Source organism: Pecten maximus, chromosome 7 (genome assembly GCF_902652985.1).
Source record: "Pecten maximus chromosome 7, xPecMax1.1, whole genome shotgun sequence".
In the NCBI taxonomy this organism is placed as follows: domain Eukaryota; kingdom Metazoa; phylum Mollusca; class Bivalvia; order Pectinida; family Pectinidae; genus Pecten; species Pecten maximus.
Genome location: NC_047021.1, coordinates 30733039 through 30786627, shown reverse-complemented (window position 1 = coordinate 30786627; position 53589 = coordinate 30733039). Strand labels below are relative to the sequence as shown.

At 34.7% G+C, this 53589-nt stretch overlaps 3 protein-coding genes across 5 annotated transcripts; 1 reads left to right on the top strand and 2 right to left on the bottom strand.

Moving 5' to 3' along the window:
- Positions 1-716: 716 nt before the first annotated feature.
- LOC117330557 (dynamin-1-like protein) lies at positions 717-27980 on the bottom strand. Of its 2 annotated transcripts, XR_004533360.1 has the most exons (17): positions 27818-27980; positions 25580-25727; positions 24759-24880; positions 21195-21444; positions 20107-20255; positions 18208-18312; positions 17654-17767; positions 15575-15666; positions 14910-15030; positions 14197-14343; positions 13241-13333; positions 12762-12941; positions 11390-11545; positions 9453-9513; positions 7899-8110; positions 1185-5698; positions 717-1149 (listed from the first exon to the last, which is right to left on the bottom strand). XR_004533360.1 is itself a non-coding variant. In XM_033888953.1 (16 exons), the coding sequence occupies exons 1-16, from the start codon at positions 27917-27919 to the stop codon at positions 5642-5644; spliced, it is 2109 nt and encodes a 702-aa protein (XP_033744844.1). In that variant the 5' UTR covers positions 27920-27980; the 3' UTR covers positions 1153-5641. The 2 variants fall into 2 exon arrangements, 1 of the variants encoding a protein (XP_033744844.1); XM_033888953.1 differs by lacking the exon at positions 717-1149 and having other exon boundaries at positions 1153-5698.
- Positions 27981-28014: 34 nt separating this feature from the next.
- On the top strand, positions 28015-46812 carry LOC117330556 (CXXC-type zinc finger protein 1-like). Of its 2 annotated transcripts, XM_033888951.1 has the most exons (17): positions 28015-28134; positions 28587-28624; positions 36729-36883; positions 36975-37075; positions 37792-37910; positions 38788-38877; positions 39105-39173; positions 39588-39611; positions 41926-42011; positions 42205-42286; positions 42712-42801; positions 43324-43499; positions 44089-44296; positions 44799-44906; positions 45676-45819; positions 46010-46162; positions 46389-46812. In XM_033888951.1, the coding sequence occupies exons 2-17, from the start codon at positions 28622-28624 to the stop codon at positions 46530-46532; spliced, it is 1752 nt and encodes a 583-aa protein (XP_033744842.1). In that variant the 5' UTR covers positions 28015-28134; positions 28587-28621; the 3' UTR covers positions 46533-46812. The 2 variants fall into 2 exon arrangements, with proteins under 2 accessions (XP_033744842.1, XP_033744843.1); XM_033888952.1 differs by lacking the exons at positions 28015-28134; positions 28587-28624 and adding an exon at positions 35375-35654.
- Positions 46813-47016: 204 nt separating this feature from the next.
- LOC117330555 (39S ribosomal protein L46, mitochondrial-like) lies at positions 47017-53178 on the bottom strand. Its single transcript, XM_033888950.1, has 6 exons — positions 53093-53178; positions 51490-51703; positions 51063-51217; positions 50086-50228; positions 49472-49606; positions 47017-48812 (listed from the first exon to the last, which is right to left on the bottom strand). Exons 1-6 carry the CDS (start codon positions 53160-53162, stop codon positions 48660-48662), a joined length of 870 nt encoding a protein of 289 aa, XP_033744841.1. The 5' UTR covers positions 53163-53178; the 3' UTR covers positions 47017-48659.
- Between the last annotated feature and the right edge of the window lie 411 nt (positions 53179-53589).

Genomic DNA, 53589 nt, shown 5'->3' with positions numbered 1-53589 from the left:
ACTACCGACATTCCGTGCGAGGTAAAAACAACAGTATACATGTGTCAGCTGATTATCCTCCACTACCGACATTCCGTGTGAGGTAAAAACAACAGTATACATGTGTCAGCTGATTATCCTCCACTACCGACATTCCGTGCGAGGTAAAAACAACAGTATTCCTGTGACAGCTGATTATCCTCCACTACCGACATTCCGTGTGAGATAAAAACAACAGTATACATGTGTCGGCTGATTATCCTGCACTACCGACATTCCGTGTGAGGTAAAAACAACAGTATACATGTGTCAGCTGATTATCCTGCACTACCGACATTCCGTGCGAGGTAAAAACAACAGTATACATGTGTCGGCTGATTATCCTCCACCACCGACATTCCGTGCGAGTTAAAAACAACAGTATTCCTGTGTCAGCTGATTATCCTGCACCACCGACATTCCGTGCGAGGTAAAAACAACAGTATTCCTGTGACAGCTGATTATCCTGCACTACCGACATTCTGTGCGAGGTAAAAACAACAGTATACATGTGTCAGCTGATTATCCTGCACTACCGACATTCCGTGTGAGATAAAAACAACAGTATTCCTGTGACAGCTGATTATCCTGCACTACCGACATTCCGTGCGAGGTAAAAACAACAGTATTCCTGTGACAGCTGATTATCCTGCACTACCGACATTCCGTGCGAGGTAAAAACAACAGAAAGGCCTGTGTGTCAGCTGATTCTTTATTTTTTTGTATCAAAATTCTTGAATGACATGACATATACTACATACTTATATTACAGTTGTATCACACTTAGACATGAATAAAGATCATCACATATTTCCAAGTGAATGGACGTTTGATGTTGGTGACAATAACATAATAATAATGCCACTATTAATGACATACAATAATGTATTTAGTAAAGAAGATTAATGTGACTAAAATTTAATAAGATAATATTGACTTGTTTTCTGTTTGATTGTGTTTTATGTTTCTGAACATAATTACCATATTTCTCAGTCAGAACCTTTTGCTTTGAGTTGAGAGTTTTACCTTGCAGTCTTTTGAAAATTACTTCATATCACAACTGGAATGCCAGGTTGAAATTAACAGGGCAAAATGTTTAGAAACTGTCCAAAGATACCAGGAAAAGATTACCTAGAAACTGTCCAAAGATACCAGGAAAAGATTACCTATCACTTAATTTTCCGTAAACACTAGAGAGCAGTTTCTGGGAATGGAATGACATCAGCTATAGAATTGTTCACTGATGAGTACATTGGTATTAAAGAATAGTTTTGAAATGTTCAAATTTGCAACTGACTCTTCTCGTGAAATAAATGAGAAATATTCATTACGGACACTGAATTAAATGTATAATATTTCTTCACTTACAAGTGACAAGTAAAACGTGTCAAAATGTACACAAACACTACTGATAAACAACTTTGTGTACAGAAAACAGTAGGTTACCATGGCAACTACTGCGTTGGATCAGATGTTGACTTCTAAATATATATGTACACATACAGGTACTATTATACTGATGCCATATTGATACATAATTATAACACTTCGAGAGTGAAAATGCCCAGGTTCATGGCTAATATGCATTATAGTTTATCTTATATACCTCAACAACACATAGATAATGCACCAATATGATGGTGTATCAGATTTTCAGTTTGGTTACGACCAAATATACAATCCAGAAAGATTATATGGTAATGTTACTATTCGGGCAAATCAACAAGTGTACATGGATATTTAACGAAACAGTTAAATATGACTAGAAACAATTCTAACTTGACACAAAAACTATGCTGTACATAATGATGTATCAGTGATATTTACAGTACAAATATACTGTGTATCTCTATACTGTACGCTGTTTTCTCCCTACCGACACTCCCCCAGTCTCATTCTCCATCTTCACTCTAACTACATGGGTTCCCTCACCACTATCTACCCACTCCTTACCACTGTCTCAGATAACATCCATCAATGTGCCATGTTTCAGTCACAAACAACATCTTCATACACTTTATATACAAGTGCTGAAACATTTTGCAAGCACTATCAAGCACATCTAATTGTAAAATTAAAGATGTTTCTCCTTTATGACCATTTTGAAATTAACCAATGGTTTTCTTATTTCATTTGAGGAAATTAAATCATAACGTTTTTATTTATATATATTTCAGACTATTTTTCGGTGGGGAGTTTTGTGTTACTATGAATCATTAGACCATTGTTTTTAGTGTTCTTAGTATACCCTGACATTAATGGCACAACAGTATTACAATCGGGATATCAAATTATATCAATATAATTACATTCAAATTAAATTTACTCAAGATTATATATTGAAAGCTAAGCAGGTATATAGTGAACACATGTTTTTGTATTAAAACTGTTGTTTCTATTATGCTATGAACATAATACTAAAATAAGGATTTCTATAAAGAATCTTAACTTGAGCATTTATTATGATAATAAAACAATTAACAGCATATGATTAAAGTATCTTGATTATCTTGGGTTTGTTTATTACAAATATGTCCCATTGTGTCTTCAGCCTATTTTCACCTCCAATGATGATTTACTGACTGAAAAATGGTTATTGTAGTATATGTTTACATAAACAGGAATTGTTTATATGTGTATATCATGTATATATATAATTGTTTTTCTATGTTGACCATACTGTATCATGTCAATTTGATCATCTTTGCAGTAGTATGAGTAACTCTTTGTCTCAGTAACAGAAACATATACATTACCCCGTGATGTTCAGGAAATTATTAATAACAAAATCAATATATTTTACAGTTGATTTTTTTAAAGATTATATTTTTAGTGAAACTTAAAAATATTTTGACAGTTGTACTACAGTTTCAGTTGAATATTTCTCCAGTCACATTCAAACAAAGTTTAAAACAGGTGAACAGAAAAAAAGGAATGTTCATTACCTTACTAGACAATTCACTTGACTTCTCACTGTCTTAATCTTAGTGCATGTGTCAGTAATAGGTCAAGGTCAAAGTAACAAAAAAGGTCAAGGAAACATTCACAAGGTCAAAATAGCATATACAATAATATTAAAATACAATTACATTTGCTAAGGTACACATATGAAGTTAAACTTCTTTTGAAATCTGGAAAATTGTTACACCTATAATTAAAAATATGGTTAAGTAGAGTTGGTTTAAGTGTACAGAAAACATTTCCAGATGACTTGATGTAGTACAACTGTATGTTCATATAGACCAAGGTCATAGTACAAATACAGACTACGTTTTAGGTTCATTTGGTTATTTCTTACCAAAAAAAACATTGACTTATGCTTTGTTCATCAGATATATACCTGTACTTATTTGGTTCCTTCCATTTCATTCATTGGTTTCGCTAAAGGACAGAAATACTACACGAGTACATGTAATAATGATTTATACACTGTTTCACAACTCCAACATGTCTGTACCAGCTACTGTGTTAGAATGTAGATATGACTATTAGTAATAATGATAAATATCAAATGTAAAATAAATGTGTGAAGGATGGAACAAAAAACAAACGCCAAAAATATTCAGCAATAACAATTAGCACTATACGGTTCAAAAAGTGTTATCAATGACTTGATGATAAACCACACCCAGCTACACATTCTAACTACACCCAAGGAATGAGCTTTAATTATGAATAATTTGTAATATATTGGAAGATATATGTGATAACTACAAATATGACAATAGAGATCTCCCCTGATTCCACTCCTAACATGGGAGGCCTCTGGTCGGGCGATTTATTATCGGACATTAATATGTCGACTTAAGGCGTCCGTCAGTAGTATCTCATGTCAAACTCAAGTGTTGTTGGAGTACTGTGATTCTATTACAAGCAGAGTATATATAAAGGGATCTAGTAGCATAATACTCGGTTCGAAATATGATTCACGCATTCAATTTGTTAAAAACAAAATAATACCGGGTTATATTTGAAGATTTTCTGGTACAATATCAGGTATGTTTCAACGTTTGTGAAATAATACAGTCATGACAAAGTCTCATAAAAAAAAACACCGATCACACCTTATTTTTACACTCTAGGTACCTATTTAATTATTCACACTTAATCTTGTATGAAAACCCATTTCTCTCCACATTCATACCAAAGATCCAAATACATACATATCAAGTATACATCAGACAAGAAATACTCAAAGAGAAAATATTCATGATTCCATTCATACAAATCAATAACAGTTCAACTGGAAATTCACCGCAGAGTGAGGTAACAAGGTAGAAACGAGAATAACAGGCCACGTTAATCTTCACTGAAAACAGCAAATCAAAGATCTAGAAACACAAACATCTATGTGTCGCTTGGTACAAATACACCTATACACTGACATCACAGTTTTTATGGTCACAACAAACTTAATACAAATCACAACAATATTCTTGCTCCAAACTGTTCTGGTCCTTTATATAGATGACCAAAGTCACCACACAAAACTGTTTCCCAAATTACAGCAGACTTCAAATTTTACTTAGTAACAAATTATAACCTAAAATACGACCTGAAGCTACCTATTGCGTTTTTTTGATTACTGTGCACTTTAGAAATACTACATAACTTAAAACTAATTACTATGAATTAGAACTAGGCATCTGTGAATTGTATTCCTCACCACCATGAAAAGAATTCTTTTCAGAACAGGCGAGTATTTTTAGAACCTTTGAGTTAGGTTCCTTTCTTAACTATGAACAACATATTTACCTAGCTTTCTAATATTGGCAAGCAATCTTACATACCGGTACTTAAACTGGCCATTATAAAAACTTCAGGTTTGATCTTATAAGTATGGCAGCATAATGTGCAAAGTTACAAATCATCATTGAATGTCATCAAAGTTTGAATCCTCAAATGGTTTTTGTTACTTTCAATCAACATGCAGTTATATACATGTATCTCAAAGTTTATAAAAATGTTCACATTCTCGTCTATCACAAAAATGTACACAGCCTCATCAAGCCGGTCACCACTAATCTGATGACTCTAAATATCGGGTCACCTATTTTGAGATATAAATTAATACAATCTAGCAATTGAGAATGATGGTGACTGGATTATTGAGGCTTCACTCTATCATACAAGTATTTTAGAAAATTTATGACACATCAATTGCACATGGAACAAGAAGTCAGCTATAACTTGATGCATCATGTCTGTGTGACCTTTGCACTTTGACCTTTACCTGATTGTGGTTCTGGTATCACCCCAAGTGACACCTGTGGTTACATTTTTTATCTAGTTACCGTATGACCAGTAATAACACTTAACCTGATAGTATCTTTTTCTGTGACTTCAGTCAACTACACTACATAAATTGTTGATTTAAATATTTAAATTTAGAGATACACAAGTTGGTTAATTTTTTTTTTTTTTAAATATTTAGATTTAGAGATAAAAAGGTCAAATATATAGTCACTAGATAAAAATATGTATACAATGTCTTCAAAGGTACAAAGAGTATTTGAATTTTGTCCAAAATGAGGAGATGACTGGTATCGCTTTGTACTTTGAGACACGACACAACAGGGGTGGTCGACCAGCACTGAGTCTGTTACACTCCAGTAGGCAGCTATCACCAGAGATGGGTTTCACGGATCTCTCCAATAATGTGACTCGCTCTTTGTAAAGCCTGAAAAAAATAACGGATAAGTTTCATTGTACTCATTCATCATTCCTTTTTATGTTACAACCTTTTCTATGCCGTTTTCCTGGTATTTTGAGTCAACTTCTAATGGTTAAAACCATTGAATGTTTACTTCATTAGCAAGTGCCCAACAGTGGATCAAATTATCCGAAACAGATACAAGCAGAATGAGATAAATTTATCCAAACACACACAGTTTCCAGATTCTTTTTCTTGCATATGATTGTGTGCCAAAATTGAATGTAAGCTTTGGAATACTTTATTAATTTGACTGAATTACCTCCCTTGTGGGATATTCCCCAGAAAAAAAACATTTGGATTTGATATCACATTATGCTAAATGTCACATGTAAAGTTGCCAGGCATGGTGGATGAGACAGAAAAATCAAATACTGGGTAGTCTCAAATGTATCTGGAGAAGTTCTGAACATAAATACTGTGATAAAATGGCCTATCTGACACATAACACCAACTTATTTGGAATTATTTTTTTGTTCTAATAAAATACATTTTTTTCTTGAACATCACCAACCCCATTATAATGTCAAATTATTGATATAAAGGAACTCCACAAAGTGATTTTTCAGTATTAACATGGACCTACTGGGGTGAGGTTTCAGTATTAACATGGACCTACTGGGGCGAGTTTTTAGTATTAACCTTGACCTACTGGGGTGAGTTTTCAGTATTAACATGGACCTACTGGGGTGAGTTTTCAGTATAAACATGGACCTACTGGGGTGAGTTTTCAGTATTAACATGGACCTACTGGGGTGAGTTTTCAGTATTAACATGGACCTACTGGGATGATTTTTCAGTATTAACATGGACCTACTGGGATGATTTTTCAGTATTAACATGGACCTACTGGGATGAGTTTTCAGTATTAACATGGACCTAGTGGGGTGAGTTTTCAGTATTAACATGGACCTTCTGGGGCGAGTTTTTAGTATTAACCTTGACCTACTGGGGTGAGTTTTCAGTATTAACATGGACCTAGTGGGGTGAGTTTTCAGTATTAACCTTGACCTACTGGGATGAGTTTTCAGTATTAACATGGACCTACTGGGATGAGTTTTCAGTATTAACATGGACCTACTGGGGCGAGTTTTCAGTATTAACATGGACCTACTGGGATGAATTTTCAGTATTAACCTTGACCTACTGGGGTGAGTTTTCAGTATTAACATGGACCTACTGGGGTGATTTTTCAGTATTAACATGGACCTACTGGGGTGAGTTTTCAGTATTAACATGGACCTACTGGGATGATTTTTCAGTATTAACATGGACCTACTGGGGTGAGTTTTCAGTATTAACATGGACCTACTGGGGTGAGTTTTCAGTATTAACATGGACCTACTGGGGTGAGTTTTCAGTATTAATATGGACCTAATGGGGTGATATTTCAGTATTAACATGGACCTACTGGCATGAGTTTTCAGTATTAACATGGACCTACTGGGATGAATTTTCAGTATTAACCTTGACCTACTGGGATGATTTTTCAGTATTAACATGGACCTACTGGGATGAGTTTTCAGTATTAACATGGACCTACTGGGGTGAGTTTTCAGTATTAACATGGACCCACTGGGATGAGTTTTCAGTATTAACATGGACCTACTGGGATGAGTTTTCAGTATTAACCTTGACCCACTGGGATGATTTTTCAGTATTAACATGGACCCACTGGGATGAGTTTTCAGTATTAACATGGACCTACTGGGGTGAGTTTTCAGTATTAACCTTGACCCACTGGGATGATTTTTCAGTATTAACATGGACCTACTGGGGTGAGTTTTCAGTATTAACATTGACCTACTGGGATGAGTTTTCAGTATTAACATTGACCTACTGGGATGAGTTTTCAGTATTAACATTGACCTACTGGGATGAGTTTTCAGTATTAACATGGAGCTACTGGGATGAGTTTTCAGTATTAACATGGACCTACTGGGGTGAGTTTTCAGTATTAACATGGACCTACTGGGATGAGTTTTCAGTATTAACCTGGACCTACTGGGATGAGTTTTCAGTATTAACATGGACCTACTGGCATGAGTTTTCAGTATTAACCTGGACCTACTGGGATGAGTTTTCAGTATTAACATGGACCTAGTGGGGTGAGTTTTCAGTATTAACATGGACCTACTGGGATGAGAAGGGTATATTGAGGAGGTACCTTGAGCATGTCCTGGGCCTCCTTACGCCGTGCTGCGATATGATCTGACTCCTCGAGTAAGTACTCAAACTCCTCCTTCTTGTACAGCTGGCTGACTAGCTCACTCTGTAAGTTGTCTTTGACATGATTCACCAAAAAGTGCATGATGGCCTTCGGGATGGTGTCCTGGATGTTCTTACGTACGATAAGGAAGTATGACCGGATCAGACACTCTGGAATATCAGTACAATAACAAAACATTAACACCAACAGAGGACGCACCATACACTTCATACAGCTGTACAACTGACAGACACTCTGGAATATCAGTACAATAAAATAACATTAACAACCAACAGAGGACGCACCATACACTTTATACAGCTGTACAACTGACAGACACTCTGGAATATCAGTACAATAAAAACATTAACAACCAACAGAGGACGCACCATACACTTTATACAGCTGTACAACTGACAGACACTGGAATATCAGTACAATAAAAACATTAACAACCAACAGAGGACACACCATACACTTTATACAGCTGTACAACTGACAAACACTCTGGAATATCAGTACAATAAAAACATTAACAACCAACAGAGGACACACCATACACTTTATACAGCTGTACAACTGACAAACACTCTGGAATATCAGTACAATAAAAACATTAACAACCAACAGAGGACGCACCATACACTTTATACAGCTGTACAACTGACAGACACTCTGGAATATCAGTACAATAAAATAACATTAACAACCAACGGAGGACGCACCATACACTTTATACACCTGTACAACTGACAGACACTCTGGAATATCAGTACAATAAAAACATTAACAACCAACGGAGGACGCACCATACACTTTATACAGCTGTACAACTGACAAACACTCTGGAATATCAGTACAATAAAAACATTAACAACCAACAGAGGACGCACCATACACTTTATACAGCTGTACAACTGACAGACACTCTGGAATATCAGAACAATAAAAACATTAACAACCAACGGAGGACGCACCATACACTTTATACACCTGTACAACTGACAGACACTCTGGAATATCAGTACAATAAAAACATTAACAACCAACAGAGGACGCACCATACACTTTATACAGCTGTACAACTGACAGACACTCTGGAATATCAGTACAATAAAAACATTAACAACCAACGGAGGACGCACCATACACTTTATACAGCTGTACAACTGACAGACACTCTGGAATATCAGTACAATAAAAATATTAACAACCAACAGAGGACGCACCATACACTTTATACAGCTGTACAACTGACAGACAATGTTTTGTCTTGTAGCACCAGATATTAAACAACCTAACAATTTGTTAAGAATCAATCTGATTTTTTTTTTAAATCCTACATCTTTTTCTGTGTCAGCAGATCTTTTGTTTTATTTTTATCTGAACCATCTTGAACTCCAGAACATTCATTCTGCTTCTTAAATACATCTTATATACATCAATATTAAAAGTTTGTTAAATGTCTTTATATATTTATTTATATACATCAATATTAAAAGTTTGACATACCGATAACTTCACAGTCCCGTCTCTCTCGTGGTGAAAGTTTTCTTGCTATTTCCGTGGAGGGCTGTGAATAAATGAAAAAATAAATGAAACATTAAGAACTATTCATGGGAACAACATTGATACTGAACTAAAAGCATTGATTATTTACCATAAAATGGAATAAGTATCTTTTGATTTAAACATTTTACGAAAATGTGAAGTGAACACCTTCAACACTAGCCATAGCCTAACACACACTATGATGTCACCTGTACCATTTAAATGGTGGAATATGATTGAAATTTCCACCTGTTTGTTAGACTGAAATGAAGGGCGAATAATTGGTCAGTTCAGGTTTGTGAAGGCTACACGTTATTACATCATATTATGTATATGTATTAGTGAAAAATTTGGCTTAAATCCTCTATCTACTGTTAGATATAAATAGTATCAACATCTCGGGTAGAAGATGAATAAAAAAAATACTAACTAAAGTAAAATCAAGTGCAAAAGGCTCAATAATTAAAGACACACAGGTTATTTTAGAATAGTCATTTCAGAATTTTTCTTTTAAAACATGACGGAATTAAATCTGAAACAAATCAACTTCTAAATTAAATTTGAACAAGAAAACAATAATCTAGTATTAAGAAGAAAAGCGAAAATTTCTAACATTAAACAATACAATAGCAGTATAAAAATATAGATTGCACCAAATTTTTTTACTTCACAGTAAAAACTTCATAAAGGACAACACAAATACAGAAGGATAGGACTTGGATTTAAACTAATACAGTAACAAAATAGAATGTATCTCACAAAATGTTATATTTTTTTTTTGTTTCTTAAAAACTTTTTTTTATACATTTTAAAACCAGGTGTTATCATTTTGTGGACCATTGAGCACTGAATGTGAACTGCTCTCTGAGCAAAAAAAAAAAAAGAAAGAAAGATATATATATATATCAATTTTTGATTATTTGCAAACAAAATATACATGCAATGATTTATATAAGTACAACAAAATCAAAAAGACATAGTATTAATAATTTTTTAAGCAAAAATATATATGCAAGTGCAAGATATGTACAACATACTTTGCAAAATTCCAACTGCAAAAAAAAACAACATTTTTTTTTAGAAATTCAAAGCTGATACATCTTGTGATTTTTCATATAGATAAAAGACTTAATACTTGAATTAAAATTATTCAGACATATTTTGATGTTTAGGAATGTTAACAAAGTACGGAGTACATATTTTGTTTGTTTTTTACTCGTTTAATGCATACAGATTATAAGCACATCTTAAAAACAGAACTACATACTAACTACTATTGAGAAACAGATCTCTAAGATTCTCGCTCTCTGTCACATAACTTTCATTAGTTGCTACGCAGTGTAAGTGGACAATAGTTCTAAACATTTGACTCTTGCATGTGATTTCCACCTAGGACTAGGACTGCTTGACACACCTTCCACTAAATATACATTCAATGATCAAGTTTCAAAATATTCCGTCCTTCAAAATATGTCAAAAATATAATGTCCAGCAATTCAAATTAAAGTGAGTTTAATTTTCAGTTGAAAGAGTGGAGTACAGTATCAGTAAACAAGGGTAATTCCAATAAAATATGACCCAAACAGGAGGACCCCAGGTCAGTCAAACAAGAACCAATAGAAGACGTGACTTAAGTCAATAAGCTACATTATCTCCAAATCCCATCATGCAAACCCTCTTGTAGGTTATGAATTTTACCGAAATACTCCTAAGTTAATTTTGAATTAAAGCCACACAAATTAGCATTATTAGAAGTATCCCGCTCCCACATTATGGATTCTGACTAATCACCTGACTGGTCAGTTAATGTGTACTGGTCAGTCAGTACTGGTCAGTCAGTGTGTACTGGTCAGTCAATGTGTACTGGTCAGTCAGTGTGTACTGGTCAGTGTTCTTACCACATCAGACAGCAGATTGACACCCTTCTTATGAGCTGGTGATCCTGCCACACTACTAGGGGCGCTGGCTGTCCCTAGCTCCAGTTTATCCAGGTTTTTGGTCTTGATTAAATTTGAAAATTTCCAGGCATTATCTGGTGCTGCACTATTGAGTACCTACAAATGTTAATACCAAATTAATAAAATTAATCTTAAAATTTTCTTCTGATCTGCTATCAATCCGGTATCCTTAAACAATACAAGTGATCTTAGTTGTGTCATTGGGTAGACACTTTATTACAATTGCTTTGTATAGCATCTGACTGGCCTCTATGTTATATATATATAAGTGAGGTAGCCACCAGTTACTACTAACAAAACACCACAAAATGATTCCCCTTGTTCATATGGAAATGAACTCAAGAGAACAAAAAAAATCTAAAATGTTTTTGTCTCTGCCACTCTGCCATCATCAATACACTGTTGTAAGTTTTTAAAAATGATAAATGCCTGGTACTACAATTTTTGAAAGTACTATAATCTCTTGAAATATGATATTGTTGTATCATCATTATGGTATGGTCATTACTCTCCTTAATTTGCCTGGCCTCCACCAGTTATTTGAGGTGAACCCTGTTATAATTACCTTTTTCTCCTTACTATGGTCTCTACTCTCCACGTTTTGCCTGGCCTCCACCAGTTATTTGAGGTGAACCCTGTTATAATTACCTTTTTCTCCTTAGTATGGTCTCTACTCTCCACGTTTTGCCTGGCCTCCACCAGTTATTTGAGGTGAACCCTGTTATAATTACCTTTTTCTCCTTAGTATGGTCTCTACTCTCCACGTTTTGCCTGGCCTCCACCAGTTATTTGAGGTGAACACTGTTATAATTACCTTTTTCTCCTTACTATGGTCTCTACTCTCCACGTTTTGCCTGGCCTCCACCAGTTATTTGAGGTGAACACTGTTATAATTACCTTTTTCTCCTTACTATGGTCTCTACTCTCCACGTTTTGCCTGGCCTCCACCAGTTATTTGAGGTGAACACTGTTATAATTACCTTTTTCTCCTTAGTATGGTCTCTACTCTCCACGTTTTGCCTGGCCTCCACCAGTTATTTGAGGTGAACACTGTTATAATTACCTTTTTCTCCTTACTATGGTCTCTACTCTCCACGTTTTGCCTGGCCTCCACCAGTTATTTGAGGTGAACCCTGTTATAATTACCTTTTTCTCCTTAGTATGGTCTCTACTCTCCACGTTTTGCCTGGCCTCCACCAGTTATTTGAGGTGAACACTGTTATAATTACCTTTTTCTCCTTACTATGGTCTCTACTCTCCACGTTTTGCCTGGCCTCAACCAGTTATTTGGGGTGAACCCTGTTATAATTACCTTTTTCTCCTTACTATGGTCTCTACTCTCCTCGTTTTGCCTGGCCTCCACCAGTTCCCTGTGGATGTTCTTTGGAAGCTCTGTGTTTTCTGTCATACTTTTCTGTACAACGTGTACCTCATGGAAGTCCGGGTGTTTAGTGTTGATATAAGCTAGTTCTATTCCTACAATGTTCTCCACCTGTTAAAAAGATACAAACTAAGTATGAAATGATGGAATTCCTCAGAGTAATAGGTCATTGAAGCTGCAGTATTCCATACTTAAAGATCTTGAGTCAAATTACTCTTATTGTTAATCAAGGATTGGCCTTAGATCAGATTACCTGTTTGTGTCTGAAATCACCAACCAATTGTTTATTAAGAATTGCCAAGGCTGGTCTGAAACCAACATCAAATCACTAGGTGCATACAGATTTCATAAACAAACAACTCTGGTCAAACTGTTTGGACCACAGTAAATTAAAATGGCCCTATACTCACCATGCTGTTTGTGGGTGGGAGTCTGCGACGCAAGAGATGTGTGACAACATCAATAATCTTCTCATGGAGTTTAGGGAACCTCAACATCTCCTGCTGTAGGATGATAACAGACCGAAATTACATTTTTTCAAAGAAAAAAAATCTTTGACCGAGTGTCAAAATGGTGTTCAAAAGTAATAATTCATGTGAAAATGTTTTGCTACTTTATGTGTTCAATTTTCTTCAGCAAATTAAGTCACTGGAACACAAGTTTTCGACACATTTTGTCTATTCCTACAGATGTCATTGCAAAGTGCACCTGAAACTAAACACACATACAAATAATAACTTACCATCTTTATTTGAAGATAAAGTAAAAGACTTCATTCATGTTGTTAACTAACTGTTGTTCAGAACAGAAAGCTAGTAAATGACATTGTAAATCAATTATTAGGTCAAAGAAAACGATGTCTGATATGATTTGGGAAATCACCTGTGTCTATAAATAGAACACAAAAGAGTTCCATTTGAACATAAATGGTGGAACACCTTCTGTGGTCTAAGGACAGCTGGCATGGTTTACAAGTTTACAAGAATATTCAAGTGATGTTTAAGCTTAATATATGATAATGAATAGATATCTTCATCTGGAATATTTTTTATGACTGAATATTTTACCGTTTCCACGGCCTTGGGTATTCTGCTATAAGGTATAGTCTGTTTCATAAAACTTCAGAATAATGAATCTTAATAAGGGCGCCCCCACTGTCAATTACCCGTGCCCTGCGCCCTTATTAGGTCATATAGGGTATATAGATTTTTTTTCAATTTTTCAGTCTTTTAAACTACCAGTGTGATATTCAAACGTCCTCACTCAAACATCAAGGATGACAAGCATTGTTTTATTTACACCTGGGAGTGGACATTTATAAATTAAAAAATCATTAACATCATTCTTTTCCCTTCACACTCCATACCTGTGTACCACAGTGTTGAATTATACGCTGCATTTCCTCATGGACAAGTTCTACACAGCGAAGACTTGGCTCCTCTAAACGCCGAATTTGTCTCTTTACTAACAATTCAAATGATACTTCTGGCACGAAAAGGGCAGGTCTTGGACCCTGAGTAAAAAAAGCAAAAACATAACATGTTATCGTGTAGATAAATTTTACATAACTCGTGTCTGTGGCAATTTATCACAAGGTAAACACAAAACAATCATCCTTTAAATAAAGCAGCTTTCATGTCACAGCATTAAGCAATAATGTTTTTGTTCTAACCAGTTAAAATCTTGAAGGGCATCAACTGTCATGATGCTGAAGCATCAATTGTTATCAAGCACAAAACACTAACCATTCTTCTCGAACAATTAGTCAATCATTCCCCTTGTACATTTTCAAGAGTATCCAGTTAATCTATATTTGATTCATAATTTGCCATAATGTATCTATCATGAGTTAGAACCGTTCCAGAATTATCTGTATTGAAGGGTGGGAGGTACTTATATTAATTCTTCTTGTATTCTTTATTCTAAATTTGCTTTAATACTTGACCGTCTCTGAAAAAAGTCTCCCACCCCTTCCACAAGAATAATTTTGGAACATCCCTAAGAAATAAGTTGATAATCCCTTCATGTTCCTGAAATGGTTTAACATTCAGCTTGATGTATTATAGACATCCGACTCACCGTTGCATTCCTAATAGCTGTAAGTATGTCCATTGTTGTAAGACCCACTAATGGATCAACAGATTCTAAAGTACGACCGAACGTTTCATGAAATATATAACATATCCTAGCTCCACCACATCTGAAAGTAAAAAGATGCAAACATTTTCAATTTTGCATTTCTTCTGGTAGACCTTCAACAGAATATATTGCACAACTCAACTCTATTTAACAGGTTTAAACTTGTATATTTTCACTGTTAATGTTGAACTAATGTACCTGCCTAAAAAATGATCCCCAGGGTCAAGAACAACATTTCTATTCATTAAAAAATGACTAATCCATCAACCTATAAATATTACATAGTTAAAATCCACAAGCCTGACACCCAAGACTACCAGATTTTCAGCTTGGGCTAGTGGAAATTACAGCCATTCTAGCCCAGGGCTTGCCTATGATATTTCTGCAGGCTGAGAAAAATAATTTGCAAATATATATTTGCATATATGATATATACACAGTGAAATGAAACATTCCAACCACAAAAAGATCAAACAGAATTTTTGATAGCTTCTTGAAAGTCACCTAACTATTCAACAGTCAACTGGACACTATATTACACTTCAAAGTATTTTAAGTAAATAGAACCATACCTTAAAACATTAGATATAGCTTCATTTACTTACAGTTCTGAAGTTTCAATAAATTTAGAGGTTCCTTCTATTGTGCTACAGTAAGCAGAGGCAAATCTTGTGATAATCTGTAGTAGCAGCTGGCCCTGTGGAAAGACATACGTAATATCTCATAGTACCATGATAAAATGGTTCATATTTTCGTGTTTTTGCATAAAGTTTGAAGCAAAACGAAGTATTTTAAGCTGGAATTATGAAGTGAATCAAAAGTTTCTCTATTAATTTTCTTTTCAATATATCTAAAAAAAAATTTTTTATTTCATTTTATTTCTTCAGTGAAAAATAGGACTACCGTAAATATTCGCGTATAGTGCGCACATTTTTTTCAAAAATTGACAAGTGAAAAAGACCACTGCGCACTATACGCAAGTACAAGCCTTTTCCCAGTCAGAATGAATGTGATTTGACTGAGATTTGTGATCGTTTCCTTTCACATCAGGATTGATTTAATACTTATATATATGTATAACACATATAAAGCATTTAGAAAGTAATAGTTAACAAATAATCAAAGAAATGAATAGTTATTTTGATGTTTAATTCCTTGAAATTGTGTATTTATCAGCAATTACGTGGATTTATCTAAGTCGATCGTGAGCCACACGTTCCGTACACATACGATCTCACTTGAGCATGTTCCCGTATTCAGGTCCAAAACGATGTATAACATCTCAATTAACATCAAACAAAACTTGAAATGATATAGCAGTACTTCGTTATTTCATACTTCTAAATGAATCATCTTATAAATCCAGAGTGCTACCAGAATCTGATAACGTTCAACTTGTTTATTTACGGAAGCTGTAACAGCACGCATGCGCAATTAGGCAAGGGTAACACTAATAAATGTAGCTTCATCAATAATTTATCTCCACCCATACTAAATGTAGCTTCATCAATAATTTATCTCCACCCATACTAAATGTAGCTTCATCAATAATTTATCTCCACCCATACTAAATGTAACTTCATCAATAATTTATCTCCTGCCATACTTAATGTAGCTTCATCTATAATTTATCTCCATGCCACCCAACTAAATGTAACTTCATCAATAATTTATCTCCACCCATACTAAATGTAGTTTCATCTATGATTTATCTCCACCCATACTAAATGTAGTTTTATCAATAATTTATCTACTCCCATACTAAATGTAGCTTCATCAATAATTTATCTCCACCCATACTAAATGTAGCTTCTCCTATAATGTATTTCCTCCCATACTAAATGTAGTTTCATCAATAATTTATCTCCACCCATACTAAATGTAGCTTCATCAATAATTTATCTCCACCCATACTAAATGTAGTTTCATCAATAATTTATCTCCACCCATACTAAATGTAACTTCATCAATAATTTATCTCCACCCATACTACCTTGATCTCGTGCGGCAGTCACTGACCAACTAGGCCATATCAAATACGATCTGACTGTGAAAACTACCGGGGTACTCTTATTTATCGTTTGCACTGTAGATTTATCCATTACACATGTTAATTCATTGACATAAAAGTTGTGACCAGCACGACGATAGCAGACTTGTTTCCGTACTGTTTACAAAATGGCGGCCTGTGTAACATTACGTAGCAGTCAGCTTACTAGTTAATCTTGTTATAATTGAGCTTAATTAGCTTTGTATGTTCGTGGACAGATACCACAAGAGATCATACCTGTGTGAAAATCACAAGGTAATTGAGGGTAGGATTAATTATTTTGTTTGAACAACAGCGTAGATGGGACCGCTACAATTTGCAAGGTGACTAGGCCTGTCGCGGTATAATGTAAACAACCTGTCAATCCAATGTGTCAAATCTGACCGGTGATTCCAATTAAATGTGGTAAATAAGCTTTCATAAGTTACAAATTCCTATCATCTTATGCTTTAGAATTCATCTACCGCTCAGTTAAATATTGAAAATTTTTTTTTTTTTTTTTTTTTTGAAAATGAACCTCAAAAACGTACCTGCGCACTATACCCGAATATTTACGTTACTTTAAATTATGAGGCTGTTATATATGATTAGCAGATTAAACTATCATTAAACAATTCACAATTAATTAATTTACCTTATCTTCCACTGGATCTCCAAAGGAGATGAGAAGGGACTGGAACTGTGCCATAAGGATATTCACTCGGGTCTTTAGCTCTGGTAAGCAGTCTCGTATGTGGTGCATAAGTAACTGAAAAGGAACGAAAACATATACCACTTCAAATGATGCTACGGTGTCATTGTGATCAGAATCTATAGAACTTAAGATATATAGGACATCAAGTGAAAAACTGTTGAAGCTGTAGAGAGATCAATATTTGCATGAAATCTTACAAGCTCAATAGCTTTTATCCTGTACACCTTGTATTAGGCCTAGGGGGCCAATGCACAAACTCAAAGAGGGCTTACTTATACGACGATGAAAAACCATATCTTAATACTTTTATCTGAAAAGCAATGTACAGTTTTATTAACACAAGCCATGTGCTAATTGCTGGATAAATTTGACAATGACATAATAAGATATTTATCATAATTTATTATTACCTAGCTGTGACGTGAATAGTGACACTTTGATTACTTTTATTTCATTTAATGAAACAACCACAGTATCCTTCCAGTATTACTTACTCTATTCAATGTTTTAGCTAGGTAATGTGTTCCATTTCTACTGGCTATAGATGGGTACTTCTTCTGTAAAAATGCCCCCTCGTCTTTCACAGCAGTCGTTAAATCCTGCAAACAAAAATATAAAATGTAGGAAACCGAAAAGGTTCCCAACCTACATAGGGTCGCCCATCAAAATGAAGGCATTCTTACCAGGTATTTAACTAACAGCTTACAGACAGCATCTAACACTAGAAGGGACACAACTCATAAAATGTATCATGTACAGTAGTCGTTAATTAATAGTTTAAGCCATATCAATGTACATTTCGTAATACATGATCTCGAGCTAAAGCAAATGGTAAACTACAGTGCACTCTGTCTAAACCGGACACCTTTGGGACCACAAAATAAAGCCGGTTAACGTTTGTAGAGAGTTCCGGATTGTAGAGATTCTACTTGATATCGTCGTTGAATGCAATAAAAAAAAAAAAATAATAATAATAATAAAAAAAGATATATTTCAAAGATGTCATTGTGCATTATTAATGCATATACAAACTTTGAATTGAATAACATAATTTAATTCAACACTGTCAATATGACACTATGTGTACGTTACAACGGTTGAAAACAATCACTGATTGTTGTTTGTTTTAAGTGGCCTTCCATCGAGTCCGAACAATCAACCGATCTGACACTTTCTACAAGTGCAGATTCCCAATCTGAGGAATTAGCCTCAATTTCTAATTGGTCCTTAATGTTGGCGGCTGTCGTGAGATCCATGTTTGTTGATAATAGAAATAGAGAAATACAAAAGGTATGTTGTCACCATCATCTCCGACTTCCTCATCCAGGTACGTTCGTGTAGTGAGGTCAGCCAGCCCGCATGAAACATTTCTTAATTACAATACATTTACAAACACGTGAAATTATGGCTATAAATTGACAAAAATGCATTCTTTATTATTGTACGTAACAACTGTTTAGGTGATTACCAGCTGTAGCCACCTGTGGACAATGACGTTTAATGGTCAATTAATAATATATCTGTGCGGCAATTACAACTGTATAAACACTCGTCAAGAGCCCCTGAAGCTACCGCTACCAGGGAAACATCAATGGGACCGACGCCGGTTTATACAGAGTAGATTTACTAGTATACAGAAGGAATGGGGCTGGAATATATGGCCGGATTACAGAATAGACAGAGTCCGGATTATGCAGAGTTTATTTACTATAATTAAGAAGGGAATTTTCGGGACCAAATTATTTGGCCGGTTTTGGCAAATATCCGGATTGGACAGAGTCCGGTTTGGACAGAGTGCACTGTACTTGTAGAATTTATCTCCTGCCATAATAAATGTAGCTTCATCTATAATTTATCTCCACCCAAACTAAATGTAGCTTCATCTATAATTTATCTCCACCCAAACTAAATGTAGCTTCATCTATAATTTATCTCCACCCAAACTAAATGTAGCTTCATCTATAATTTATCTCCACTCACACTAAATGTAGCTTCATCAATTTTCCCCCCGCCCATATACTAAGTGTAGCTTCATCTATATTTTCATTCTATAAGACTTTTATTGCATACATACTATATATTATAATAGGTGTCGGACAACAGGTGAAGTCTATGGGAATTCTATCCTTCAAGTGATTTATTCATTGCACATTAACCAATTAAACCCAGCAACCCAAATGATTTATTAGGGATAATTGATTTATACTCATGTTTTCCTGAAATCTCATTGAAATTCTCAGAATGTGCTGTATTTCATAGGAAAAGCTCATCCAATTTTCAAGACCCTGAACTCTCGTATAACATTTATCATCTAGATTTGTTACAGATTTGTTACAGATTTGTTACAGATTAGATTTAGAGTGAGAAAATGTTTGAAAAGCAGACCATGTTACCTTGGAAGAGTTTATATCTGCCTGACTACGGTTGACAACACCTATAATGCCGAGCTTGACAGGAATAACTCGTCCACATAAAACATCCATAGCATCTGTCCCGTGGTCCATCAGATCAAGCTTGGTCACCACAGCCAAAGTACGACGACCTGGAAAATAAAAATATTTGATATTATTGCAAAATTTGCGTGAAAGATAGTATCAAACTACCCCAAAATGGCAAAGTCTATCAGGTGATTATTCCCATTATCTATCAATCTGCATGTACTTGTGTATGTGAAAGGATTAAAGAATTTGATGCTTTCTCATCCATAGTGGCACTTGTACACATCTCGGGAAATTGTAGCTGAAAGAATGTATAAAGTATGCCACAGATAACAGTGAAATATGACCTGAACTGATAAAAAATGATAAACCTGAAGAAAAGCTCTACTATACAGTTGTTTTTCCACTTAGAGCAGTATTTGAACTATAGCCCCATCTGGTGGTACATGTATCAGACAGTAAAACTATATAACAATACCTCTACATACATAGAAATTTATCAAACTAATAAAATTAAACTTATATTTTCACTGCAGCGACGAGCAGTGAAAATATAAGGCTTTGCAGTGAAAATATAAGGTTTTGCAGTGAAAATATAAGTTTTCCGTTTTTGACCAATCAGAGCGGACCTTAGTATTCACCTCGTTGAAACTTGCCAATTTTTCCAATTGAAGCGGAGATAGATAAATTGGTTATTTTGCTGTATATCTAAAATTTTCAGACTAGTTTTTGACAAAATATTCACTTGACGTTAGCTATTCATGCACAGATTCTCCTATAACAGCAGAAAACGCTTAAATTGCGTTGATCAGGCCTTTCAAAATGGCACCGTCAAGTTGACATGGAGTAACATCACAAAGAGATGACGTCATTACTGATTCCTGCACTTTTTGACACTATCAATTTTCGATGTTTTTAATTTTGTTTTTAAGTTTAAGCTTCACACTCGTGAAAATATAAATATTCGGTCATACTCGTGAAATATATGTTATATTAAACGGGAAACCATTCAATATCCTCTATATAACAATACCCCTACATACCATCGACATCAACATCCTTGGCCAGTTTCAGTGCCTCTGATGTGGCCATGTCTGTGTTGGCTGCTGTTACAGCTAGAATGATTGAGTTGGGATTACTAATGTATTTTAAACAGAGGTCGTATATCTGTCCTTCGATGTCCTGAGGCTGGTCTCCTACGGGGACTTTGGTCATCCCTGGCAAGTCAACCAGGGTCAGGTTTACAATCTTTGGTGAATATATCTTCAAGTTGATGGGATCTGGACATATTCCCTGAAAGGAAATTGACAAAAATGTTTGATTAAATTGGGCACAGTAAGATCTTCATGTATTAACCATACCCCTTCATAAAGATGCTTTACAATTTCACTAGATAGCAAGTAAGTAGAAAGGCCCTGTTCATTTTTAGCAGAAGCATGGCATAAGATATTTTGTGGCATGTCCATACATGCCATATTTTTGGGAGACCAATAAGGGAGATTGATGATTATTTTAAGGGAATTTTGCCTAAAATAAGGGAGATTTGTGCGCGACATAAATATCGACATTTTTACTCAATTTTTTAGCAATTAACTAATTTTGAAAGTGATAAAGAATATTTGTATTTATTTTAGATATTAATCATATTGTATATGCAAACAACAAAAAGTTGTATAAGGTAAAAAATGCAATAAGTATACATTCAGATTCTGATGATATGAATTTTTTTTCCGATTTTTTTTTATGCAACACAAAAAGTTTCACAACTTTATGCATATTGCATAACAGCATTTGAAAAGGGTATATTATAATTACATGTAGCTAAAGATTAAGACAAGGAAGTTATTCATTTATCAGTTTGGATTTTCTTAAAATTAGAAAGCTTGATCCACTCCGAGGGAACACATCAGTTGTAAAAATCACCATGAAATATCCTGTGGGATACCTTATGTTGGACCATTTAGATATAAAAATATTCCAAGTGTGCAAGTGTATACATGAAATTATGAGAACGGAAGATGTTAATGTTAGGAGACTGCAGTAAAACTTATCACGATCATTCTAGATTTTGTATATTGTCTCTGTCATGGACTCCGACTGTACTGTCATTGTAAACACCATGATTGACCACTTTGTAACGACCAACAGATGTGCTAATTTTGATAGTTTTCTAAAAGAAATTATCGGATTTTATCTTGCTATCACTGATCAACGATACACATGGTAAATGAAAAACACGTGTGATTTTGCGTCTGACCAGACTCTGTATCAATTACCATCATCAAAGTATGGTCCTAAAAGAAAACAAACCATAATTCAAGTCTGTTAGCTAAGAGGGTTAAAATTGTTTGTAAGCGACTTGCCTTTATTTTATGGTGATAGATATTCTAGTGCAAACATTACACTAGCCAGAGCTTCGTGTGAAAGCCGTGTCCAACAGGCGCCATTTTGATTGAGTGATCACGTGAACAGATGGATCACGTGATCGCTAAATTTAGCCAAATCTCGCGAGAAAAACACTGAATTGTAAACAAAAATGGCGTCGGCAAAAATACCGGAGGGAATTACAAAATACGTGAATTTTGGCTCTCCTGCCGGGAGGAAATAAATGACTTGAAAATAAGGGATATTTTGTCTCACGCCGGGAGGTATGGCATGTATGCATGTCATTCCATAACTTATACATCTTACAAAAGTTTGTTATAAATCTGAGTATTCAATTATCTTAATAATAAGGAATTATCCTTACAAATGTACAGAACTATCAGAAACACTCTAACAAGGGAAATAACTACATAAAATATCTCCTTTCTGTAATAATACTAATAGGAAAACTTTGCTTACCCATTAGGCTAAATAAAATTAATTACTTGGTTCTAAAGTCATTTTTTCATTTTTTTCAAAAATGAGATGAGGGAGCAGCTTCTTTTTTCCATCATTATTGGTGAAATAAAAATGAAGTCATGTTTATTTTTTTATTTTTTTTCAACCCATCATTATCCATTTTCTTGAAAACTGCTTCAAAATGTGCAAAACAAGAGGCCCATGGGGCCTGTATCGCTCACCTGGTTGGATTTGACCAAATGTCAAAATAATGTTCATGTTCAATTCCTTTTGTTTGTTAACCTCAAACAATGCTATTTATGGTTATAGCGTGGGGATCCCAACTGCTTTAAAGAAATAATGAAGTCCAGACTCTCTGAGTTTACAACATGCATTTATAACTTTATGACTAGTAGTGATTTAAAGGAATTACCTCTATTTCCCATATGGGGCCCCACCCCATTTTGCCCCTCGGGGGTCAGAGTCACCATTTATGCAAAATCTGTTCCCCTTCCCCCAAGAATGTTTCTTACCAAATTGGGTTCAAATCCATTCATAACTTTATGACTAGTAGCGATTTTAAGGAATTACCTCTATTTCCTCATTAGGCCCCGCCCCTTTGGCCCCTTGGGGGTCAGAGTCACCATTTATGCAAAATCTGTTCCCCTTCCCCAAAGAATGTTTCTTACTAAATTGGGTTCAAATCCATTCATAAATTTATGACTAGTAGCGATTCAAAGGAATTACCTCTATTTCCCATATGGGGCCCTGCCCTTTTGGCCCCTCGGGGGTCAGAGTCACCATTTATGCAAAATCTGTTCCCCTTCCCCGAAGGATGTTTCTTATTAAATTGGGTTCAAATCCATTCATAACTTTATGACTAGTAGCGATTTAAAGGAATTACCTCAATTTCCCATATGGGGCCCCGCCTCTTTGGCCCCTCGGGGGTCAGAGTCACCATTTATGCAAAATATGTTCACCTTCCCTGAAGGATGTTTCTGACCAAATCGGATTCAAATCCATTCATAACTTTATGACTAGTAGCGATTTGAAGGAATTACCTCTATTTCCCCATTAGACCCCGCCCCTTTGGCCCCTTGGGGGTCAGAGTCACCATTTATGCAAAATCTATTCCCCATTACCAAAGGATGTTTCTGACCAAATTGGGTTCAAATCCATTCATAACTTTATGACTAGTAGCGATTTAAATGAATTGCCTCAATTTCCCCTATTGGGCCCCGCCCCTCAGGCCCCTTGGGGGTCAGAGTCACCATTTATGCAAAATATGTTCACCTTCCCTGAAGGATGTTTCTGACCAAATTGGGTTCAAATCCATTCATAACTTTATGACTAGTAGCGATTTGAAGGAATTACCTCTATTTCCCCATTAGGCCCCGCCCCTTTGGCCCCTTGGGGGTCAGAGTCACCATTTATGCAAAATCTGTTTCCCTTCCCCAAAGGATGTTTCTGACCAAATCGGGTTCAAATCCATTCATAACTTTATGACTAGTAGCGATTTAAAGGAATTGCCTCAATTTCCCCTATTGGGCCCCGCCCCTCAGGCCCCTTGGGGGTCAGAGTCACCATTTATGCAAAATCTGATCCCCTTCTGCCAAGGATGTTTCTGACCAAATTTGGTCAAAATCCAATAAGAATTTTTTGACTAGTAGCGATTTGAAGCAAATGTTGACGGACGGACGACGGACGACGGACGCCGCACCATGGCATAAGCTCACCGGACCTTCGGTCCAGGTGAGCTAACAATGATTTATTATGATACTTACCTTGTTTATTCCTGACATCCGATCAGTTTCATTTTCTATTTCTCGTCGGATCTCAGTAAAGTCTGTATATATTTTGTCTTTAGTGTGCAAAAATTTCCCCCATTCTTCTGCCCTGATACTTCCTGAAATTATGATGTAATATCATTCATGGTCAATAATCATTCTACAAAATGTAAACTGTGTGCTCACTATTTTACCAAAATACATTTTTGCCAACAAAATGAGACCAGACAGTTCTTGGGTGCAAATGGAAGGGACGTAATACAGGTGATCAAAAGTGGGCTGTGAACTACAGGTATGAATTACAGCAACTCAGAACAAGAGTTGCTATTCCAGACTTAAATAATGATTAAATCATGTGGTGGAAAATATATCAATTAATAAAGAACTGACATGCTGGCTACCAATAAACTAAATTTACTCCCATTATCACCTCTCTGATCGGAAAAACTTCAAATTTATTGAAATTAAACCAAAACTAGACAAATCAAAGAAGCAATAACAATCTGGGAAACAGCAGGAACAAAGACAGACCAGTGTGTTTTTAATTTCCTGTAGCACTGTCATCAGTCACTTAGTCCAAAACTATTATGTGTCAAAAACTTATCGCTTGTGTCATGTAATCATAAAATAGTTTTTGGTGTTCTATCATTTGGAATGGAGCCTTTTGTCTCAATTTGGAAAGAAAATTTGTGAATACAGGAGGTATTTTCAGGAATATGGGGTCCAGTATCAGCCCCAAAAAAGTCCCAAGACAAAAACCCTTGTAGACAATAAAGGTTATATAGAAGTACCATAATGCTGCTCATTTATCTGCTTACCTCCTCCCTCTACCTTTCTGGCCTCTGTATCATTTTTGGCGACATGGACAAGCTGCAGCACCAGAGGGCGTCTTGTTACAATGCCTGTCCCTCTAGGAAGAAAGTCACGACCAACCAGACTCTCTACCACAGAACTTTTACCTGAACTCTGGAAACAAAATCAAATATTCTATTATCATATGAAATAGACATATATGGACCCTTTTCTTCAAACTTACACTCTTCATTTTAAGCTGGAACTCAATCTGTTTTTTAACACTGATATATGATAAATGAAATATAGAGAAAACTTTGGTTATCATAATTATCATGTTTATAAAGATAAATTTAAAAGGCATATCAATAAAATAGAGTTTTCAACAGTTTACCATTTACTTGGTCGGAAGACTTGGGTGTACATGAAGTTGATCAATATGGAAGATACATATAAAAATAACCATATAATATTAAAAATGATAAAATGTTAATACCTTTAATTGATGTATCACCTTATTAGTTTTCTTTTTAAATTCCATCCCTTTGTGTAGTAATTTTCTACACAAAATGAATATATGGATCTCAATATAAAAGAAGTTGTGCACTTATGCATACATCGTTTTTTATTTTATTTATTTTCTAACTGATATATATTTACAAGATATATCAGCATGATTCACCTGTAAAGGTAACAGGAACTTTGGATTTACCTGTACAGGTAACAGGTAACCTAACTGTTAAAACAACAGGATGACACCATATTTTACATACCCCATGATGAGGAGCCCCATATGCATGTTTACCTGAACCTGATCAATTGATAGCAATTCATACAATACTTTGCTGATAAAACAGTGTATGACTTCAGTTATAATGAGTATACCGGTATTTTTTATGAATCTTATGTATTTTTTATATTATATTTCTTATATTTTTATAAGGACAGGCCCTGAACTTAGAGATACTTTAAAAAGGAGTCAGATGAAAAAATGGTAAAATGTATACAGAAGATTCAAGTTTTCAAGCTACTTCTAATATGCTCAATCATTTAAAAAAAATCAAATATGCTGTTTATGTTGGTATTGGATGGGGAAACACTAAGAAAAAAAACAAGAAACAAACAAATGTTAATGAATGAAGTTTGAGTGACTTAATTGATCACACAAGCAATTATCAACATGGTCCTCAAAATTATCTTAAAATCAAATTCACTTCAAATTGAGAAATAATACCTCACATTGTTAGATGTACAAATGCTTTGTAACATTCAGTGTGTATAACCTGGTGTGTGCATTCTATAATAAGTTTGACTTTATTTCATACAAATTCTGCATGTTGTTTGAGACAACATTGCACAATGCATGTTTATCAATAGTGTATTATAAAATAAAATTTATGAATCATCCAAACAAGTGGGCCTCCATAAATAAATCTGCAGACAGAATATCAACATGAAATTAGTTAATTACCAAGTTATTTTTTTCATTATTTATTTAGAATGAATCTTTTCAACAGACACCAGACTTTAAAAAACAATCCTTAACAGACGTCTTCCTGAACAAGAAGAGATCATTGGTTGACTGACTTATATACCCTGCTTAACTATATGTAATTTGTAAATTTGCCTATATTTTATTATAATCTTTACCAACTATATATAAGGGGCATGCCAGCATATATATTGTTAGGCTAACCAATTAACAGGTTACTAGCATTAGTCAAAAGACTTTTCGGGTAACCGATATAAACTGTCCGGTGTGAAATCAATAAAATAAAACATATGATATCACAGAAACAAATATATTGGATTACAGCAAGCAACTACCAACATTACTGTCAGTAATTATAAGTGATCAATAAACTAATACATCATATATTACAATACATAATTCAAATCTTAAACTTACAGCCAAAGGCATTTATAAATAGAACATTTTCTTAGAAATGGAAGCCTAGGTGATAACTGATTATTTTCAGGTGCCCTTTCCTAGAATAACCCGTGATGCAATGCCTATCAAAGCTTCAAGCTTTCCAATGGGGTCCATATCATGGTTTAAGTAATCTTTAAAAAATATCTATGTAGTACAGATATTTTATAATGCACCGAATAAAATTCATTTCTTATCCTCCCTGTATTATCTACGCACGTCACTTAATTCAATAACAGTAACTCAGAGATATCTAGATCTAGTTTTATTTCTATGACATTGAAATAAAAGTGAAATCAAAACATTGCTGTAATTTTTCTATTGAACTATTTACCTGGTTGCCAATTACAACGATCTGTGGCAGCAATATTGTCTCTGACCCGACTGTATTGAAGACATCTTGCAATTTATTGATAACTGGAATTAGTCCTTCCATTTCGTCTTCGTTTTCCCTCAAAGCATCAGGATTTTGTGAAAATGGCTGTGAATAGGCCGGTTTCAACTACTTCCGGGCTATAACACAAAAACCGATGACGTAGTACACACCGTGTTTATGCTTTAGAATTTCTGCTGTTGTGTAGTAAAATGTTTAAACGCAACTTTACGAAAACCTTTCATTTATAGACGATAAACAACAGCATAGATCGTTGGGTAAGTAATGGTAATGATGATACCGATAATAGATATTGTTTTGGATGTTACCTATCGTGTTGTATCCATACATGTGTATAGGAATTACGTTGGATATCTGAGTTTGAAATATACTTAGTACAGTACTGTACTATACTGTATATGTAGGAAAATCTCTATACCTTCTTCCTGTGTATCTATGGTTATACGAAAATTGCAATGCATAGAATGGTCAATCTGAAACTGACATTGTAAGTGATTCTGTAGATGTACGTACATGGACTGTGGTTGGGGGCTAAGTCCCAGTGTACAGTCCTTGAACCAACAAAATATTAACATTTTGGCATTGTTTTTACCTGAGTGAGCTTTAAATGATTTTTGCTGATAGCAATTTCTATTTCATGATAAATTCATCAATTTCAAAATCCTTTAAATTTGAATTAGTTTTTGAATATATATTTTTTTGTTTTCAGATTCCTGCTAGCATAGCTGTGAAATAACAGACAAAATGGTAAGTACAACATGGATTGTCATTTTTAATCAGCATCTTTGCTGAGAGTTTCATTTTTCAGAATGTGCTATCAATATTACTGTACTTTTATCTGTGTCTCTGGCATGGAGAGTCATATGCAATTGTACCGGTATATACATATGAGTTGACTAGAGAGAATGCATATGAGCATTAATTGGATATTATTTAAGTACACGTAAAGTAAGTTATATTACAGATTTGGTGATTGAATGCAAATTTAATTGTTATATTTACATTAACATACAAATATATATATAAACTATATGTATTGAATAACTTTATTGTGAAGAAAAATGTATGTAAAAAATAATGATTTTTTTATGATTTGCAAAAAAACCCTATACATTTAAAAAAAAAACCATCTATGTAGATATTATATATGGGTAGTGTTAGATGCTAATTACAGGTAGGTAAGGCAGAGGAGCCTGGCACAGCATGCTATAAATGGACCCCTGGGGTGTAATTGGGGACTTGACATAACTATAGCCAGGTGTTAAAACAGGCACACCTTAAGACTGATCCTCATCTGATACATATATATAGGGAAGGTGTTATGGAGGCCCATAAGGTGGTGGTGAGATGGGGTTTGGGCCCTGGGGCCCAGGTGGCCATGACAACAGGCATGTCCTGAGAGTACCAATACAGGTACATGTACATAACTTGTTGTGTAGATATATATTATATCTCTCTTACATAACATAAATGAGAATACATGAAACTTCTGATTCCTGATATGTACTATAAAATGGTTTCATGGTTGAATTAGGACCTAACAGATGTTGAAGTAACAATACATTGAATCCAAAAATATCTTTGTCTGATAAAATAAATATTAAAATATATCAGGGACATATAATAATAATATCTTATTATATGTCCCTGAATATATGTACATATAGATTGTACTTGAGAAAAAAATCTACAGACAGTAATCAAGGCCTAAGGTAGAATTAATCGTATATATAAATGTATATTAATTACATCTAAAAAAAATAAATGAAAAGCATCAAAATTTTAAAATCAGGAAGATAAATCTTAATTTTACACTATAATGAAATCTTTTTTAAAAACATAATGATAAAAAACCCACTACAAATCCAATTGATAGAGTTTTAATTCCTCTTGTGCAATATATATACATGTATCATATAAGAGCCACAGCCAATTTTATTTTGAGTTAATATTAGATAAAATTTTATCAACATTTAAATATACCTGGTAAAGTCAGGATGACAGATATAAGGCAGTCAATTTACACAGGTATCTAACAGAGATGTCCAGTGGCACTGTCCATTATCTGTATACAGGGGTTTGTGGTCACACCTGACCCGAAGTAGCGCACTACTAGTTTACATGTAGCTTAAATGTAGTGCACTACTTGAGTGCACTAGGGTGTAAAGGTTACCTTACACTGTACTAACATATAGGTTAACTGTTATCAGGTAATTCTCTTCCTTTCTTTAATTATAATACATGCTTTGTTTTCACCCATTTCCTAGTATGTTCATTTGAAAGAATAGCATCTTCAAAAGCAAATTCATTTCTGTGATTGATTTGCAACCTTTCTCACACAAAATCCTTGCTGTGACAAAGATCAACATAGTGCCAAAATGACGTCATAATGCAATTGTTCTCAATCACAATCGATCCTCACTGCATTTGATTTATCTGCATGTATACGTAGCACATACAATGATAAGCATTTCTGTAAAGTTCATATAAATATGTATAAAATTTTCCCTGTTTACATTTTATACTTTCTTGGTATTGAATTTGGTTAAGTCAGATTTGGCTCTATATGGATGGGAACTGACACCAACAAATACCCATGGCCAGTATTTTCTCGTGATATCAAGCTTTAAGGGGTACCAACACTAACAATAACCAAGTATATGTACTCAAAGCTATCAGACACTCATTGATATTATTATTCTCAAGTATCTATAATTACCACCTTAATTAGATGACCATGATTAAATCTAATTATAAGGAAGTTCAATGTCCATGGGCAGACAATGACGTTTTAACAACCTTTTATGAACAATGTCAAATTCAAATGTATTCATATTCAAAGAGTTCTTTGTTATGTAATTTGTTTCATGTTCTTTGTGAGTGATGTAGTTAAATTAAATATAGATACATGTATATATTTATGTCTTAATTGACAAACAAATTGATTGCGCCATTATAATAGACAATTTACTTTAATTGTAACTTCAAGGGTAACCTAGTACATATACATTGTATAGGGATTTTCCTTAATACATGAAGACTTTACCGACTAAATCATTTATCCAATTGTCGTAAAGTTTTTAGGTCACCTGAGACAAAGTCTCAAGTGACCTATTCTAATTGCCTTTTGTCCGTCGTCGTGCGTCGTGCGTCCGTAAACAATTTACATTTTCGACTTCTTCTCCAAAACCCCTAAACCAAATTCAATGAAATTTGGCAGGAAGCTTTTATGGCTAAAGGTCAACCAAAATTGTGAATTATATGGTCCCCACCCCCAAGGGGCCTGAGGGGCGGGGCTAAAAAGGGTCAAATTGACTAAAACTTCAAAAATCTTCTTCTCTACTCTCAGATATGGTGGAATCAAACATTCTTCATAGGTGGAAGGGTCTTAAGGTGCTTTACCAAAATTGTGAATTTCATGACCCAGGGGTTTCACATTTGCCCCTGGGGAGGGGGTAAACTTTACTATAGTTTATATAGGGAAATCACATTTTTGACTATAATTTGTTGGATTTCTATTGGAATTCATTCAAACTTGGTTAACATTATCATCATGGGAAAACAGATAGATGGTATATACATGTTGGCCCTGACTGACCCCCAGGGGCTGATGGGCGGGGCTAAAAAGGGTCAAATTGACTAAGCTTCAAAAATCTTCTTCTCTACTCTCAGATATGGTGCAATCAAACACTCTTAAAACTGAAGGGTCTTAAGGTGCTTTACCAAAATTGTGAATTTCATGACCCAGGGGTCTCATGTTTGCCCCTGGGGAGGGGGTAAACTTTACTATAGTTTATATAGGGAAATCACATTTTTGACTATTGTTTGTTGGATTTCTATTGGAATTCATTCTAATTTGGTTAACATTATCAGCTTGTGATTGCAGTTTGATGGTATGCACATGTTGGCCCTGACTGACCCCCAGGGGCTGATGGGTGGGGCTAAAAAGGGTCAAATAGACTGAAATTTAAAAATCTTCTTTTCAAGACCCAATTAAGATAGAATCAAATACTCTTCATAGGTGGAAGGGTCTTATGGTGCTTTACTAATGTTATGAATTTCATGACCCTGGGGTCACAAGTTTGCCCCTGGGGAGGCGGTAAATTTTACTATAGTTTATATAGGGAAATCACATTTTTGACTATTATTTGTTTGATTTCTATTGGAATTCATTCTAACTTTGTTAACATTATCAGCATTGGATGACAGCTTAACGGTATACACCTGTTGGCCCTGACTGACCCCTAGGGGCTGATGGATGGGCTCAAAAGGGTCATTTAGATTAACTGAAATACTTCAAATCTCAGGTGACCGTTAAGGCCCATGGGCCTCTTGTATATATTTAATCTTATAATGTACGTCCCCCACCTGACTCATGTGCAAGTTTTTCTTTTGGCTAAAAACTAAGTCATTTTACATCAAAGTCAAAGGTATGATAATTACAAACACGTTTGTACTTGTTTTCCCATCTGCAACTTTTGACCAATCTAAGAACAACAAAGAGTACTAATATAATAACAGAACCACAATTTCAACAATTTTTTTTTTGAATTGTGGAAAATATGAACAAAAATATAGATTTGCGTCTTTAATTCAGAGACCCTTGAAAATTAACAAGATTAAGACCAGGTGCTCTGGAAAGGTAATCGTCTTCTACTTCATCGACACCCGCCATACAAATCTTGGTCAAATCTTCTCCTAACGACACCCGCCATACAAATCTTGGTCAAATCCAGGTTTAAGTCACATTCTCCCAAGAAAAACAGGGATGGTGACATTGGAACAACTAGGCATATAATCAACAAAAATTGCACATGTCTTGTTTTATATTACACAAGGAAATAGAATATTTCCAAATGAGATGATAATGTACATAAAACTCCCATGGTCTTATCAACCTGCATCTCTCAAAACTTAAATTTTTGTGTTGTTTATTTCTCCATCAGTAGTACTACTAGTCGTAGATATCATGATAATGGGAATTCGAAGAAGCCTTTGGATATAGAATCAGTTGGAACATGTAAGCACTGTAGGTAGAGAGGGGCCGCAGTGGCCGAGTGGGTAAGGTGTCCCAACACTTTATCATTAGCCCTCCACGTCTGGGTTGCGAGTCTGAAACCTACCGGTATGTGGGGCAGTTGCCAGGTACTGACTGTAGGCCGGTGGTTTTTCTCCGGGTACTCAGGTTTTCCTCCACCTTCAAAAACCTGGCACGTCCCTAAATGACCCTGGCTGTTAATAGGATGTTAAACAAAACAAACCAAACTGTAGGTAGAGGAAGCAGGAATGTTACTATCTAGAAACAGAAAATTAACTATTGGGAAATTGAAATCATCATGCTTATTATATATACAATGTAGTTATATATACAACTCATTTGTAGGCTGCCCCTGCTAGAACACTGTAAGTAAAAACTGAGGTAAGCAACTGAAGTTGAAGAGTCTGTAGTGTCCTTGATTTCAGTTTCTACATGTCCAGGTTTAACCATTTGACATGACCAGTTAAGTTTATGCTATTTAAATATAACACATGGTTAACTTATTGTACCTGTAGGTGAAATTGAAGGACTTGCAAGGTTTTTACCTGTTATGATAATTATGAGCTCTTCAGTAAAACCAGCCTCATGTGAAGACAAAAAGAAGTAGGTTATAATATAAGCTAGCTTAAAAATAAATTTCTAAATATATATTTTATAAAACTTAAGTTGGTCAGCTATTTTGAAAATAAACTTTTAGATATAAAACATCACATGTACAAATGCTTGTGTTGTTTGTTGCACTGTAATCAATTGCTGTTACTGTTGCCTGAAGGTCATAGTTACATGTACTAAAAATTTAAAAAATACACATATTCTGATCAACATTTTGTATATATCATTAGGCTAAGTTGACTTCAATCAATCAAGCAGTTGACTGACTAGAGATCAAGGTCACCCTATCAAAGTTCAAGGTCAAATATTGAATGTTTTACTGATAAATGCTTTGTTATGATATGAAACAAAGTTGACTAGACTCTAATGAGGAGTGCATTATCAAAGCTAGGGCAAGGTATATATTCCTTAAATTGTTACTGTATGATAAGGAAGAAAGGTTTCAGTTTATACAATTGATAAAAAGCAGATTTGAAAAATAAATAAAAACAATGATATAGAATGCTAGCAATAACGTAAAACCCTTATCAAAAACATGAACAGTGTGTTGTCTATAGATTAAGGAATGCCAGCAATACCTTATATTAACCTTATATTAAACACATCATGCGTGTGTCTCCTATAGATTAAGGAAAGCCAGCAATACCTTGCATTAAACAAATCATCAGTGTGTTTTCTATAGATTAAGGAAAGCCAGCAATACCTTCTATTAAACAAATCATCAGTATATATGTCGTCTGTAGATTAAGGAAAGCCAGATCTAAATCAATTGACTCGTTTTCACTACAGATGTTTTGTTTTATTTTATTATTTTCAATTGTGGATTAAACCTTCAAAAGTTGGGTGGGCTTATCCATGAGCATGGACTTATACCCTGTAAAATACGGTACCACCAAACTTGGTGTGAAACATTATTGGGGGAGGGCAATCATTATTTTGTATAAATGAGGCTGGTCTGACCCCTGGGGCCCGAGTGGCGGGGCCCCAAAAGGGGAACTTTGGTGAATTTTTGCTTAAAACCCTACCTCTCCTTAATCTTTGGGTAGATTAAATCTAAATTAGGTGTGAAACATCATTGGGGAAGGTGATAATTTTTTTATATAGATGAGTCTGATGTGACCAATGGGACCCAAGTGGTGGGGCCCAAAAGGGGGAACTTTACTGAAATTTTGTTTTGAAACCCTACTCCTCCTAAACTTTTGAGTGGATTACCACCAAATTTGGATGTTAAACATCATTGGGGAAGGGCAATCAAAATCATATTAATGAGGCTAGTCTGACCCCTGGGGACAAAGGGGCATTGCCCCAAAACAGGAACTTAGCTGAAATTTTGCTTTAAAATGCTACTAGTACTCCTCCTTTAAGTCAAAATGGACAAAAACCAAATTTGATCTGAAACACAACTGGCTGCAAACAGAAAAGATTTATAATGACTCATGTTGTAAAGAAATCAGCAATAGGTTGTCTGTATATATATACACACACACAGAGAAATCAACAGTGAGTTTTCTATATATAAATCAACAATGTGTTATGGTTTATTAAAAAATACCTACAATTACTTCTATTTGACAATTCATGTGTTGAACTGTCTATAGTTTAAGAAATACTTATAAAAAATTATTCTAGATAAATTAGTAATATGTTGTCAATACCACTGGTTGTATTGAAGACTTTTAATTTACTGTAACTAATATTAGGCAAATTTTAATTCGCAATTATTCTTCTAATCATTTTGTGATTTATAGAAGTAGTACAGCTACAGGTCTGATGGGCCTTTTGCTTTTGGCGCACTATGCCTGATTAGGTTGCAGCTACGTGTGACCTGCCATGTGAGTTTACATGGACCTATAGATAGCTGCAGTGTATACACATTGATTCTGACAGACCAGATATTATAAGGCATGGACTCTGAGCTATGTGACAGATACACTGTTAAAGTGATATAGCTGTTATCCAACAGCTACACAACAACTGGACATTGATATTCTGATATTAGTAGAATTGGATGATTGGAGTCTGGACACATGTGTTGATCAGTGGTGTGATTCACTTACACACAGGAAGTGTACGTGTGTGCAGACTTACATAATCAACATGTGGCTGTGAATCAGAGTGAAAGTAGAAGTAAGTAAGCTGTAGAAGACGGCCAGCTTTTCAGAGATCTATTTCCTTCTGTACCAATAATGGTTATAACTTTCTACTGAAATGTTAGTTTATAATTATGACAGTGTTGCTGATGATTGGCTAGATATAGCTCAGCATGTTCACTAATCCAGTCAAATAATGCATCATTTTATGTCTATATATAGAGGGGGTGGGGTGGGGGGGAGGGTTTTGTATTTACAACAGTTATTATGATCATTTTCAGGTCCTACATTGAGAAACAAAAAATTGATGTTATCATGAAAATGAAAGAAATACTAAAAGTTGGCTTTGTGTTATTTCTAATCATTGTGTGTAAGATTTCATTTGTTTTTAAGTATTATATTGTCTCTTTACATTTCTATGATTACTTGTTCATGATTTTAATTGAAATTGTCTGTTTTCATTGTGTGAATCATGATAAAATGGAGACAAACAATATATTTGGTCTGTTATCAGGTTTTGTTGGTAATTACGGTACCATAATTCTCGGGCAATAAGCCTACACCTGGTATTAATAAACCTAGTAGTTCACCCACATCCATTATAGTTCGATAAAAATATGAACACATACTATTTCCTTGTCCTACAATAAGATCATTCTCCTATCTACCCTGAGACAGTATATAGTTTAGACCCCTGGGCTTATTGTAGGATTAATATGGTATGAGGCACCAGCTGTGTATAAACAATAGTCTATTACTGACAAACAGTACATAATACTACACCTATATGTTGTATATTATATACAGTACATTTGTCCTTGATAGATACAATTCCGTTATAATAAATGATCCCAAATTTTGTTATATAGTTAATATTAACATGTAGATTCTATATTAAACTTTGTGGCCAGTTCTCTTTCTTCTGATAATGATGTTTATTATATGACAGTGTTGTGCTATATGTCATTGTAGTCAAGATCAATATCTTGTTCTCTCTCTCTTCTTTTTTGTTTTGTTTTTTTGTTTTTTGACAAAATTACACAAAAGCAAAAGGAAGGTGTTAGATAAGTATTGATTCTTTCATGATTTATTGTGTTTGTTTTATCTGCAGTCGGACGGTATAGCCAACCAGTTTCTGTTACCGGAGCGACAGGCGAAGGTAAACCAGCTGATCCGGAGGATGGACCACACCGAGGGCCCTCGGGAACATGTCGCTGAAGCCCAATACTGTATCTGTCGATCCACCGACTGTAGTCGCTTTATGATGTAAGTTACTAATGTATTATACTTGTATCTCTCTATGACTGTGACCACTTAATGATATAATAGAATGTACTCTGTGTAATCATGTTTACAGAGGATGTGACAACTGCGAGGAGTGGTACCACGGTGACTGTATCGGAGTTACACAGTTAGATGCCAGGTCAATCAAACAATTTTTCTGCGAAATGTGTCGAGGTCAGTACAGAAAATCACTGTTTTCACACTCGATTTGTTTAAAGACATCGTCAACCTGTTTATATAGTCACATTGTTATATTTTCCTAAAATGTTGTCTCTATTGTAGAAACATAATTATTGGCTATTCAAGCGAGAAAGAAAAATACAATGAATGGGATTTTTATATGTAATATATATATACAAGTATAAGTATTATATCAATCCTGCTGTGAAAGGAAACGATCACAAATCTCAGTTAAATCACATTCATTCTGACTGGGAAAAGGCTTGTACTTGCATATAGTGCGCAGTGGTCTTTTTCACTTGTCAATTTTTGAAAAAAAGTGTGCACTATACGCGAATATTTACGGTAATATAAAAAATTAATGTTTTTTGTAAAATTAGCTGTTAATAAAGAGTTATTTAGATCTAGATCTGTTAAAAACAAATACAAATGTGTTTTTGTAGCTAAATGGATTTTTAAGAACCTCTGAAACACATTCAGAAAACTCATATGAATTGTGTACAGGATTCTAAAAAAAAAAAACCAAAAAAAAAACCACCAAATGTTTTGCAAGGTGGCTGATGTCTCATCTTTGTGGGCCTAATGGGGAAATAGAGGTTAATCCTTTAAATCCCTACAAGTCCTGGTTAAAGTCTTATCTGTCATTGAACTTGGTGATTTGTTTCCGTCGGTTAATCCTAGATAAAAATCAGGCGTTGTTTTATTTGCAGAACAAAACCCCAGCCTTGATATCAAGTACAAATCAAAGAAGAAAAGTAAAGATAGATTCATCTCTCACCCAGTCAGTGAGAGGGAGGGTCTTAGACAGGAATGGAAATACAGCGAAAAGGTAATTCCTGTCTAAGTCTGGAGATAGGGCTGAGGAAGGGCAAACATAGACTGGGAAAGGGGAGACAAGTGATAGGGCTGAGGAAGGGCAAACATAGACTGGAAAAGGGGAGACAAGTGATAGGGATGAAAAAGGGGCTGAAAAAGGGGGAGACAAGTGATAGGGCTGAAAAAGGGCTGAAAAAGGGGGAAATTAGTGATAGGGCTGAAAAAGTGGAAATTTGTGATAGCGCTGATTAAGGATAAATTTGTGATAGGGCTGAAAAAGTGGAAATTAGTGATAGGGCTGTTGAAGGGAGACAAATGTAATTGTGGTGGAAGGGGAGATACGAATTTGGGCTGTACAGGGGAGTGGGGGTGAGGGGAGGGGGTGGTTGGAGAAAGGAGAAGGCTGGAGGGAAATGATAAGCGACCTGAACAGGAGAGATAAGCGATGGAACCAGAAGAGGGGAGATAAGTTATGGAAATGGAAAAGGGGAGATAAATGATGGGGCTGTGCAAGGGGGGAAATAGAAATGACATGTTAAGTGGAGATGCGTTATTGGAATAAAGAGGTGAGGGAGGAGGGCAAAAAGGGGCTGGAAAAGTGATGGGGCTCAATTGGAGGCCATAGGGATACAATTGTTAAAGACTTGTGAAATTGTTGACAAGGGTATACGTAGAAGTGGAAGAAAAGGATTCACTTCATAAAAGCTAGGGAGGAAAAACAAGTGAATAGGTACCTTGAGGGAAGATAAGTAAAGATGATTATAATCCATCATTATTCAATAATGTGAGAACTCTTCCTCACTTTTGATATAGATATCTATTTTATTGTATTTTGACTTTTCACTGTAAAGTGATACTGGTGTTTAAATACGTAATTTTGATCTATGCAGGAAAAATCAAGAAAAAAGTCTTCAAGGAGATGCGGGGAATGTAAGGCATGCCATCGGACAGAGGACTGTGGGAGATGTGATTTCTGTAAGGTAAGAATGTCGCAAAATAGCTCATATTAAAAATGAAGACTATTTTTCAACCAATCTCCTGGCCTGTTTGGGATCTGGGCTTTTATAGTTTGAGTTTCCATGTCACATATACAATTAATTCAACACAAGTTACCATATATATAGTGGTGGAATTTGATTTTGATTTATTGTGCACAAAACCGATGCTACAAATTCAAATAATAACACTGGTACAACTTTTCTTTCAGGATATGAGAAAATTTGGTGGTCCAAATAAAATACGTCAAAAATGCAGATTGCGGCAGTGCCTGAATTTTGTAAGTGATTTATGAAATTAATTTACTGCATTGATCTTTTAGATATTTTTTATGTCTGTTATTTTCATTTTATGAATGGCAGATTTTAAATGTTTCCTTTGAGTAGGTAAAATATTTTTGTTTTGTGAGAGTTGAGTCGGACTAAAAGGCCTGGCTATGGTCAGGAAAAAGACATTGTTGATGAAATGAATGAGATGATGTATTCTTGATCTAATGACTAAAAAGTCCTATAAACACAACTGATGTTTAATAAAATTCATTTCAGTAAAACTGCACCAGAAAATAACTTTATGGAAATGACACTAATCTAACGCTATTAAACAAAGATTTGTACGTACAACATATTTTGAAAATTAACGGTGTAATATTTTGTAAATGGCTTATTTGTAATAGAGGATTTGTTGTTTTTTACAGTGCCGTTTTCGTAAGAATCAAGGGGTAAGCGATTAAAGTTAGGCTGTGCTACTTTATTGTGTGCCTTAGAAGTGACCTCTCTAAACATTTATCTTGGCTTAATACAGCTGGTCAGTAGGTCCGGAGCATTTGTTTAGCAGCTATTCCCATCTCTGCTGTGCTGAAAATTAATATTCTGTGTCTGATGATGTGAAAACTTATAAAATTTATTTTGTGAAATCGTTTGAAATGAATAAGTAATTAGACTCCGGAGAATAGTGTGAAAGAAACCTTTAAATTATGATGGCATTTCATTGTTTAATGAAAACTCTTTGATCAATTTTCCCTAACAAAACAACTTTCCTGTATATTACACATGTAGCTTGTGTACTGCACTTTTCATGTGTGCCTTAGAATGTTTTGAATGTTTAAAATCATAAGTAACAATAATTTATTGTCGAAGATTAAGCATAATAGTTCTGTGATACAATTACACCAGTAATTCATGAGTAAATGAATGCCAACTTTATAAATAGTTATAAAAAAAATCAAAGATGATAAATTTAGATCTACAGGCATGGTAAATGAAGTGGTGACGGGGAAAAAAATAAAAAATACACTACCTGCTAGGTTTATATGCTTAAGTCTGCTGAAACGGGGACTTTCTGGGTACTGCTATATATGTAGCTATACGTGGGGATTCTGTGTGATTTTAGTTTGTCTTTTCCTTTGCTGACAATATCATTTCCTGACTTTGTAGATGCTTCCATACATTATTATTTATCTTTACTCATGCATGGATATTTTTCCTTGTAAATCAGATACATTTATATCAGGTCCTTTGTTCAAACAAAATCTATTAAAAATATTACTTTCTGTAATTCACTCAATGGTTTTCTGATACTTAAATGGCAAATAATTCCCCATTATGAAGTTCCCCTCTTTACAAAATAATGCAAGTGAATCGAAGGGTATATAGCAATCCAAAATCAAAATCAATTTTTTTTTTCAGAAGTTGTACTGTATTCAAACTTACATTCTTAGTTACTCTGTCATAATTCTTCTCTATTATCGTCTGTTAAATATCTTGCTTGACAGACTTATCCTCTTGTCACAGTTATCTCCCCTATCTAAGCACATTAATGCACATGCAGTTCAGTAAACTTTCTAATTGTCTGTGTATACATAGTCTAGTTATCGTAACCTTTACTATAGTTTCTCTAGACTTTCAGACTGTCCCCAAGTTATCTTAAACTTGTAGATGCTTTCAGACTGTCTTTGTAATTATAGTACATGTTATTAACATCAACTTATAGACGATTTATACTCTATATGTTCTGTAAGATTTCAGACGGTCATTGTATTAGTTATTGTAAAGTTGTAGATAATCTATTGCAGTTTCTGTAAATATTGTAAACTTGTAGATAATTTATTACAGTTTCTGTAAATATTGTAAACTTGTAGATAATCTATTACAGTTTCTGTAAATATTGTCAAGTTGTAGATTGTTGTAAACTTGTAGATAATCTATTGCAGTTTCTGTAAATATTGTAAACTTGTAGATAATCTATTACAGTTTCTGTAAATATTGTCAAGTTGTAGATTGTTGTAAACTTGTAGATAATCTATTGCAGTTTCTGTAAATATTGTAAACTTTCTGGATTCTGTTGTATTAATCATTTGTGTTCTTGTGTTAACTAATACAATGTTTCGGGTACTTCTTCTCAATAACCAAAAACCTTAGTTATATTTGGCCTGTAGCACGACGACACAAATAACCAGTAGTGTCCTTGACTGAAGGGCTTAATCCTAATCTTGTTGAAATAAATGGGGTTGATCCACCTTCAAGATCACAGGGTTATGCCATATGATGTACATTGATAAGGAGAGTTTTTAATTGGAAATCTACATTTGAGTGATGTAAATAAGCTTTGGAAGTCACATGAATGAAAGTCTAATAAGCTGCAGAATAGTTGGGCGATGCAGACCTGTTGGGCCTTTTGTTTTAACTAATATCTTGAAATATGATTAACTTTGTTTTGTCAATGTGACATCGTAAAACCACATCCATATAAGATTGGGACGCTGTGTTGTATAGGGGCAAATATGTCTTATGTTAGAGGTTGGCATGGTAGACAGGATATCCTGTAACACCATAGATGTAAACCTGTATTTGATCCTGTCACTGTCATTATTGTGTACTTTCTTATACAGGGTTCTTCCCTGGAATTCAGGAAACTTAACTGAGCACTTATTTCTGCTGCCAAAATGTTTATATCCTGATATGCATGTTATTAAGATGAAGGACAAAATAAATGTGATCGTCTTTTAATCATATATCTACGTTTTTGTGGAACAGGGTTTGAATATGTCTGCGAAGAAACCCGACAAATCACAGCGAACTGTTACATCAGAAACGGAATCCATGAGGACAAGCTTTTCTGGGTAAGATTTCTTATAAAGTCAACAAATCTACACAACAGCGAATTCCATACAAGATGGAAAGTCTTTCAAAAATGCAGATATTTGGTTTGTTAGTTTAGATCAATTATTCCATGTTTTGATAGCCTGTCGTTTATTTTGTATGTGACTTTTGTACACAGACCTGTAAATATTTTCATGTCTTTCTGATTTTCAGACATTTTTCAGAAGATGATGACGACTTCATGGATTTTGATGAAGAGGGGGGTGCTTCAGAAAACATAGAAAAACCTACAAAGGTAAAATTTATGTATCATGTGAAGTATTAGTGCAGATTTTGTTTTTTGTTTTTTTTATTGCACTCGGCAAAATTATCCTAACTCAACGGTCATGTGATGCTGTACATATGATATGGACCATGTTTTTGAACTCTTGAAATTTTTGCTTTTTTCACCACTAGATTTCTGGATATTGTACATTTTTGGTATGTACTTGTAGGTTGAATCTAACATTAAAAAAAAGTAGTTTTATCAACATGTGTTAAAAGGAAAGGTATAGGTAAACTAATTTCTGCTTCCTGATTGGACAAAATCAATTAGATATCAAGAAACAAGAAAAAAATACCCCCCGGTAGCATCGAGTGGTTAAGAGAATGTTTAGATGGTTGATGAAAAGTGTCCATGTTATGACTCACCTAACTAGTATTAATATGTTTTGACTATAGACAAAGCCAGGGAGGAAAAGGAGTGAATCAGGGTCACCACGGAAGAAAAAAACAAAAGAAAGCAAACACTCACCTACCAAGAAAAAACAGGTACTGTATAGTAGTTCACGCCATTTGAATTTTTACCCCTCTCCCATTTTATGGGGTGGGTAGGTTTATATTAGTGTTACCAATGTCTGTCTGTCCCATCCCATTCTAAATCAACAGATCTGTTTCATATTTACAACATAGTACATTTGTATCATAAAATCAAGTTCTACACCTGGTTACATTTAGGTGGTCATTGGTCAAGGTTAAAAAGTCAAAAGTCTAGACCTTTGACCCCTTGTGACCTTGACACCTTCTGCATGGAACACAATTTCGCTTAGGAGTGTCTTTTTCTAGTTAAAAATAATTCAGAATAACATTTTAACTTAATTTTGTATGAAGCATTCTTTCCCCAAATGGATTTTATCATTGAGATTTATTTATAACTACATGTAGTTAGATACACCTGAAATAAATATTCTATAAAATACAGAAGTGACAATCTTTTGACCACCATGGTTAACAATGATTTTATGAGCAAGACTGTATCGATCACATTGATCAAATGATGTGTTTGATTTGCAGAAATTAAAAGATAAGACAGGTTCAGAGAAGAAGAAGAAGCGAGGTGGAGAAGTAGATGATATAAGAGAGGTAGAGGACGAGGAACCACGCCAGTGTTTTGGTCCGGGATGTATAGAACCTGCTCGGTCTAACTCCAAATACTGCTCAGAGGAGTGTGGCATGAAACTCGCCAAAAAGTATGTATAGTGTAGACATTTGATATATTTTAGAATACCCAGTAGTTTTGGAAACAAGTTCTGAAAGTTGTATCACTTACTGACCCGAATGGAGTTGTGCAGGGCATCTTAATGTGGATGGAAAACAGTACCTCATTTGACCCCATACATATTTACATCCAAATCAGGAATCAAAACCAGGTCACCTTGGTGAAAGAGATAGCCATTTTACAATCAAACTACCCAGCTTAATCTTATCTATAATAAATCACTTGTTTCACCTGAATCACTTACCGTTCTAAAATAAAGCTACCTTCCTCCTGGATTAATGTCTTTGTCTCTGTTCAAGCTATATATAAGCAGCTGCCCTCTTAAGTTGAATATCTACCATTCTGTGTGAGTGCCTGTCACTCAGGGTGAATGTACGTGTGTCTCTCTGAACTCCTGTTCCCTAGTTTAAATGATTATGTCTCTCTAAACCCCTGTCCTCCATGGGTAATGATTTTGTATCTTTTCCAGTCGTATTTATGAACTCTTTTTCCCTAGTTTAAATGATTATGTCTCTCTAAACACCTGTCCTCCATGGTTAATGATTTTGTATCTTTTCCAGTCGTATTTATGAACTTCTGCCCCCTAAGATCCAGCAATGGCAGAGCACACCTTGTGTGACAGAAGAAAACAACAAGAAAGCACTGGAGAAAATTCGACGACAGCAACTGGAGGCAAGGCACAAATTGGGGGAGCTTGACCTTCGACACCAGGAGTTAGATGCACTTATAGAGCGAGTCAAGCATGCTGTGATAGCTCCAGATCAGGAGGTATGCCTCAAGCCTCACTCATCACTACTCTAATTAATCAGTGTACCTCATCTGACAGCAACAACTTGACCACCTGTTTGGTTCTCTAAACAATCATTTTACATAAGATTGACTGTATATTTCTATTTCTAAGTAACACATAGCATAGTTAAACCTGACATTACCGACGCTGTACAGGACTGAGATCATGTGTAGGAGATGACAGTGTGCAGATAAAGTTAGTGTCAGCAATGACATTTGAGCATATCTCCATTCTGGTAGATATGGTCAGGTGTTACAAGATGTCCTTATAAAAGTCAGTGGTCAGTAAAATCAGGTTTAACTGTGTTTTATTTTCTTTTGACAATGTGTATGACTGTACATTCATATGCAATGGCTTTTTAGGGAGTATAAGAAATATGATGTACATATGTATTCAGTTTTCTACTGACTTACTTGCTGCTTATGTAGACTGACAGTTCCTGGTACATTGTATGATGGAGGTATTGTACTGGTTTTGCAGGAGAAGGAAGCAGAGGATGATACAGAATACAGCATGTATTGTGTCACTTGTGGGGCTGAACTCAACCAGAAGGGGGCGCTGCGACACATGGAAAAGTGCTTCGCGAAGGTATATAGTCATGTGTGAACTTAACACAAACCTAATAGTGATAGGCACACCATTCAAAGGTTTTACTAAAAATTCTATGGTCTTGAAAGTATTTCACAAATAACAGAGGCGGATATCACCTATGAATGAATGTATGAATGAATTAATGAATGAATGAATGAATAATTGAATGAATGAATGAATGAATGAATGAATGAATGAATGAATTAATGAATGAATGAATGAATATAGTTATAGATACAGTGTATGTTAATACTCCATAATGTAATTGATTGTGAAAATTATATACTGGATAACCTACATGTTTATTCTGAACTGGTGCTGCTACTGTAAACATACTGTATAGATAGTGCAATTAGTGCAATCATAATTTAGCAGAAAGCTTGAAAGTAATCCTCTTTGACTAGGTTAGAGTACAATATAAGGTATTCGAGCTAAGTACTAGCCTAAGGTATTCTATATATTTAGGTATTCAGGATAAGGCTGGTATTTAATTAAGATTAAACAGATTGTTCTAAATAATAAACTAGGGTTCCTCATTCTGTTAATGCCATGTTTTTCTCGACTCACATAGTCATTTGCTGATCCATAGGACTTTTCAATATATCAGTATTTCAGTGTCAACATTATTTTGTTAGTTCCATCACATTGACACATGTTCGGAAGATGATGTTGATACGTTTATCTGCTTGTTCCTGTACACAAAGAATATGCCATATTTCTCCAGTGGTAAAAACATAACCAAGATTTATGTTGTTTTTATTTCCAGTTTGAGGCACAGACATCTTTCGGCTCCATTTATAAAACAAGGATAGAGGGCAACTCAATGTTTTGTGACTACTACAACACCCAGCAGAAGGTTTACTGTAAGCGACTGAAAGTCCTCTGTCCGGAACACACGAAGGAACCGAAGGTAGTAATCATGTATTGATGACCTTAGGTACAAAAATTTACTTGAAATGGTTCAGAGATTCAGTGCAGTATAAAAACAATAACAAAACAGCAGTCACTTTGATGCAAATTTCAGAGTCTAGAAACTACGATATGTTATAAGTTTTCATGAACAGGTACAGATAAAACAGAAGATGATGTTGATGTTTTAGGTGGGACCAGATGAGGTGTGTGGATGTCCATTAGTCATCAATGTGTTTGAGGAAACTGGTGAATACTGTAGAGCACCTAAACGAAAATGTAACAAACATGTTGTGTGGGAGAAACTACGGCGAGCACAGATAGACATGGAGAGAGTCCGACAGGTGTGTATACGGCTGTAGAATAACCTTCTAGTATTAAATATAAAATTCTATTGAACATTAAATTGCACCAGGTAGGCAAATTATTGTGTAGAATATTGATACACTCACAGTGGTAGAAAAAGTACTTTCCTAAGCACAAGCTAGGATTGGAATTACTAATTAATTTTGTCCATACACAATTTAAACGTAGTATTTCATATCAGTTGCTTATCCTTTTTGTCCGCAGTGGATGGAGTTGGATGACTTGTTTGAGCAAGAGCGCAACATCCGTGTATCAATGGCCAATCGTGTAGGAGTACTGGGCCTCATGTTACACCAAACACTGGATCATGACCCACTTAACCCGATTAAGCCACCCGAAATGAACTGAGCCCACTTTGATACATCACTCAACCTCATCAATTAAGACATTCTAAATGTTATGATCATGCTGCACAATTAACATGTTCTTCCATGATTGTCTATAATGTACAATGTACATGTATTATCACGATAATGACTTCAGAGATAAATCATAACTAGACTTTGTGTCACAGTAGGAGAGGTGTAGCGGATATTACTTTGTAATACTGTTATCAACCTCATACTGTCAAGGCTGCTTTTGGGAGGGGTTCTGTTTTATGCTATCTTTAGTTAAATGAGGATACATTCAAAATAAAACCAATGAGGAAATTGTAGTCTGTTTCAATATTTTCACAAAAAATACATCCTTTTTCTTTCAAAATTTTTGTATAAACACAAATAAGAAAAAATAAAACATTAACAGGAGGTTTATGTTTAATATTCAACATGCTTTCTAATAATTACTATGATTGCTTTTCATCAATGTGCTGTTAATGCTGTTGGATAATCATGAACCTGAAAATACTTGCGCATGATAAGTTTTTGGCGATTCAGTGTTTGGATATGACTGATGTGTAAACGGTTTGATATAAGATTAGTTTGTTTGGGTTTATATATTTGTGAAGGAGTTGTGTATGAATGGGTTTGTTTATGAATAAGTTTGTGTATGTTTTGTGTGTGAATGGAATCATTTGTTTATGTATGGGTTTATTTGCTTATACAAAAATTATCTTTTGTATCATTATAGTGCTATCAAACCAGCTAGGTTGAGCATTGAGACTGTTCGAAGCATTTAATATATATAATGTTACATTTAACTGAGGACTCTTGCTTGATATATAGGAATTTCATATTGTCAAATTAATTTCAAGGATCTCCAATAAAAAATGCAAGTACTGTGTTACAATCTGGTAGAGAAAATGGGCTTATAACAATATAAACGGGTTTGTATCAATGTACACAGGGACCTGTGTTGATAAAGACATACAATACAGACACAGGAGTTTGTATTGATATCAGATACATCACTATCTTAAGAAAATTATCTCTAAAGAGGTAGCATTTGTCAAGACTTTAAAACCTCATTTTTGAAGTTATTTCTAAATTTTGGACAATATTTCACTTGAATTTGTTTTTATTTCCTCTTTGACTTCATTTTGTGTACATGAATATGTAAACACTTGAGAGATGGGTTCATTTGTCTAGACATTGATGATACAAGGTGGACCTTGATGAATGTGGATACTGTTTTAGTTGTCAAAAGGTAGCTAATTATGGCAGGTAGTTAAATCTCATTACTTTTATATTTTTTAATTTCTATTAAGGCTTATATTAAGACTTATATTTGTATATATGTGTCAGTATGTACAGGATTAGGATTGGTAATCCTACAAATAAATAAATAACTTTTAAGATATAGAATGTTTGTTTTATCTGACATTTCAAATTTGCCTACTTGGCCATCCTGCAACAATCTTGCATACACAATTTGTCAGTAATATTAAAGCTGTCGTCTCCATTGATAGTACTGGTTGGTTGACTAATAAGTTCTGGGGTAATGATTTTTGGCTTGTTACTGATTTGGTTCACTTCTGATGATCGGGATAAATAGATTATTATTGCTTGTTTGTAGATGAGAATAGAGAAGAGATATTTTGTTTTATTTGTATTTTTATTGACAAAACATTTTGATGTGAAGTTTGACACCAAATCATATACAAATCAAAAATATGTTAACTTTGTGTTCAATGCTTCATATTCTTAAACCAGACCTAAGAAGTTAAACATGATCACAGTTCAACAGTGTTGTATCACATGACCACAGATGTGGAGCACATGACCACAGAACTGTCACATGACCTCAGAACTGTATCACATGACCTCAGGAATGGAGCACATAATCACAAAACTGTAGCATGTACAATACCAGACATTTAGTCATTAGGACTTGCAGTTTTCTTGTTTCATGTTAAAATGACGACACAGAAGCAGGATTGTTGATGTCAAGAAGGTCATCACTGATACCATGAAATGTCAATTACTTCAGTAAATAAACACTACTTCCACACAAGTGTTCATGAATGCCAAGATGTACATCCGTTGTCTTGTACGTTGAATTAGAAATTTTATAATACATAGATAAGTTAATTTTATATTACATTAAGTCGGACATAAACATTTTACATCTTTTATAATAATCTGGTTTTAAATAGTCTGCCATTTCTTCCACTGTTAACCACTTATAATCACTTATATGGTCACTAACAGCTACGTCACCATGACTGTGCTCGGCCCGGAAGAAAAATATCTGAAACATAACACACCAAGATGATAAAATTAACCTTCCGTTAAAAGAGAGGATTTGAATTTAATAAGATAGTGATTTTTTTTATAAACCTAAAATACTTTATTATGATAAAAAAATTTGTTTTTAACTAAAACTGATAAAAAAGACGAGGGACCTTTGATCTATCAAATCAGCACCTCACTCACTTTCTAGTAAGAATGAGCTATATAATTAATGTATGTATAGATATCATTTAATAATAAAATTATCTTCAAGCATTTTTTTCTAAACAAATTTGTAATACTGCAAAGCTATAACCATGATGACATTTCAATAGAAGAATGTCTGGTAATACCAAACACCAAGCCACTGTTTACGACCTACGATACGATGGATTACAAATTACAGAATTACCTCCCCTTGACTATAAAATGTAAACATATTTTATATCTTTACAGTTGTGCAAGTGATTTACAGTACCCTGGCAAAAAATCCAAATTACTGCATTTAATGCAAATTTGCCAATCTGAATCAGAACACTGCAGTTACTTATACATTACAACAAATATTTTTGTCCTGTCAAGACTTCCTACTTTTATTGCCATTTCTTGTGCATCATATTTCAGCTTTAGTTTTATAGAATTGTTATGCAGTGCTACTTTAACAGTTTCAAAGTTTACCTTCTGTCCATCTGCACTCAGTTTTTCCCTGAAAGTTTTCGAGAATCTGTGCCGATAAAACCCACAGGGTGCATTTCCTAGAAACATGGACTGTATGTTGACTCCACTAATTTGTCCTAGTGTCCTTTCAGCAGTCTATAACACAAAGTATGTATTTTACCATGGACCAAAACTGAACTATATCCAATTAGTGAAACCTCTTAATGTTAACAGATATACTATTGTAGCAGTCAGATGCTAACACATACTGGTCATTTATCAGCTGATTGTACAAAGTATATTCAACAGTACCATACAGCTGTTTCGTTCTTCTAGGATTTGTCAGTGTTTCAAAGGGTCAAAATAACAGATACCTAAGAGACAACAGAGGGAACTCATGATCATAATAGGGCGAAAGAATTGTCAAAATTTAAATGCAGAGGATTTAGCAATTTTTTAAAAATCTTTCCAAAACTAATACCCTGTATGTGTATGATTATTAGATAACAATTTTGTTTTCTTTCTAAATACAAGTTTCTTTTCAATTAGAGTAGTAAAATTTAATGTTTTAAAAGATTGTTTTCAGTTGATAGAGTTAAAATGTAACTATGCTAAATATTTAAATTATCAGTTACCTCTCTCATAGACTCTTCCATCAAATGGTCACCCTGCGGCAAAATCCACTGTTCAAACTCTCCAAGCCTCTGTTTTACCACAAGAAACAATTTCTTGTCAAGTTTTCTATTCAAAGACTGAAGATCATTTTCTTTATCTGCATCTGAATTATATAAAACATGTCCAGTTCAAAATGTGAGAATCAGAGCAGTCAGACATCAGAGACACCAGGAAACTAGTCTACTCCCCAATAACTGAATTTCTATGATCTTAGTGGAGGTTTTATTATCATGTATCTGATGTAACCCAATACCATCATGTTACACTCCACCATCCCAAGAGACTAATACATACTTTTGCAAATGTACCTGGTAGTACATTTTCACGGACATAGTTATGCATGCCAAAATAAGGGCTTGTCTATAAAATATTGTACAAATGTATATCAAAATCCATGTCCATAATCACTGGTGAATTCAACTAAGAACCCTATTCAAAACTCATTGAAGCATGCATTTTGAACGACTCTTCAAATCAAAAATCATAAAAGTAACTTGAACTGTTGTCCAGGGGCCAACTCATGGGAAACCATTAAAGAAGTTGCACAAATGCCTCCCATATAATCCCAAAGATGCAAATGTGGTTACTATGGCAGCCAAACTAATACAGTTGAATTTGCAGTCCCCTAATACATCCTTTATACAAATTTTCATCAAAATTGGACAATATTTAAATTATGACCAATAAGAATTCTCTGTATGGTTACAATAGCAACGAAACCGATTCAGTTGAATTCACAGTCCCGTAATACCCCTATAAACCAATTCTCACTGAAATTTAACCAATCAGAAGCCAGTAAATGGCAGTCATTTTCTTAATCAGAAGTCATCTCTATGGTGGCCATTTTGTTTTTACTTTCAACTTTGTAAATACAAAATTAAAGTTCATCTTGTAGTTTATAATTACGAAGTTCGAAAGAACAATGTTGTAATTATACCTGTTTTTCTACTGGTTTCTGTAAAATTAAGTGCCTCCTTATCCCAGCCATCCTCCAAATCAACTGCTGTCAGTTTTTCTTCTTTCATTCCAGCAGAATCTACCTTTTGTACTGGATGGGACTCCGACTCTTTTTCTTTCTGCTTCTTTTTTTCACTTACATGGACAGAAAATATATCAAAATATGCTGTAATTATTTCACTCTCAATTATATTCTTCTTCAAAATAACATTGGTTATATATCTTCTGGTCCCAGTAAATTATCTCAGTACTTTAATAGGTATATCCGAATAATAATCTTCTAGAAAATGTATCTGTTTCAAACTTTCAAATTTGAACCATTGTAAAATGCACATTTATAACATAAGCTTACAGGCCCTTGAATAGCCTGTCATACAGTGTATTTCACCCACTATTTATTTACTTACATGTCATCTAAATGCTTCAACTCATGGTCACATAAAACACTACGTTCTAATTCTATTCTCTGTAGATCAGCTTTGAATTTGGCTTCCAATTCAGTCTTAGGTGGTACTATTTTGGGATATCGTTCTAAGCATACAGCGCTTACTAATATCCATTTTTCATCTTTGGGTCTGCTTTGAGTGGCAGCAGCTGAAGCCAGAGACGCTTTCTGATAGGCTGGAAATGCAAAATTATTAATTCATTTAGAACAGTGGTTTATACAAATTACATTTGGTAAATTTAATTAGGTTATTCAATTTAAGGCATAATGACCTAGTTCTGATTTAAAGATGAGTGCCTATATAGCTATTTAACAATAACACCGGAGTTGTAAGCAGAAATGACCAGTCAGTAATAGAGTAATCCTTATGTAAGTGGGTCAAGGTCAGGCCATTCATTTGAGCAAAACTGGAAGCCAATTATCTCAGGATCATTTCAGGCAAGTTTCAGCTCAATACCACTGGTGGAACTTGAGAAGAAGTTTAAAATGTGTTTTCAAGATGGCGGCTATATGGCGGAAAAAAAATAATAACACTTGGTCAGGACCACCTCACGATAATTTCAGGTAATCTAGCGCTCAATCCCACCAGTGGAACTTTAGAAGAAGTTAGAAATAGATGATGTTCAGGAAAATGCTGATTGCGTTACCATGTTACAAAATGGCCGCCATGCATGGCTGACATGTCAAAGGTTTTATGAGGCTGAAAAATAACAAAACTTTGTTGGCTCCCATCCCTTAACATTAGCATCCTACCAATTTCCAGCTCAATGGCACCAGTGGAACTGGAGAAGAAGTTTAAGGTGTGTTTTTCAAGATGGTGGCCATCTTGAAATCCATCTTGGATTTCAGACTGACCCAAAAAATAACAACACTTGGTCAAGACCATCTCAGGATTTTTCCAGGCAAGTTTCAAGTAAATCCCACCAGTGGAACTTGAGAAGAAGTTTGAAATGTGCAACGTTTACGCACAGCGGACGGCGTACAACGACGGCGATGCACGATGACTATAGGTCATCCTAACATAGTCGACTCATCCTGACCCTTTGGGTCAAATGACCTTAAAAGGTAAATAATATTTTACTACTATATGTTTACTGAAAGCATTGTTTACTTAGATACTTGATGTTACTCTACCTAGTGCATCAATTTTTAGTACTGTCCAACAGTCATTTTTTTCTTTTGTATGATGTTAACTTTAAAGTGATTTTAGCTATTTTTACTAATAAAGCTATACCAATTTTGCATTTGAAGCTTGTGTATTATATGCAAGTTGGTGGTTTCCCAACGTGATATATAGTGTACAATATGGTCATGTAGAGTCATTTAGGAAACAAACGGCCCAAGAACACCACACTGACTAGACCTATGACATAAGCTCATGTCAGACTGATGTCATTGGGAGCTAAAACGCTATGGTCCATGTTATTTCAGCATGTAAAAAGCAGACAACAAACGGACAGACACCATTGCACCAGTTCAACACGCATTTAACTTTATATATTCACACATAGCATAAGTCGAACATTTATAATATACATGTTATTGTTGTTGACTTGTATATCTACCTCTAAATGCAGTTAACCGCTGTGCAAATCGTGGAAAAATATTCAGTGAACTTCTTACAAGAGTAGCCATGCTTATGACAGGAAGTTCGCATGCTATATTAAACAGACCCCGGAGACGGTACAATTATCCGGAATGAAAACTTGTGCGTGCTTCTCTATCTCTGACCATTATCATAAGCTTCCTTCTACCAGAGACGTTATATATAGGCCTATATATATACACGTCTCTGCTTCTACAATATTGATACCATTAAACATTATTATAATACATACTTATTATTAGTGTACTCTTTTTTATATTATATACGCGTAGAGTGGGGGTACACGTAATTCCACACGCTTTCGGTATGCATTATCACGTTTTCATCAAAATGGTTTTAAAATCGAGAAAACGTACCTTACATTGTTAGATGCCCAAATACTTCGTATAATATACAAGTGTGTAACGTCATCAACAAATGCTCATGCGCAATTTGACTTTATCAAACTGTATGCCT

Bases quoted from the DNA above. Each gene is read 5' to 3' on its own strand.
- LOC117330557 (XM_033888953.1), bottom strand. From the start codon at position 27,919: ATGGAAGGACTAATTCCAGTTATCAATAAATTGCAAGATGTCTTCAAT. The intron at 24,881-25,579 runs GTAAGCAGATAA...TCATAATTTCAG, and splicing joins CAGAAAGGTAGAGGGAGGAG to GAAGTATCAGGGCAGAAGAA. The intron at 14,344-14,909 runs GTGAGTCGGATG...TTTTTTACTCAG, and splicing joins CAGCTATTAGGAATGCAACG to GGTCCAAGACCTGCCCTTTT.
- LOC117330556 (XM_033888951.1), top strand. The intron at 36,884-36,974 runs GTAAGTTACTAA...TCATGTTTACAG, and splicing joins GACTGTAGTCGCTTTATGAT to AGGATGTGACAACTGCGAGG. The intron at 38,878-39,104 runs GTAAGAATGTCG...CTTTTCTTTCAG, and splicing joins GGAGATGTGATTTCTGTAAG to GATATGAGAAAATTTGGTGG.
- LOC117330555 (XM_033888950.1), bottom strand. From the start codon at position 53,162: ATGGCTACTCTTGTAAGAAGTTCACTGAATATTTTTCCACGATTTGCA. The intron at 51,218-51,489 runs GTAAGTAAATAA...TGTCCATGTAAG, and splicing joins TTGAAGCATTTAGATGACAT to TGAAAAAAAGAAGCAGAAAG. The intron at 49,607-50,085 runs GTAACTGATAAT...TTTGTGTTATAG, and splicing joins TGGAAGAGTCTATGAGAGAG to ACTGCTGAAAGGACACTAGG.